General features: G+C 49.9%; 1 protein-coding gene across 1 annotated transcript; it reads right to left on the bottom strand.

The window, feature by feature from the left end:
- Positions 1–26,854: 26,854 nt before the first annotated feature.
- On the bottom strand, positions 26,855–55,687 carry LOC143981293 (echinoderm microtubule-associated protein-like 2). Its single transcript, XM_077479095.1, has 18 exons — positions 55,502–55,687; positions 51,400–51,554; positions 51,123–51,272; positions 50,951–51,020; positions 50,663–50,773; positions 50,493–50,588; positions 50,245–50,409; positions 49,386–49,485; positions 47,911–48,065; positions 46,897–47,025; positions 36,879–37,010; positions 34,898–34,965; positions 33,935–34,023; positions 33,755–33,852; positions 33,525–33,612; positions 32,232–32,327; positions 28,819–28,949; positions 26,855–27,276 (listed from the first exon to the last, which is right to left on the bottom strand). Exons 1-18 carry the CDS (start codon positions 55,685–55,687, stop codon positions 27,151–27,153), a joined length of 2,145 nt encoding a protein of 714 aa, XP_077335221.1. The 3' UTR covers positions 26,855–27,150.
- Between the last annotated feature and the right edge of the window lie 6,656 nt (positions 55,688–62,343).

Here is a 62,343-nt window from a genome sequence, read left to right as displayed (position 1 = left end):
AGTGATGAGTCTGAGCAGAGCCCATAGTGATGAGCCTTAGCGAAGACCATGGTGATGAGTCTGAGCGGAGCCTGTAATGATGAGCCTGAGCCGAGCCCGTAGTGATGAGTCTGAGCGGAGCCCATAGTGATGAGTCTGAGCGGAGCCCATAGTGATGAGTCTGAGCGGAGCCCATAATGAGGAGTCTGAACGGAGCCCATAATGATGAGCCTGAGTGGAGTCCATAGTGATGAGTCTGAGCGGAGCCCATAGTGATAAGTCTGAGCGGAATCCATAGTGATGAGTCTGAGCGGAGTCCATAGTGATGAGTCTGAGCGGAGCCCATAGTGATGAGTCTGAGCGGAGCCCATAGTGATGAGTCTGAGCGGAGCCCATAGTGATGAGTCTGAGCGGAGCCCATAGTGATGAGTCTGAGTGGAGCCCATAGTGATGAGTCTGAGCGGAACCCATAGTAAAGAGTCTGAGCAGAGTGATGAGCTTGAGCGAAGACCATAGTGATGAACCTGAGCGAAGACCATGGTGATGAGTCTGAGCGGGGCCTGTAATGATGAGCCGAGCCGAGCCCATAGTGATGATTCTGAGCGGAGTCCATAGTGATGAGCCTGAGCCGAGCCCATAGTGATAAGTCTGAGAGGAGCCCATAGTGATGAGTCTGAGCTGAGCCCATAGTGATGAGTCTGAGCGGAGTCCATAATGATGAGTCTGAGCGGAGCCCATAATGATGAGCCTGAGCCGAGCCCATAGTGATGAGTCTGAGCTGAGCCCATAATGATGAGCCTGAGAGGAGCCCATAATGATGAGCCTGAGCAGAGCCCATAATGATGAGCCTGAGCGGAGCCCATAATGATCAGCCTGAGCGGGGTCCATAGTGATGAGTCTGTGATGAGTCTGAGACGAGCCCATAGTGATGAGTCTAAGCGGAGCCCATAGGGATGTGTCTGAGCGGAGCCCATAGTGATGAGTCTGAGCGGAGCCCATAGTGATGAGTCTGCGCGGAGCCCATAATGATGAGCCTGAGAGGAGTCCATAGTGATGAGTCTGAGCGGAGCCCATAGAGATGAGTCTGAGCGGAGTCCATAGCGATGAGTCTGAGCGGAGCCCGTGGTGACGAGTCTGAGCGGAGCCCGTGGTGAAGAGTCTGAGCGGAGCCCGTGGTGACGAGTCTGAGCGGAGCCCGTGGTGACGAGTCTGAGCGGAGCCCGTGGTGACGAGTCTGAGCCGAGCCCGTGGTGACGAGTCTGAGCCGAGCCCGTGGTGACGAGTCTGAGCCGAGCCCGTGGTGACGAGTCTGAGCGGAGCCCATAGTGAAGAGTCTGAGCGGAGCCCGTGGTGACGAGTCTGAGCGGAGCCCGTGGTGACGAGTCTGAGCGGAGCCCGTGGTGAAGAGTCTGAGCGGAGCCCGTGGTGACGAGTCTGAGCGGAGCCCGTGGTGACGAGTCTGAGCGGAGCCCGTGGTGACGAGTCTGAGCGGAGCCCGTGGTGACGAGTCTGAGCGGAGCCCGTGGTGACGAGTCTGAGCGGAGCCCGTGGTGACGAGTCTGAGCGGAGCCCGTGGTGACGAGTCTGATCAGGGCCCTGGGAAGGATTACACAGACTGGAATGTTGCTGGGAGTGATCAGAGTGTGGTAGGAATGCGGTGTTGAGTGTCCGGAGTGGACATCCTGGAGTGGGCGCTGTGCAGCGTGCAGAACGACATACATGGATGTGACAGTTGTATGAAAATGTGGATATTATTTGGGGCCACGGACTGCATGCCCATTGTGCCTTGGCAACTGGGGAGAGGGCCTTGTTTGAAGGAGGAATGAGGACAGAGGTCACAATACTAGTAGTCGCCTCCTAATGGGGGCCTCTGGACATATATAGGCCTATACCGATCTTACATACAACCTGGTGCATCTAGGGATTGTGGAGCAGCATAGTAATTACTACACACTTCTAAGCCCCTGTACACACGGTCGGAGATTCTGCCAACCAAATCCGTCGGATTTTGTCCCTCAGATTTAGTCTCACGGATTGTGTCCGAAACTGTTGCATACACACGGGTCGGACCAAGTTGTCGAAAAATCCGATCGTTCAGAACGTGATGACGTAATTTCGTTACGATGGGACTACATTCAGGCTAGTAGCCAATAGCTTTGATGTAGGAATTTGATCTGAGCATGCGTGGCACTTTGTCCGATCGGAATTCTCTACACATGATCGGATTACGTCCGGCCCAGTTGGTCGGGAAATATTTCCAACATGTTGGAAAATTGGGTCCGACGGATATTCGGACAGAATCAGTCCGATGCAGACCACACACAGTCAGATTATCTGACGACGCGTTCCGATAAGACGCATTCCGACAGATTCTCCGACCGTGTGTACGCGGCATAAGATTTGCCAACTGTCCTGCAAGGTAGAATCCTGGAGTGATTCCCCCTTATTTGCACACAATTCGGCCCACTACCTGTTGGCAGCTCTGTGTTGATTGAGGTCTGCAGGCCCACTCTGCCCCTTCCAGGCCTAATTTGAGAAGATTTGTCCCACTATTGATCACTGTCATTAAGGCTGGGTTCACACCGCTGCGGGGGGAGATCCGGATGTGATTCGCACAGCAAATCACATCCGATCTCCGTAGCACTGCGAGTTCAGCCATACAGATAGTATGGCTGAACTCGCAGCTGTCCCGCAGCAAACTCGCACAGGACCCTTTTTTGGGTCCGCAACGGAATCGGATCGCATGGGGGTTCACACCATGCGATCCGATTCCTGTGCGAGTCGGCAGATCGCACTGCGATATGCCGACGGATCTGGGGGTGTCATTAACATAACATTGACACCCCCAGCCGTCCGCATAGGGCAGTGTGAACTGCCGGCGGGAGGTGAGCGATGCGGGAAAACGCCGCGGATTCGCGGCGTTCCCGCATCGCAATAGTGTGAACCTAGCCTAATATGGAGTTCCCCCTCTTTGTGGCAGTAACATTTTGGTGGGTGTCTGTGGGAATTTGTACCTATTTGTGAGGTCAGGTGCTAGGGTTGCCACCTGTACGGTTTTCTCCCGGAACAGTCCGGTTTTTTAATGATGTGTTCGGGTTTACTTCTGCCCCAGACCCGGACACATCATTCACCCGGACTGCACAGAGAGTGACGAGTCTCCCCTCTCCCTTGGATCAGCAGAGCAGAGTGTCAGTGTATCAAAGCTCCTCCCCTCCTCCTCCTTCTCGTTCTGTACACACAGGGGGAGGAGGGGAGCAGGGATGCCCCGATATCAGGTCTGTAGAAAGTTTTTGTTATGTTCTGTAGAGGGAGGGGGAGAGGGCAGCTGGAAAGGAGGACAAGGTAGAAAATATGTGGAGTGATCAAGAGGTTAGGATATGTGCTGGGGGGGGGGGGGGTGGCTTTGGCAGGTGGAAGATATGCTAGAAGTGTGGATTGGATTTCAAATCTGACAACCTCTCCTTGCACTCTCTTCCTTCCCAAAGGACCCCTCCAGCACAATTCCTACCCTCACCCCTCCCCCTTGCACTGGCCCTCTTCTCTCACAAAGTGCCCTCCCCCAGCACATATCTGACACCCTCAAGCGCCCCCAGCACATATGGGCACAGAGGCTGTATGATTGGCACACAGGCTTAATATGATGGGCACAGAGTCTGTATGATTGACACAGTGGCTGCATGATGGGCACAGAGGCTGCATATGATGGGCACAGTGGCTGTATGATGGGAACAGAGGCTGCATATGATGGGCACAGTGGCTGTATGATGGGAACAGGCTGCATATGATGGGCACAGGCTGCATATGATGGGCACAGAGGCTGCATATGATGGGCACAGTGGCTGTATGATGGGAACAGGCTGCATATGATGGGCACAGGCTGCATATGATGGGTACAGAGGCTGCATACGATGGGTGCAGTGGCTGCATACAATGGGGCACAGTGAGGTTGCAATTGATGGCTTTTTTTCAGAATTTTTTGCTTTGTTTGTGCCCCCCTCCCCCCCCATAAAATTTTGAGCACCAGCCGCCACTGCCCCCCAGCACATATCTAACTCTTCCCCACCCCCCTGCTAGCATTCGCCCTCTCCCCAGGACATATCTGACCCCTGCATTCTGTGCAGAACACTTACAATTCAGCAACGCACACCGTTTGCTGCGGCGCGCTATGCGCCACATTACTACTCTCTTTCAGGCCACCAAAAGTGTCCCAGGTCTTTTTACAATCTTATAGCATATACCCCCCCCCCCCCCCAAAAAAAAAATGCCTCCGCTAAAGTGTTCGGGTTTGGCTTGAAGAAAAGGCGGCAACCCTGTCAGGTACTGATGTTAGGTGAGAAGACCCGGCTTACATGTTGGGCCTCAAATTGGGCACCAGAAAAAAGGCCTGGCTCCCAGTTGGTAATTCAATTCATCCCAAAGGTGTTCAGTAGGGTTGAGGTCAGGGCTTTGTGCAGGACACTGGAGTTCCTCAACACCAAACTGGTTACTCCATGTCTTTTTTGGAGCTGACTTTGTACACATTTGGGGCACAGTCATGCTGGAACAGAAAAGGGCCTTCACCAAACTGTTACCACAAGGTTCAAAGAGCACAAGTGTCTATAAAAAGAGTCCCATAGGCCTAAGTCAACCAAGGCCCTATGAAAGAATTGTTGGTCTCGTTGTTCATTCACATTTCTCTGGAGGTTCTCAAGACACTCGAGTTCCTTCATACCCAACTATCAAACTATCACGTAACTGTTAGCAGAGCCTGATACGATGAGGAAGTACACCTCTGGCTCGGGACCCTGATAGTATAGACAGGAGGTGCAGGCGTACAGAGTGGCATGAGTGCCTGTAAGTCTTGCTATCAGCAGGCCAGGAGTCTATGCTGGCAGTGGGCAGGTAAAGTTGTCAGATGGCTCCAGTAAGCAGGCGAGCAGGTAGGCAGCTGGTACTGGCAACAGCAGACAGAGAAGCAGAGTCAGACAGGCTGGGTTATACACACACACAGGATAGATCGGGTACAGGACACAGGCTGGAGCATGGTCAGGAACTGATTAGAGAAGCAGAAGCCAATTCAGCAAACAGAAGTGGAGGTCAGCAGACAAGCTGAGGTCAGTGCAGGCAGAGTTTAAAGAGTAGTCAAGACAAGCCGGGTCAGCAACTGGAATCAGGATACAGAATCACAGGTTCCACAGGAGGCTAAAGACAAAGCAGCACTGATTTTGAGCACTGGCTGAGTTTGGATAGCCCGTTTGTTGCCAACATCTGTCACCTGTGCATGTGAGCACTGGCACGCATGGGAATGCGCGAGTTCACCTGTGTGTGCATGAGTATGTGCATATGCATTCGCCAGTGCCCAAATCCTACGAGTACACGAAAGGGAACATGTGTTAGCCTGTGCACAGAAGTCCATCCAGAGGAGTTATCTATTGGCAAGCCTTTCCTTACACAAACCATGGCTTTATGGAGTTGCCCATTTTGCATCTACAACATCCTCCACTCTTCTCTGAAGACTTTCCACAAGAGGGTGTCTGTAGGAATTTGTGCCCAGTTCTGAGGTCAGGTACTGATGTTGGATGAGAAAACCTGGCTCACTTGCATTCCAATTCATCCCAAAGGTGTTCAGTAGGGATGAGGTCAGGGCTCTGTGCAGAACACTCAAGTTCCTCCACACCAAACTGGTCACACCATGTCTTAATGGAACGGCTTTGTACACATGGGGGAGCACAGTCATGTCGAAACAGAAAAGGGTCTTCCCCAAACTGTTACCACAAGGTTGGAAGAGCACAATTGTCTACAATGTCTTTGTATGATGGAATATTACCAGGACCTTCACTGGAGACACCACAACTCCATCATCTAGATGGGTGGCCTCATGGTGAATCAATTTTGAGTAAAATTACCCTGTTAGATTTTCTGATGTGTGCTTTACATGCGTAGTTACCATTAATGTTAGAGATTTTCTTAGTTATGAGCCTGCAAGGACATGACTGATGTTGGATAAGAAGATCTGGCTCACAATTGGCATTCCGATTCATCGCAAATGTTTTTTATAGTAGGGATGAGGTCAGGGCTCTGTGCAGGACACTCAAGTTCCTCCACATGAAACTGGTCATACCTTGTCTTTATGGAGCTGGCTCCACTCTTCCGGGAAGGCTACCTGCAAGATTTTGGAGGTTGTCTGTGGAAATTTGTTCCCATTTGTGAGGTCAGATACTGAATTTGGATAAGAAGACTTGGCTCACATGTTGGGGTTCCAATCCACCCCTAAGGTGTTCAGTAGGGATGAGCTCAGGGCTCTGTACAGGACACTCAAGTTCCTCCACACCAAACTGGTCACACCATGTCTTTATGGAGCTGGCCTTGTACGCAGGTGGGACACAGTCATGTTGGAACAGAAAAGTGTCTTCACTGAACTGTTACCACAAGGATGGAAGAGTACAATTGTCTACAACGTCTTTGTATGATGGAGAATTACCAGGACCCTTCCCTGCAGACACCTGAGCTCCATCATTGGGGGGGAGGGGCACGAAATCCACCCATTTACTGATGTTCTACGTCTGCCTATTTATAAATGAATGAATTATTGGTAGACATAGTATGAAGAGCCAGTCCCACAGGCACGTTGTTCATGTGATCACGGCTTTGTTGTGTGTGTGTGTGTTGACACATCTTCCATATGTCCTCACTCGTGTGTGCCCATGTTTGTCTGTCCATGTTTGTGTGCCCATGTTTGTCTGTCCATGTTTGTGTGCCCATGTTTGTCTGTCCATGTTCGTGTGCCCATGTTTGTCTGTCCATGTTCGTGTGCCCATGTTTGTCTGTCCATGTTTGTCTGTCCATGTTTGTCTGTCCATGTTTGTGTGCCCATGTTTGTCTGTCCATGTTCGTGTGCCCATGTTTGTCTGTCCATGTTTGTGTGCCCATGTTTGTCTGTCCATGTTTGTGTGCCCATGTTTGTCTGTCCATGTTCGTGTGCCCATGTTTGTCTGTCCATGTTTGTGTGCCCATGTTTGTGTGCCCATGTTTGTGTGCCCATGTTTGTCTGTCCATGTTCGTGTGCCCATGTTTGTCTGTCCATGTTCGTGTGCCCATGTTTGTCTGTCCATGTTTGTGTGCCCATGTTTGTCTGTCCATGTTCGTGTGCCCATGTTTGTCTGTCCATGTTTGTGTGCCCATGTGGAGGGCCTTCCCCCTCCTTTTTTTTTTTTTATCCCATATCATAATAATGAATTATAATTGTGGTCCCGGTGCTCGGGTCCTCGGGTCCAGCCTGGGACAGTCTCATCTGGTTCCAGCCAACACTCTAATCTCCCTTATCTCCCATAGAGAGATAGCCGGGAAATTACGGGCAAAGGAAGATGGGAGAAGGGACAGTTACCAGGAGACTCGGGGAAGTCAAACACTGACAAGTTCATAGCTATAGATAATTGGTCTTATCAGTGTGACCTGACCAGTCTGTCCTGTACTCATCTGCTGCACGTTACACATCCGGCCTGGAAACCTGCGTGGTGCTGCAACCTCCTCATAGCACGACTTCAGTCACTGCTTTCATTATTAAAGAAGTATAAATACAATAATGTGAACTAATGTCACTGGTGTAAAAAAAAAAAATATAAATAAAAAATATATATTTACAAAGTTGATCTGCTGCAGTTAGGATAATCCTATACCTTGTATAGGGAGGGATGTATTCAAATGGTGTAACTGCGCTAATCCAAACAAACCGGCTTCAGGAAGCTTCCTGATGATGCATGTGTGTATGCGAAACGCGTAGAGATTTCTGGTTAATTATGGATTTCCCTTCCTATCACTAACCCGAGCCCAAACGAGTCTTGGAGGGCAAGCCGGGAACGAGGAACGAAACAGCGCAACCGAGCCCGATAACAGAAAGCTGGACAGACTCAGTGCCAGTCTAAGGCACTATAAAATGCGACTGAGCATTGTTTATGTGTGTTTTTACTGGCTACAAATAAATCTCTTTTATAAACACGCTGCGCAACAATAAATATTTCATTCTTATGAGATACCAATGTTGGGCATGAAGGATTAAGGAACGTCTAATGGCTAACTAACTGGAGGAACGCCAGAATAGTGGAGTGCTTATCCCTATATGAACCAAAGCCAAAGCTTTTTCTAGGCTTTGGTGAATGACCATTTCAGAAGGTGGGGGTGGCACAAGAAGTGGTGAAAAGTCATGGTAATTCACCACGGATGAGATTTGAAGCACATGAGCACTTTGAACATACATGTTAAATGGCAATGGACGATTGAGATAAATATTATGTGTCTACGGTTTAAAATTGTGATTCTTTTCTGATTGCACTTTATAATAATTGGCACTTTTATTGTCACGTTGCACTTTAAAGAGTTATGTTGGCACATAAAATATAAAGGTATAAACACCGTGTTAGTGTTAATAGTATATAAGCATTTGTTTGGATTAGCGCAGTTAAACCGTTTGAATATATGAATACAGTAAACCTTTATATGCACCTCCATGGTGCTGCTGTCCCACACGTCAACTCTAAGACCGAGAACTGAGAGATCACATGGCCGCTGATCGCTCAGCTCTCAGCCTGCTCAGAACGGAGAGCAACCACTGGAGTGCCGGGCTGTGGTGGGGGCTGGTGCTGAGAGGCGGAGCCATCGCTCAAGCAGGCAGCCGGGTGGATCCTGACAATATCGCTGGGATATTTCCAAATCGTAGGGTTGCTCTGCCTCATCAGCTGACAGCAGGCCATAGCCCAATATAAATTGATTCTGGGTCACTAGACAATAACAGTAATGCCCCGTACACACGATCGGACTATCTGGCGGACTTGGTCCGGCGGACCAGAGTCCGCCGGACAATCTGCCCGTGTGTGGGCTCCGGCGGACTTAGATAGAAGTTTTGACTCAAAATTGTCTGCCGGACTTTTGAAATGAATGTACTTGCCCGCACACGGAGAAAAGTCAGTTCATTTTGAACGCAGCTCTAGGTAGACGGGACTAACAAAGGAGGTCAGTGTTGCTGCCTCCATCGGTGAGATTGACACCTCGCCGGCCCCGTCACCTGGTATGGACTTAAAGGGGAAGCCCTACACCGAAAAAAGAAGAACCGAAGATGGAAGGAGAGGCGGCGGCGACAGAAGACCGGGCCACCGCTAGTAAAAGAGCCATAGGAAGAAAGCGGAGGCCTGGCAAGAAGAACCAAAGAGGGGGACAAGACCCCCAAAGAGGGGGACAAGACCCCCCCAAAGTCGGAAGAAGACCCCCGGGCATCGGCAGCAATGAAGAAGAAAGCCGGGCTCCTCCGCTAGTAAAAGAGCTAGCAGAAGATAGCGGAGGAGTCCAGCGAGAAGACCCCATGCCGGAAGACCACCGGAGCTGTGCAATAAATTATTTTAAAACCTTGTGTTGTGTTTTTTTTACACTTTTTTTTCACCAGGTGAATGGGTAGGGGTACATTGTACCCCATACTCATTCACATAGGGTGGGGGGCCGGTATCTGGGGGCCCCTTATTAAAGGGGGCTTCCGGATTACAATAAGACCCCGACAACCAACGGCCAGGGTTTTCGGGAAGAGGCCCTTGTCCTCATCAACATGGGGACAAGGTGCTTTGGGGTGGGGGGGCCGCACCAAAGCTCCCCCCCCATGTTGAGGGCACGCGGCCTGGTATGGCTCAGAAGGGGGGGCGCTCTCTTGTCCCCACTCCCTTTCCTGACCGGCCAGGCTGCGTGCTCAGATAAGGGTCTGATATGGACTTGGGGGGGACCCCCACGCTGTTTTGTTCAGCTTAGGGGTTCTCCTTTAAGTCCATAGCAGGTGACGGGGCCAGATACATGTCAATCTCGCCTCCGAAGGCGGCGACATTGACTTCCTTCGCTAGTCCCGTCTACCTGGAGCCGCGTTCAAAATGAACGGACTTTCTTCCGTGTGTGAGCAAGTCCATTAATTTCAAAAGTCCAGGGGACTCCCGCCATGGTCCGGCGGTGTGGGCAGGTCTGCTCGTTCGGAAAGTCCGGCGGACATCTGCTTCAAAGTCCGGTGGACCTCTGCTTCAAAGTCCGGCGGCTTGTCCGCCGGGCTAAGTCGGATAGTCCGATCGTGTGTATGCGGCATTAGTGTACCCCTGTGACCCAGAGGAGAAGTATGGCAAGAAAGCTTTCACCATTTGTCTCTTTTAATTCGAGATATACAAGTACCGTATAGAGGTAGGGTGACCATCAGCTGTGATTGGGACCTGTTAAGACAAGAACTGCTCAGTCTATGTGCCACCATGAGACTGGTACTGACATTCTCAACCAACTTCCCATCACCACATCATATTTCCTCTTACTGATGAAATTAAAGCTTGCTGCTCAGGACATACAAACGAGGGAAGAAATAGATGTTGTCACCTTCCCTGATTTTCAATATTTTCAATACCATGCAGGCTCTGAGAACAGGCCTCATGTAGACATCGTTGTCCTTTACCTGGCAGGAGACATGTTTTCACCCTCCAATGCTAACCAGTCGCAATTCGTTTACTGTAGTTTGGTCAGTTATAATATGACTTTAATGGTTGCTATGGGTTACTGCATATTGCACATGTTCATTCCTTTTTGCGTTGTCCAGTAGAAAATCCAGGAATGAGCAAATGGAAAGGTTCATTGTACATTTGGTCCAAGAACTCCATTTTAACCATCATGAGCAATACCTTCAATTTGTCCTGTATCGAGCAATAGAGGATGCAGTTACCATGACAGTGCCGTGAGGCACATTTAAACATTAAGATATTAATGATTAAGATATTAATGGAAAACACAGACTTCCACCCAGTATACTCATCCTGGTTATACATGTTTTATGTACACGGGAAATTGGCAGGATAGTGCCCATTCTCTGTAGCACAGTAGAATAGGAAAGTAAGATGGCGCCCAGTCTCAGGTGGTGATATCCTTATGAGGGGTGATGATCCGGCTCTCTAGACACAAGAGCGGTGTGTGGAGGAATTAAGGGGGCTCCTGGTATTTGGAATCAATAGCTGTAAGGAGGGATAGTAAGGGGGCAGTCTCTTAAGATGATGGTGATAATGTGTGTGTGGGGGGTGAGAGGTGGCCAGTCTCTGGAGATGATGGTTATAAGGAGGGGTTGCCGGTGGTCTCTGGAGATGATGGTGATAAGGAGGGCTAGAAAGGGGGAGGGGGAGATGGTCTCAGGGTATGATAGTGATAAGGAGAGGTGGTGAGGGGTGGTTGGTCTCTGGAGATGACGGTAATAAGGTGAGGGGTGGCTGGTCTCTGGAGATTATGGTGATAAGGTGGGTGGTCAGTTTCTGGAGATGATGGTAATAAGGTGGTGGGTAAGGGGTGGTTGGTCTCTGGTGATGATGGTGATAAGGTGGTTGGGGAGGGGTGGCTCGTCTCTGTAGATAATGCTGATAAGGTGGGTGGTGAGGGGTGGCTGGTCTCTGGAGATTATGGTGATAAGGTGGATGGTCAGTTTCTGGAGATTATGGTGATATGGAGGGGTGGTCAGTCTCTGGAGAGGATGGTGATAATGAGGTTTGGTAAGGGCTGGCTGATCTCTGGAGATGATGGTGGTAAGGTGGGGGGTGAGGGGTGGTCGGTCTCTGGAGATGATAGTGATAAGGTGGGTGGGGAGAAGGCGGTTGGTCTCTGGAGATGATGGTGGTAAGGTGGGGGGTGAGGGGTGGTCGATCTCTAGAGATGGAGATAATTTGGGTGGGATAAGGGGGTGGCCAGTCTCTAGTGATGATGGTGATAAGGTGGGTGGTGAAGGCATGGTCAGTCTCTGGAGATGGTGGGTGGTGAGGGGGTGGCTGGTCTCCGGAGATGATGATTTAGATCAACCCAATAGAACACCTTTGGAATGAATTAGAGCGGAGACTTCGAGCCCGGCTTTCTCGTCCAACATCAGTGCCTGACCTCACAAATGCACTCCTGGAAGAATGATCAAACATTCCCAAAGACACACTCCTAAACCTTGTGGACAGCCTTCCCAGAAGAGGTAAAGCTGTTTAAAGCTGGAAAGGGCGGGGCCAACTCAATATTGAACCCTACGGACTAAGACTGGGATGCCATTCAATTTCATGTGCGTGTAAAGGCAGGTGTTCCAATACTTTTGACACTATAGTGTAAAGTGTGGACGGTCTCTGGAGATGATGGTGATAAGGTGGGTGGTGAGGGTGTGGTCAGTCTCTGGAGATGATGGTGATAAGGTGAGGGCATGGTCAGTCTCTGGAGATGATGATGATAAGTTGGATGGTGAAGGTGTGGTTGTTCTCTGGGGATGATGGTGATAATTTGGGTGGGATAAGGGGGTGGCCAGTCTCTCGGGATGATGGTGATACGGTGGGTGGTGAGGGCATGGTCAGTCTCTGGGAATGATGGCGATAAGTTGGGTGGTGAGGGGTGGTCGTCTCTTGAGATGATGATGATAAGTTGGGTGGTGAGGGCATGGTCACTCTCTGGAGATGATGGTGATTAGGTGGGTGGTGAGGGTTGGAAGGTCTCTGGGGATGTTGGTGAGAAAAGGGGGGGGGTTGCCAGTCTCTGGAGATGATTGTGATACAGAGGGGTAGTCGGTCTCTGGAGATGATGATGATGAGGTGGGTGGTGAGGGCATGGTCGTTCTCTGGAGATGATAGTGATAAGGTGGGGGGTGGCCGGTCTCTGGAGATGATGGTGATAAGGTGGGTGGTGAGGGAGGGGTGGTCGGTCCCTGGAGATGATGATGATGATGAGGTGGGTGGTGAGGGCATGGTCGTTCTCTGGAGATGATAGTGATAAGGTGGGGGGTGGTCAGTCTCTGGAGATGATGGTGATACGGAAGGGGTGGTCGGTCTCTGGAGATGATGGTGATGAGGTGGGTGGTGAGGGAGGGGTGGTCAGTCTCTGGAGATGATAGTGATGAGGTGGGTGGTAAGGGTGTGGTTGGTTTCTGGGAATGATGGTGATAAGGTGGTTGGTGAGGGGTGGTCGGTCTCTGGAGATGATGGTGATATGGAGGGATGGTCGGTCTCTGCAGATGATGGTGATAGGGTGAGTGGTGAGGGAGGGGTGGTCGGTCTCTGGAGATGATGGTGATACGGAGGGGTGGTCAGTCTCTGGAGATGATGGAGATGAGGTAGGTGGTGAGGGAGGGGTGGTCAGTCTCTGGAGATGATGGTGATGAGGTGGGTGGTGAGGGAGGGGTGGTCAGTCTCTGGAGATGATGGTGATGAGGTGGGTGGTGAGGGCATGGTCGGTCTCTGGAGATGATAGTGATAAGGTGGGGGGTGGCTGGTCTCTGGAGATGATGGTGATATGGAGGGGTGGTCGGTCTCGGGAGATGATGGTGATGAGGTGGGTGGTGAGGGAGGGGTGGTCGGTCTCTGGAGATGATGGGGTGGGTGGTGAGGGAGGGGTGGTCGGTCTCTGGAGATGATGGTGATGAGGTGGGTGGTGAGGGGTGGTCGGTTTCTGGGAATGATGGTGATAAGGTGGGTGGTGAGGGAGGGGTGGTCGGTCTCTGGAGATGATGGTGATAAGGTGGGTGGTGAGGGAGGGGTGGTCGGTCTCTGGAGATGATGGTGATGGGGTGGGTGGTGAGGGAGGGGTGGTCGGTCTCTGGAGATGATGGTGATACGGAGGGGTGGTCAGTCTCTAGAGATGATGGTGATAAGGTGAGTGGTGAGGGAGGGGTGGTCGGTCTCTGGAGATGATGGTGATACGGAGGGGTGGTCAGTCTCTGGAGATGATGGTGATAAGGTGAGTGGTGAGGGAGGGGTGGTCGGTCTCTGGAGATGATGGTGATACGGAGGGGTGGTCGGTCTCTGGGGATGTTGGTGATAAGGTGAGGGGTTGCCAGTCTCTGGAGATGATTGTGATACAGAGGGGTGGTCGGTCTCTGGAGATGATGGTGATGAGGTGGGTGGTGAGGGCGTGGTCGTTCTCTGGAGATGATAGTGATAAGGTGGGGGGTGGCCGGTCTCTGGAGATGATGGTGATACGGAAGGGGTGGTTGGTCTCTGGAGATGATGGTGGGGAGGTGGGTGGTGAGGGAGGGGTGGTCGGTCTCTGGAGATGATGGTGATACGGAGGGGTGATCAGTCTCTGGAGATGATGGTGATGAGGTGGGTGGTGAGGGAGGGGTGGTCGGTCTCTGGAGATGATGGTGATGAGGTGGGTGGTGAGGGAGGGGTGGTCAGTCTCTGGAGATGATGGTGCCCAGGGAGGGGTGGTCGGTCTCTGGAGATGATGGTGATACGGAGGGGTGGTCAGTCTCTGGAGATGATGGCGATGAGGTAGGTGGTGAGGGAGGGGTGGTCAGTCTCTGGAGATGATGGTGATGCGGTGGGTGGTGAGGGAGGGGTGGTCAGTCTCTGGAGATGATGGTGATGAGGTGGGTGGTGAGGGAGGGGTGGTCAGTCTCTGGAGATGATGGTGCCCAGGGAGGGGTGGTCGGTCTCTGGAGATGATAGTGATACGGAGGGGTGGTCAGTCTCTGTAGATGATGGTGAAAAGGTGAGTGGTGAGGGAGGGGTGGTCGGTCTCTGGAGATGATGGTGATACGGAGGGGTGGTCGGTCTCTGGGGATGTTGGTGATAAGGTGAGGGGTTGCCAGTCTCTGGAGATGATTGTGATACAGAGGAGATGATGGTGATGAGGTGGGTGGTGAGGGAGGGGTGGTCAGTCTCTGGAGATGATGGTGATGAGGTGGGTGATGAGGGAGGGGTGATCGGTCTCTGGAGATGATGGTGATGAGGTGGGTGGTGAGGGAGGGGTGGTCGGTCTCTGGAGATGATGGTGAAGAGGTGGGTGGTGAGGGAGGGGTGGTCGGTCTCTGGAGATGATGGTGATAAGGTGGGTGGTGAGGGAGGGGTGGTCGGTCTCTGGAGATGATGGTGATGAGGTGGGTGATGAGGGAGGGGTGATCGGTCTCTGGAGATGATGGTGATAAGGTGGGTGGTGAGGGAGGGGTGGTCGGTCTCTGGAGATGATGGTGATGAGGTGGGTGATGAGGGAGGGGTGGTCAGTCTCTGGAGATGATGGTGATGAGGGAGGGGTGATCGGTCTCTGGAGATGATGGTGATAAGGTGGGTGGTGAGGGAGGGGTGATCGGTCTCTGGAGATGATGGTGATAAGGTGGGTGGTGAGGGAGGGGTGGTCGGTCTCTGGAGATGATGGTGATGAGGTGGGTGATGAGGGAGGGGTGGTCAGTCTCTGGAGATGATGGTGATGAGGGAGGGGTGATCGGTCTCTGGAGATGATGGTGATGAGGTGGGTGGTGAGGGAGGGGTGGTCGGTCTCTGGAGATGATGGTGATGAGGTGGGTGATGAGGGAGGGGTGGTCAGTCTCTGGAGATGATGGTGATGAGGGAGGGGTGATCGGTCTCTGGAGATGATGGTGATGAGGTGGGTGGTGAGGGAGGGGTGGTCGGTCTCTGGAGATGATGGTGAAGAGGTGGGTGGTGAGGGAGGGGTGGTCGGTCTCTGGAGATGATGGTGATGAGGTGGGTGATGAGGGAGGGGTGATCGGTCTCTGGAGATGATGGTGATGAGGTGGGTGATGAGGGAGGGGTGGTCAGTCTCTGGAGATGATGGTGATGAGGGAGGGGTGATCGGTCTTTGGAGATGATGGTGATAAGGTGGGTGGTGAGGGAGGGGTGGTCGGTCTCTGGAGATGATGGTGATAAGGTGGGTGGTGAGGGAGGGGTGGTCGGTCTCTGGAGATGATGGTGATGAGGTGGGTGATGAGGGAGGGGTGGTCAGTCTCTGGAGATGATGGTGATGAGGGAGGGGTGATCGGTCTCTGGAGATGATGGTGATGAGGTGGGTGGTGAGGGAGGGGTGGTCGGTCTCTGGAGATGATGGTGATGAGGTGGGTGATGAGGGAGGGGTGGTCAGTCTCTGGAGATGATGGTGATGCGGGAGGGGTGGTCGGTCTCTGGAGATGATGGTGATGAGGTGGGTGGTGAGGGAGGGGTGGTCGGTCTCTGGAGATGATGGTGATGAGGTGGGTGGTGAGGGAGGGGTGGTCGGTCTCTGGAGATGATGGTGATGAGGTGGGTGGTGAGGGCATGGTCGGTCTCTGGGGATGATGGTGATGAGGTGGGTGGTGAGGGAGGGGTGGTCGGTCTCTGGAGATGATGGTGATGAGTTGGGTGATGAGGGAGGGGTGATCGGTCTCTGGAGATGATGGTGATGAGGTGGGTGGTGAGGGAGGGGTGGTCGGTCTCTGGAGATGATGGTGATGAGGTGGGTGGTGAGGGAGGGGTGGTCGGTCTCTGGAGATGATGGTGATGAGGGAGGGGTGATCGGTCTCTGGAGATGATGGTGATGAGGTGGGTGGTGAGGGAGGGGTGGTCGGTCTCTGGAGATGATGGTGATGAGGTGGGTGATGAGGGAGGGGTGGTCAGTCTCTGGAGATGATGGTGATGAGGGAGGGGTGGTCGGTCTCTGGAGATGATGGTGATGAGGTGGGTGGTGAGGGAGGGGTGATCGGTCTCTGGAAATGATGGTGATGAGGTGGGTGGTGAGGGAGGGGTGGTCGGTCTCTGGAGATGATGGTGATAAGGTGGGTGGTGAGGGAGGGGTGATCGGTCTCTGGAGATGATGGTGATGAGGTGGGTGGTGAGGGAGGGGTGGTCAGTCTCTGGAGATGATGGTGATGAGGTGGGTGGTGAGGGAGGGGTGATCGGTCTCTGGAGATGATGGTGATAAGGTGGGTGGTGAGGGAGGGGTGATCGGTCTCTGGAGATGATGGTGATGAGGGAGGGGTGATCGGTCTCTGGAGATGATGGTGATGAGGTGGGTGATGAGGGAGGGGTGGTCGGTCTCTGGAGATGATGGTGATGAGGTGGGTGGTGAGGGAGGGGTGGTCGGTCTCTGGAGATGATGGTGATAAGGTGGGTGGTGAGGGAGGGGTGATCGGTCTCTGGAGATGATGGTGATGAGGTGGGTGGTGAGGGAGGGGTGGTCAGTCTCTGGAGATGATGGTGATGAGGTGGGTGGTGAGGGAGGGGTGATCGGTCTCTGGAGATGATGGTGATAAGGTGGGTGGTGAGGGAGGGGTGATCGGTCTCTGGAGATGATGGTGATGAGGTGGGTGATGAGGGAGGGGTGATCGGTCTCTGGAGATGATGGTGATGAGGTGGGTGATGAGGGAGGGGTGGTCGGTCTCTGGAGATGATGGTGATGAGGTGGGTGGTGAGGGAGGGGTGGTCGGTCTCTGGAGATGATGGTGATAAGGTGGGTGGTGAGGGAGGGGTGATCGGTCTCTGGAGATGATGGTGATGAGGTGGGTGATGAGGGAGGGGTGGTCAGTCTCTGGAGATGATGGTGATGAGGGAGGGGTGGTCGGTCTCTGGAGATGATGGTGAAGAGGTGGGTGGTGAGGGAGGGGTGATCGGTCTCTGGAGATGATGGTGATGAGGTGGGTGGTGAGGGAGGGGTGGTCGGTCTCTGGAGATGATGGTGAAGAGGTGGGTGGTGAGGGAGGGGTGGTCGGTCTCTGGGGATGATGGTGATGAGGTGGGTGGTGAGGGAGGGGTGGTCGGTCTCTGGGGATGATGGTGATGAGGTGGGTGGTGAGGGAGGGGTGGTCGGTCTCTGGGGATGATGGTGATGAGGTGGGTGGTGAGGGCATGGTCGGTCTCTGGGGATGATGGTGATAAGGTGGGTGGTGAGGGAGGGGTGGTCGGTCTCTGGAGATGATGGTGATGAGGTGGGTGATGAGGGAGGGGTGGTCAGTCTCTGGAGATGATGGTGATGAGGGAGGGGTGGTCGGTCTCTGGAGATGATGGTGAAGAGGTGGGTGGTGAGGGAGGGGTGATCGGTCTCTGGAGATGATGGTGATGAGGTGGGTGGTGAGGGAGGGGTGGTCGGTCTCTGGAGATGATGGTGAAGAGGTGGGTGGTGAGGGAGGGGTGGTCGGTCTCTGGGGATGATGGTGATGAGGTGGGTGGTGAGGGAGGGGTGGTCGGTCTCTGGGGATGATGGTGATGAGGTGGGTGGTGAGGGTGTGGTCAGTCTCTGGGGATGATGGTGATGAGGTGGGTGGTGAGGGAGGGGTGGTCGGTCTCTGGGGATGATGGTGATGAGGTGGGTGGTGAGGGCATGGTCGGTCTCTGGGGATGATGGTGATAAGGTGGGTGGTGAGGGAGGGGTGGTCGGTCTCTGGAGATGATGGTGATGAGGTGGGTGGTGAGGGAGGGGTGGTCGGTCTCTGGAGATGATGGTGATGAGGTGGGTGGTGAGGGAGGGGTGGTCGGTCTCTGGGGATGATGGTGATGAGGTGGGTGGTGAGGGCATGGTCGGTCTCTGGGGATGATGGTGATGAGGTGGGTGGTGAGGGAGGGGTGGTCGGTCTCTGGAGATGATGGTGATGAGGTGGGTGGTGAGGGAGGGGTGGTCGGTCTCTGGAGATGATGGTGATAAGGTGGGTGGTGAGGGAGGGGTGGTCGGTCTCTGGAGATGATGGTGATAAGGTGGGTGGTGAGGGAGGGGTGGTCGGTCTCTGGAGATGATGGTGATGAGGTGGGTGGTGAGGGAGGGGTGGTCGGTCTCTGGAGATGATGGTGATGAGGTGGGTGGTGAGGGAGGGGTGGTCGGTCTCTGGAGATGATGGTGATGAGGTGGGTGGTGAGGGAGGGGTGGTCGGTCTCTGGAGATGATGGTGATAAGGTGGGTGGTGAGGGTGTGGTCGGTCTCTGGGGATGATAGTGGTAAGGTGGGGAGTGGCCAGTCTCTTCATGATCTTCATTCTCCTGAGTGTCTTTATGTCTTTTCCTCTCTTTCACATCATAAATTTCTGATTTATTTTTTTGTCCATGGAGGTGAACCAAGATGACAGTTCAGGACAGTGCTGTGATAGTTGGAGGACAGAGTGCAGCAGGACAAGGCTAGGTCCTCTAGACAGGTGAGTGATAGATGAAGATGAGGGAACAGGTACGAGAAGGGTTGGGGAGAGAAGTTCCTCTTTTGGAGGGTGTGATGATGGGACGTCTTGTGGTGAAAACAGGTTTGGTGACATTGGAGGACGTTCATCACATTTTCAATATTGATTGTTGTATCTCCCCTCCCCCCACTGTCTGTCCTCCATGGTTCTGTGTGTCTCTGCCACTGAAGAGTCAACATTGTCACTGTTTTCCTACATTTTTGTATTTATATCTTATTCATGTCACCCCACAGGGTATATTTTATAAAACTGAAGAGTGCAGAATCTGGTGCATCTCTGTATAGGAACCAATCAGCTTCCAGGTTTTATTGTCAAAACTTGACTGAACACCGGGGACCGAGTCTTTTGGAGGGGACTGAATGTTAGCCTCTTGCTACCGACTATGGGCCCTGGCATTTGAGGGAGCTGCAAGGATTTAGGAAGATATTCTGTTATATAATGCAAAAGGACATTATTAAGGAGGCCATGATGGTCTCTGCCAGCTTGGAACTCAGTGGACAGTTGTATGTGAAAGGAATACTGATTAATGGGATCTGGAAAGCCCAGGTCTTTCACCCAATGGTTTATTGTGCTCATTAACACACATTTGTCTCCTAGCAAACTACTGGGGGATGTGTTTCAACTTATGTGTATTGTAAGTTGTGAGTGAGAAGACGGCAAGACTACCCTGAAAGGTCATATCTCTGAGTCACCTGTCTGGGTAAATAATTAGGCAACTAGCTCATGTTAAATAGGTTTCTGGTTACAGTTTGTATTCTCATCCTGCTGTATATATTTGTGTGTCATCTAAAATAAATCAGTTCAGTCCATGTTCAGAAACCAAACGAGTATTGTCTTGTTTTCTGGTTGTTAGCGGTTTGAATATCTGATATCTATATTCAGACTGGGAGGAAGCGGTATACGACAAAAGCACTCCAGCAGAGTATGGGACATTTCGTTACATTCGTGGCAAAGTAGTGGGATGCTTCCTGCAGTTTGGGACATCCAAACCTCCAAACCCCCACCTGGATCCAAGGTACGGGAAGGCAGGAGGGGAGAGGTACAGATACCGGCCGCCATGGAAGAGGAATTCAGAAGGAGGTTATGAGAGATGCAGCTACAGCACAGAGGACTAGTATCAGAGCAGGTCCTGCTGGGATGGTTTGATTCTATCCATTGCAAACTCCGGAAAGAAACGCTAGCCTGTGAGCAGCACCACCAGGGAAATGTTCTCCCCTCCATCCACTGGTCGCAGTATGGATCACGGGTGTTGTTTTTGGGAGAAAAACCGCACAAGGAGCAGACAGCTGAATTAAGCAGTCTGGGCAGAGATGCGGCTGGATAAGAACTACAGAGCCCTCCGGTGGCATGTATCCCAAGCATTCCCTTGGATAGCCCTTGGATAGCGGATGACAGCCCAACAGAAGGCTTTGGCTATGGCAGCCTTGGACTGTGGTATGTGAAGCTGACAGAGGCCCCTAACTTTGGGAGTGATTTGGAATGGGGGTTGGATGAAATCATGGAGAAGAGCTACTGAATGTCTCGGAAGTGCACTGGGCACTGGAAGATATAGCGTTTCTGGCCGATCAGGAATGGGAGCTAGAGATCGCCTACAGACGGCTGCTAGACTCTGCTCAGTGCCAGGGCTGGGCTCCCTTTGCCTGGGACTATCAGGAAATACCAGTGGACAACTCTGAAATCCTGGCTGAAGTGTCGGCAATGTGGCAGAGTAACAGTGTGCTTTGCCATCCTGCCCCCGTAGCTATGGATGCGGAGGTCTTATGGCGGATGCAGCAAGTGCTGTCTGACCTTGACAAACCCGTTTCTGCACAAGACGAGGTTGGATGGAGGAATGTGCCTGTCCAACAGCATGCCAGAGAATCAGCAGTGGAAAATCTGCAGATTTCCATCTCCAAAGCTGAAGTGCTAAAAACAAGGCAGAGCTGTGCTAACCTCTGCCCAGCACCGATAGCATCTTCTGGATCCCACAGACAGGAGATGGTGAATCTCTCTTCCCAGACACCAGTTTCAGAGACAGAGGATTTGATAGACTCTTCTGCTGGGGAAGAACAGCCTGGTGAGCCTCCAGCAGAAGAGCTGGTATCAGGGCCAAACGTCACTGAACTTTGCTCAGCAGCAACAGCAGAATCCTGTGGAGTTACAAGGAATCACCCCAGCTGAGGCGCTGGCCACCGGACAGAGGGTCCAAGACCTGTGCCCCACATCTGTGGCAGTTCCGGAGGCGCAGGGTGAGAAGGTGGCGGTCACTTCCCAGTAGCATATCAGGATCCAGGGGGAGAAGGTAGAGGAGGTGTTCGTTGTCCCTCCCCAACAGTTGGCCAGGGTGGAGGAAGCAGTCTTTTCTCCCCAGCAAAGATCCGTGCACCTGAGAGACAGTACCAGAGACATGCGTACATATTCACCAGCACACCATAGATCGGCAATTTTCATCTAAAAAGTTTTAATGAAAAAGATCACATCACAAAGAAAGGTGCAACATTTCGGAGCCACGCAGGACCCCTTCGTCAGGCATGCGACAAAGGGGTCCAGCGTGGCTCTGAAACTTTGCACCTTCCTTTGCGATGTGATCTTTTTCATTAAAACTTTTTGGATGAAAATTGCCAATCCATGGTGTGCTGGCGAATATGTACGCTTGTTTGATGTTTCCAGGACCCTGCTGGTAATCGCTGCAGCACCCACCATTTTATGAGCCATATATACCAGGCACTAGAGATGAGCCAAACACCCCAACCATCCCCCACGGTTCGGTTCGCACCAGAACATGCGAACAGGCAAAAAATTTGTTTGAACGCGCAAACACTGTTAAAGTCTATGGCGCACGAATATGAATAATCAAAAGTGCTAATTTTAAAGGCTTATATGCATGGTATTGTCATAAAAAGTGTTTGGGGACCCGGGTCCTGCCCCAGGGGAATGTTTGGGGACCGGGTCCTGCCCCAGGGGACATGTATCAATGCAAAAAAAAGTTTTAAAAAACTGCCGTTTTTTCGGGAGCACTGATTTTAATAATAAAGTGAAACAATAAAAGTGTAATATTCCTTTAAATTTCGTACCTGGGGGGTGTCTATAGTATGCCTGTAAAGGGGCGCATGTTTCCAGTGTTTAGAAAAGTCTGACAGCAAAATGACATTTCTAAAGGAAAAAAAAGTCATTTAAAACTATTCGTGGCTACAATGAGTTGTCGGTCCGCAATTAGGTACGAAATTTAAAGGAATATTACACTTTTATTGTTTCACTTTAGGCATTATTAAAATCTCTGCTCCCGAAAAAAACGGCCATTTTTAAAACTTTTTTTTGCATTGATACATGTTCCCTGGGGCAGGGCCCGGGTCCCCAAACACTCCCCTGGGGAAGGACCTGGGTCCCCAAACACTTTTTATGACAATCCCATGCATATAAGCCTTTAAAATTAGCACTTTTGATTTCTCCCATAGACTTTTAATGGGTGTTCCGCGGCTTTCAAATTTGCCGCGAACACCCAAAATTGTTTGCTGTTCGGCGGACTGGCGAACAGCCAATGTTCGAGTCGAACATAAAGCTCATCCCTGCCAGGAATGTGTGCGATAGGAATATTGATCAGTACCAGAGACATGTCGTCCCAGCAGCCAGATGAGGAAATGGAAGAGGAAGGCAGGCTCCTGCCCCAATGGTTAGCTGGAGTGGATGATGTGGAGTCCCCAGCAGAAGTGCTGGCAATAGGGCAGAGTGCTACCAACCTTTGCCCAGCACTGGCAACAACTGTGGAGTTCCAGGGAGCCGGGGCAGTCGGCCCCTCTCTCCAGCAACAAGCCGATGCAGTAAAGCTTCTACCCCCAGCTCAATCACTGGCATCAGGGCAGAGCGCCGCTGGCCTCTCTCTAGCACCTACAGTGTCTCTAGAGCTTCAGGAAGCCGGGGTGATCGGCCCCTCAGCCCAGCAGCAGATTGAGCTCCGAAATGTTAGAATCCACCCAGCTGAAGCGCTGGCAGCTGGACAGAGAGTCAATGACCACGGCCCCACACCTACTGAGGTCAACTATTCCTTGCAGCCAAGATTATAGATCATGCAGACTATGCAAGTTCACTCTGCCCGAATAACGCATGTCCAGACCGGGTGGAAGTCTGGGACCTTGTTAGACGACTTTTGATGGGGGGAGAATTGTGACAGAGGCTTTTGGAGGGGACTGAATGCTAGCCTCTTGCCTACTGACTATGGGCCCTGGCATTTGAGGGAGCTACAAGGATTTAGGGAGATATTCTGTTATTGAACGCAAAAGGCCATTATTAAGGAGGCCATGATGGTCTGTGCCAGCTTGGGACTCAGTGGACAGATGTATGAGAAAGGAATGCTGATTAATGGGATCTGGAAAGCACCGGGTCTTTCACCCAATAGTTTATTGTGCTCATTAACACACCTTTGTCTCCTAGCAAACTATTGGGGGATGCGTTTCTACTCATGTGTATTGTAATGCCTCGTACACGCGATCGGACTTTCCGACAACAAAACCGTGGAATTTTGTCCCGAAGGGCATTGGCTCAAACTTGTCTTGCATACACCCGGCCACACAAATGTTGGCCAACAATTATGAACGTAGTGACGTACTAGGCATACTACGTGGTATTTTAGCTCTTTAGCGCCACCCTTTGGGCTCCTTATGCTAATTTCGTGTTAGTAGAAGTTTGGTCAGCGTTGAGTCGTGCTTTTCTTTTTGTGCTTTTCATTTAGTTTCTGAATCGCCGTTCATCAACCAGCCATGTTGCGGAATTCGGGGGAGATGGCGTTTTATTTATTATTGGCCTTGGAGTTATTGCTTTGACATTATTTTTTTTTGGTTGACTAATGATTTGATTTGGTATATTTTCAGATGCATAGAATGCACTTTTTGGTTAAAGGGGTTGTAAAGTAAATTTTTTAATTTTTTTAAAATAACAAACATGTTACGTTTACCTCCACTGTGCAGCTCGTTTTGCACAGAGTGGCCCCCGAACCTTCTCTTCTGGGGTCCCTCGGCGGCTGTCCCGGCTTCCCTCCGCAAGTACTCCTCACATGGTGAGAAGCACTTGCGGGTGCGCTCCCGTGATATAGCCGCTCGCTGTATCACTCGGCCCCAGCGCGTCATTGGATGTGATTGACAGCAGGGCGAGCCAATGGCTATGCTGCTTTCAATCCATCCACTCTAGCCAATCAGTGGCCAGGCTGAGTGGCGAAGAGGACATTGGGGGCGAGTGCGGGATTTTCGAGGGGGTCAGGTAAGTAAAACGGGGGGGGGGGGGGGGGCTGGGGGGCGCCAGCACTGTCAGATGTTTTTTCACCTTAATGCATAAAGGTGAAAAAATATTTACCTTCACAACCCCTTTAAGTTCTATTGGCAGATATCATGTCTAATTTTTATTTTAATGCATGATAAAAAAAAAAATTGTGTAGAATAATACTTGGCAATGTTTTTTACTTCAAAATGATGTTGTGGTAACTTTCCCAAATAACATAAAAAAAATTAAAAAATTAAAATAAAAAACACATAATATTATTCTTGATATCACTAGAAAAAAAAAAAAAGCCTTTGAAAATGAGTTTGCAATAACTGCATCAGTATCACCAGCAAATCAGCTTCATTATTTTCCCATTAAAAAAGAAGAGAATTGTGCGCTGCACTTCGCGATTTCCTCATTTGCCGCGTCACGGATGTTAATTCTCCATTACGCACGCGAGTTTACAAGACCGACCTCTTCTGTTTCTGAGCATGCGTGTTTGTACTTTGGACTTCTGTTCGACGGACTTGTGTACACATGATCGGAAAATCCAACAACACACATTTGTCCATGGAAAATTTGAAGGCATGCTAGCCAACATTTGGAAAGCCAGACAACACATGTCCGATAGAGCGTACACACGGTCAGATTTTCCGCCAACAGCCTGACATCCAACATTTCCCATCGGAAAATCCGATCGAGTGTGCGGGGTTTAAAGCGGGAGTTCTGCGATTTTTTTTGTTTGTTTTTTGTTTAAGTCAGCAGCTACAAATATTGCAGCTGCTGACTTTTAAAATATGGACACTTACCCTTCCAGCGCGCCCGCGATGTCGGCACCCGAAGCCGATCTGTCGATCGGCTCTCGGGTGCTGCCACTGCCATCTTCGGTGTGGGAATCAGAAAGTGAAGCGTTGTGACTTCACTTCCCAGTTCCCTATTGCGCATGCACGAGTCGCGCTGCACAGAGTGGCCCCGAACCTGCTCTTTTGGGGTCCCTCGGCGGCTGTCTCTGCTTCCGCCCACAGGTACTTCTCACGTTCATGTGAGGTCACTCGCATGGTGAGAAGCACCTGCGGGCGCGCTCCCGTGATACAGCCAGCAGCTATAGCCGCTCGCTGTATCACACGGCCCCGCCCCGGCGCGCCATGTCATTGGATGTGATTGACAGCAGCGTGAGCCAATGGCTGCTCTGCTTTCAATCCATTCACTCCAGCCAATCAGCGGCCAGGCTGAGTGGCGAAGAGGACGTCGGGGGTGAGCGCATGACTTTCGAGGGGTCAGGTAAGTAAAACCGGGGGGGGCTGGGGGTGCCGGCACGGTCAGATGTTTTTTCGCCTTAATGCATAGAATGCATTAACCTCCCTGGCGGTATGATTCAGTCTGGAATAAGGTGCTGAAAGCGGTACAATTATTTTGCATGGAAATCTGGCGTTTTATTTTGTAGTCCTGTAATTCTTAGGAATAACGCTGTTAAATCTGTTCAAACCAGAGTCTAGCAGACATCCCGGGTATGATAAAGTTTATAATATAATAAAGAATAATAAAAAATATTCAGTAAAGTAATCAAATCCTAAAACACTGAAAAAGGGACACTTTTTGGTTGCTATGGACAATCTCCAAATTTCAGGCAGAAAAAAAACAGTATTTATAATATAAAAGTGCATGCAGGGCACTGCACAGACCACTAGGGACAAAGGGTGTGTGTATTTTTTAATACAGATTACAGTGCTTTGTGTGTTTTGCGTACTTTTACTTTTTTGAATTTGCCGCCGTTCTCGGCTCCCGTGCGCCGTAACGTTGCAGGGAACGGAGCTCGGCGGCATTCGGCACTGTGAATCGAGCGTAGGACGGCTCGATCACACAGCGCGGCGGACATCGCTGGATCCAGGGGACAAGGTGAGTAACTCTCCCTGTGTCCTCCCCTGCATCGAGCGAAGCGATCCCGAGTCTGGCTCGGGGGGTTACCACTCCTGTAATTAAAATTCCAACCCGAGCCAGACTCGGGATTACCGCTAGGGGGGTTAAGGTGAAAAAACATTTACCTTTACAACCCCTTTAAGTTTGTGAGTGAGTAGACGGCAAGTCTACCCTGAAAGGTCATATCTCTGAGTCACCTAGTGTGGGTAAATGATTAGATAACTAGCTCATGTTAATTAGGTTTCAGGTTACAGTTTGTATTGTCATCCTGATGTATATATTTGTGTGTCATCTCAGATAAATCAGTTCAGTCCATGTTCAGCAAGTATTGCCTTGTTTGTTGTTGGGAGTGGTTGGAATATCTGATATCTATATTCGGACTGGGAGGAAGCGGTATATGAGGAAAGCACTCAAGCCGAGTGTGGGATATTTCGTTACAAAGCTGAAGTTAGAATCTGATTGGACGCCATGCACAGCTACACAAGAGGCTCCACCACTAATGTCCCCCACCTCGCAGCCAGGGACATGGCTATGGTCCAGGCCAAGGCTTTCATTATATGGCCCATAGGATGGCCAGGAGGCCAGCTACAACCTCCAACTTCTGATAGCCATGTGCCTGGCTGTCCCTTCACCAGGGTATAGGGCAATTGGTGATAGCCGTGCGCTTGGCTGTAACCTCACCAGGGTATATAGGGCAATTGGTGATAACCAATGTAGGGGAGGGGAGGGGCTTCTCTGTACATATTTCAATCCTCATATTATATAAAATGACCGGGGGCCCCTCTCTGACGGGTGAGAATAATAGAGCGGAGTCTGGAATCTCTGACATTCTTTATTGCAGGACATTTACAGTCAGGCCTGTGTGTGGTTCTATGTCTAGGACAAGGTGCTCCCCCGCCATGTGGCGGGCGGGGTCTGGAGTGGAGATTGTCCGTGGTAACATGCTTTCCGTCTGTCCACAGATAATGGGAGGTGCCTTGAGTGTGTCAACCAATCAGCTGGAAGCAAGAACTGTGCATATCAAAAGCCCGCTACAGGAACGGGGGAGGAGGCGGGGCGGAGCTACAGGGAAGACGGCTAGAGGTGCTGTGCAGGACGCTGTCGGCGGTACCGGGTCACATGACCATCCATTGCAGTACAGTGCTGTCCTTTCCGCCAACAGAGATCAGAGCGCTGTCATTGTGCAGGAAGGAGAGGCGGGTCACATGACTGCTGTGCCCACCATACCGGTGACTGGGAGCCTGGATGGAGATAACGGAGGTAAGGGTCAGTGTCACCAGAACAAATCATCCCACCCCCCCACCCCCACAGTGACCGCAACCAATCCCTTCCCCCATAGTGACCGCAACCAATCCCTTCCCCCATAGTGACCGCAACCAATCCCTTCCCCCATAGTGACCGCAACCAATCCCTTCCCCCATAGTGACCGCAACCAATCCCTTCCCCCATAGTGACCGCAACCAATCCCTTCCCCCATAGTGACCGCAACCAATCCCTTCCCCCATAGTGACTGCAACCAATCCCTTCCCCCCATACTGCCCAGAACCATTCCCATCCCCCAAAATTGCCCAGCCAGAACCAATCATCACCTCCCCCATAGTGACCGGAAACAAACATCATACCCTCCACAGCCAACTATTCACCAGCCTGTATGGATCATCTGTCCGTAACGTCAGCCATGATAAAAGGCAAGATGTACAGTATATTGATGGGGATATCCACCCCTCCTCCTTCTATATACATTATTCAGCCAGAACATTGTGACCACTGACAGGTGAAAGTGGGTGGGGCCTATTAGGCAGCAAGTGAACATGCTGTCCCCGAAGTTGATATGATGAAAGCAGAAAAAAATATGGACAAGTGTAAGGATTGGTGGGACTCTGACAAAGACCAAATTGTAATGTGTAGACAACGGGGTCAGAGCAACTCCAACACTGCAACTCTTGTGGGATGTTCCCAGTCTGCAGTGGTCCAAGGAAAGAGAACCAACCGGTGGCAGGGTCATGGGTGACCTAGGCTCATAGATAGCGGTGGAGGAGGGAAGCCTCGTTCACGGCGGTGGCGGAGGGAAGCCTCGTTCAAGGCGGTGGGGGAGGGAAGCCTCGTTCAAGGCGGTGGGGGAGGGAAGCCTCGTTCACGGCGGTGGCGGAGGGAAGCCTCGTTCACGGCGGTGGCGGAGGGAAGCCTCGTTCACGGCGGTGGCGGAGGGAAGCCTCGTTCACGGCGGTGGCGGAGGGAAGCCTCGTTCACGGCGGTGGCGGAGGGAAGCCTCGTTCACGGCGGTGGCGGAGGGAAGCCTCGTTCACGGCGGTGGCGGAGGGAAGCCTCGTTCACGGCGGTGGCGGAGGGAAGCCTCGTTCACGGCGGTGGGGAATAGGCTGAACAAGTTTGAAGTGTTGACTCCAAATCCTCCACATCTCAATTCAATTGAGCATCTGTGGTATGTGCGGGGAAAACACAAGCCCGATCCATAGAGGCCCCACCTCAACAACATACAGGACTTAAAGGATCTGCTAGTGATGGCTTAGTACCAGATACCACAGCGTACCTTCAGAGGTCTAGTGGAGGCCATGTTTGGACAGGTCAGGAAAAGGGGACCTACCCAATATTAGGTGGATGGTCATAATATTATGGCTGATCAGTGTATCTGAGTGCCGAGTATTCCTCTGTACCTGTATGTTGGCTATGACAATGTAACTATACTGTATGTGGAACTACCTACCTACATACTAGCCACATACAACACCACACAGACATATCCTCACATATGATGAGCGCCTTACCCGAGGGACCACACAGGGGTAGCTGAACAAACGCACTCCTCCAAAGTCGTCTCCTGTGGCCACCAGCTTCCGGTCATGTGACTTGATTACAGAATTTATATCTGTCCCATCCGCTCCCTCTGGCCACACCCCTGCAGAAGAGACATATGTTAGTAGGAAGGGGGAAGGTCATATCTGGTCACTCTATGGTGTTCAAACCACTAAATGACAGTATGGAGCATTACACCCCCTTCTAGTTCTGTCCAGGTAAAGTGACCAGGGAAGGGGACAAACCATAGAACGTTGACAGGGATGCTCACAGCGCTCACCTTCTAATCATAAAATGTCATCTTTGGCTTTGCCCAGAGTTCCACTTTAGCAGGGAGGCCTGCTGGGTACATTCCAGATCCTCAGATTATGTCCATCACTTGGGATTGGCTCAGGCCTCTGTGGGTTATTGTATGGCCTCGTTATAACTTCTAAGTGGAAAACCTTTTGTAGTTTATCACCCCCTGCTGGCCAGTAGGTCACAATCGAATCTCATTGGTTTCCCTTATAGGCTCAGTCCAGCCTGCCACCATCTCTGCACCGACACCCCAAATCATCACCATTTGGGGTCACATGTCAGTGTCATGGACCGTACTCAGCAGAAGGCTGTGACCTTTATTGGAATTTCTGCACAGATAGCTCATAAAATGTGATCTAATCATTGATCTCTAATCAATACCACTGACGTTTTTCACCCCACCTTTACCTATCAAAATACAAGATACCCGGGTCTGATATCCATCTCATTGTAGGACATCTATAACCTGGGTCTGATATCCATCTCATTGGAGGACATCTATAACCCGAGTCTGATATCCATCTCATTGGAGGACATCTATAACCTGGGTCTGATATCCATCTCATTGGAGGACATCTATAACCTGGGTCTGATATCCATCTCTTTGGAGGACATCTATACCCTGGGTCTGATATCCCTCATTGTAGGACATCTATAACCTGGGTCTGATATCCCTCTCATTGTAGAACATCTATAACCTGGGTCTGATATCCATCTCATTGGAGGACATCTATAACCCGAGTCTGATATCCATCTCATTGGAGGACATCTATAACCTGGGTCTGATATCCCTCTCATTGGAGGACATCTATAACCTGGGTCTGATATCCATCTCATTGTAGGACATCTATAACCTGGGTCTGATATCCATCTCATTGTAGGACATCTATAACCTGGGTCTGATATCCCTCTCATTGGAGGACATCTATAACCTGGGTCTGATATCCCTCTCATTGGAGGACATCTATAACCTGGGTCTGATATCCATCTCATTGTAGGACATCTATAACCTGGGTCTGATATCCCTCTCATTGGAGGACATCTATAACCTGGGTCTGATATCCCTCTCATTGGAGGACATCTATAACCTGGGTCTGATATCCCTCTCATTGGAGGACATCTATAACCTGGGTCTGATATCCATCTCATTGTAGGACATCTATAACCTGGGTCTGATATCCCTCTCATTGGAGGACATCTATAACCTGGGTCTGATATCCCTCTCATTGGAGGACATCTATAACCTGGGTCTGATATCCCTCTCATTGGAGGACATCTATAACCTGGGTCTGATATCCCTCTCATTGTAGGACATCTATAACCTGGGTCTGATATCCATCTCATTGTAGGACATCTATAACCTGGGTCTGATATCCATCTCATTGTAGGACATCTATAACCTGGGTCTGATATCCATCTCATTGGAGGACATCTATAACCCGAGTCTGATATCCATCTCATTGGAGGACATCTATAACCCGGGTCTGATATCCCTCATTGTAGGACATCTATAACCTGGGTCTGATATCCATCTCATTGTAGGACATCTATAACCTGCGTCTGATATCCATCTCATTGTAGGACATCTATAACCCGGGTCTGATATCCATCTCATTGTAGGACATCTATAACCTGGGTCTGATATCCCTCATTGGAGGACATCTATAACCTGGGTCTGATATCCATCTCATTGTAGGACATCTATAACCTGGGTCTGATATCCATCTCATTGGAGGACATCTATAACCTGGGTCTGATATCCCTCTCATTGTAGGACATCTATAACCTGCGTCTGATATCCATCTCATTGTAGGACATCTATAACCCGGGTCTGATATCCATCTCATTGTAGGACATCTATAACCTGGGTCTGATATCCCTCTCATTGTAGGACATCTATAACCCGGGTCTGATATCCATCTCATTGTAGGACATCTATAACCTGGGTCTGATATCCCTCTCATTGTAGGACATCTATAACCTGCGTCTGATATCCATCTCATTGTAGGACATCTATAACCCGGGTCTGATATCCATCTCATTGTAGGACATCTATAACCTGGGTCTGATATCCCTCATTGTAGGACATCTATAACCTGGGTCTGATATCCCTCATTGTAGGACATCTATAACCTGCGTCTGATATCCAGGGCATGCCAACCAATCAGGGGAAAGGCACGCCAACCAATCCAGTCAGTTGCATGGCACGTTTTCTCTTCTGCTTTTAAAGCATTTGTTCAGTGCACAGTTAGGAACCATTTATGCGGATATCTAGATTTTCTTTAGGGTTCACAAAGTTCTGCAGAAGAACCTCCCCCCCCCCCCTCCAAATACACAGGGACCATCAGTGCCGGGACAAGGTCATCTAGAGCCCAGGGCAAACATGCCAAACTGCGCCCCCACCCCCAAGGTGTAGGAGCATTATGTGTCATCAAAAATTCCCCCCCCCCCAAAAAAAAAACTGAGCACTAATTGTTTTCACCCTCTAAGCATAAAATTCCCCCTCCTCCCAGTGCAAATCTGTTCCTCTGCTGAAATCCCCCCCCCCCCAAATCCCCCCCAATTCAAGTACCCCCCCAAAAAAAATCACTCCTCCTAGCACAAATTATCTACCTCTAAAATTGCCCCTCCCAATAACCCCATTGCAAATCCCCCCTTCTAGCACAAAGAACCCCAATCATCCCTCCTAGCACAAATCTTCCCCCATTCCTCCTCCCCCTAAATTTTAGCATTTTAGCACCCCCAAAATTCCGCTCCTAGACTAATACTCCCTGCTGCCCCCCAAATCCCCCTTTCCAACACAAATCCCCCTCCCTCAATTTCCTTGTTGTGCCCCCCCACCTCACATGATATCACAGCGCCCAGGGCAGCCGTCCCTTCTGCCCACCCCTTTTCCCGGCCCTGAGTGCCATCATCGGGTTCCCTGCCCCCCTCTCCCCCACCCATAGGGACCAAGAAGATGCCAATCAATGCCACCAACATTGACCTGTATTCTCTAAGTAATTTGTTATCCTGTAGCAGAGAGCTCAGCGGTGTACTGTCCGACAGAGAGCTCAGGCCTGACCTTGTCTTACCGCACTTCACTTACCCAGCACATGGAAGCTGAGAGTACAGGAAGCGTTCTCCCACTCCGCGTTCCTCACACTCTCCGCACTGACAATCTGCTTCGCCGAGTCCGGATCCCCTGAGCAAAGAAAGGAGAACAACATCTATCTACTTCATCTATATACAACGTATCCCATTACCCAACACCTCCTGTAGGATTGGCACACTTCTTCCTGCTGGAGGACTCTGCTCCTTCCTCTATAACTCTCCTCTCCTGAAATACTCTGCTCTGCTGGAGGACTCTGCTCCTTCCTCTATAAAACTCTCCTCTCCTGAAATACTCTGCTCTGCTGGAGGACTCTGCTCCTTCCTTTATAACTCTCCTCTTCTGAAATACTCTGCTGGAGGACTCTGCTCCTTCCTCTATAACTCTCCTCTCCTGAAATACTCTGCTGGAGGACTCTGTTCCTTCCTCTATAACTCTCCTCTTCTGAAATACTCTGCTGGAGGACTCTGCTCCTTCCTCTATAACTGTCCTCTCCTGAAATACTCTGCTGGAGGACTCTGCTCCTTCCTCTATAACTCTCCTCTCCTGAAATACTCTGCTCTGCTGGAGGACTCTGCTCCTTCCTCTATAAAACTCTCCTCTCCTGAAATACTCTGCTCTGCTGGAGGACTCTGCTCCTTCCTTTATAACTCTCCTCTTCTGAAATACTCTGCTGGAGGACTCTGCTCCTTCCTCTATAACTCTCCTCTCCTGAAATACTCTGCTGGAGGACTCTGTTCCTTCCTCTATAACTCTCCTCTTCTGAAATACTCTGCTGGAGGACTCTGCTCCTTCCTCTATAACTCTCCTCTCCTGAAATACTCTGCTGGAGGACTCTGCTCCTTCCTCTATAACTCTCCTCTCCTGAAATACTCTGCTCTGCTGGAGGACTCTGCTCCTTCCTTTATAACTCTCCTCTCCTGAAATACTTTGCTCTGCTGGAGGACTCTGCTCCTTCCTCTATAACTCTCCTCTCCTGAAATACTCTGCTGGAGGACTCTGCTCCTTCCTCATTAACTCTCCTCTTCTGAAATACTCTGCTGGAGGACTCTGCTCCTTCCTCTATAACTCTCCTCTCCTGAAATACTCTGCTGGAGGACTCTGCTCCTTCGTTCTTTATTTTCAGCTGGCAGATTGAATGAAAAAACTGCCCCGATTGCCCCATCGATATGTGTGTCACAATACACAGATAGGATGTGGCACAGATCATTCAGGGAAACCCGCCAAGTCAATCAGTTGCCGGCTATCCAGCCGTTGTACGGAGATTTATACAGACCCTCCGGGACTCACAGTATAGAACTTCGTAGTCTCCGCTGTTGGTCATGAAGCTGGAACTGTCTGAAGCCCAGTCCAGGTGTGTGATGTAGCTGGAGTGACCCTGGAAATACAAAAGGACTGGGCTGTATACCGCTCCACATATGATATACAGTCCAACCACCCCCCCGTATACCTTTCCACACCCCTCCTGTACACAGTCCATACACCTCACCAGTGGCCGGCAGTGGGCAGGTGTCACTCACCATACACTTGCCTACACGCCGGTACTCTCGCCCTTCCTCTGCCACTTCGTAGAGATAAGTGAAGTTGTCGTGTGACCCAACAGCCAAATACTGACCATCTGTGACCGAGACATGAAGACCATGAGCATCACAGAGCAATAAAATACACAGGGAGCGTGTCACAGGGGACAAGGAACATACCGGGACTGTAGGAGATACAACTGATCTGCTCCCCCGCGTCTGAGATACTGGTCACTATGACATGGGACTGAGCATCCAACACCAGGAACCTGCAAGACAGAACACCGGAGTGTTATACAGAGCAGACCATATCATATAATGACCATCAATTATTACCAAGAACAGAGGAGGACAATGACCTAGAATGGAGTACAGAGGAGGACCATGACCTATAATGGAGTACAGAGGAGGACCATGACCTATAAAATGGAGTACAGAGGGGGACCATGACCTAGAATGGAGTGCAGAGGGGGGCCATGACCTATACTGGAGTACAGAGGGGGGCCATGACCTATAATGGAGTACAGAGGAGGACCATGACCTATAAAATGGAGTACAGAGGGGGACCATGACCTAGAATGGAGTGCAGAGGGGGGCCATGACCTATACTGGAGTACAGAGGGGGGCCATGACCTATAATGGAGTACAGAGGGGGACCATGACCTAGAATGGAGTACAGAGGGGGACCATGACCTATAATGGAGTACAGAGGGGGACCATGACCTATAATGGAGTACAGAGGGGACCATGACCTAGAATGGAGTACAGAGGGGGACCATGACCTATAATGGAGTACAGAGGGGACCATGACCTAGAATGGAGTACAGTGGAGGACCATGACCTAGAATGGAGTACAGAGGGGGACCATGACCTAGAATGGAGTACAGTGGAGGACCATGACCTATAATGGAGTACAGAGGAGGACATGACCTATAATGGAGTACAGAGGAGGACCATGACCTATAATGGAGTACAGTGGAGGACCATGACCTATAATGGAGTACAGAGGGGGACCATGACCTATAATGGAGTACAGAGGAGGACCATGACCTATAATGGAGTACAGAGGGGGACCATGACCTATAATGGAGTACAGTGAAGGTCCATCCTTATATACATACATACATACATACGTTTCCTTACCTTCCAGTACAGGTCCCCACAGCTACAACACTGCCGGATGGGTGGAAGGCCGCCACTCTCACAGCATCCTATGGGGGGTATATGGAAAAAAAATGTTAAAGTATGCAGGGTGCCTACTGAAGTGTACCTGTAATGCAGTATTGATCGAGGTACCAGACAAATTACAGACACAATAAAACCCCATTTTTAACAGACAACTCATTCACCCACTTCCTGCACCTCCCATACCAGGATCATGTCCTAGACACCCCCCATACAGGAGTACTACCCCCATACCAGGATCATGTCCTAGACACCCCCCATACAGGAGTACTACCCCCATACCAGGATCATGTCCTAGACACCCCCCATACAGGAGTACTGCCCCCATACCAGGATCATGTCCTAGACACCCCCCATACAGGAGTACTACCCCCATACCAGGATCATGTCCTAGACACCCCCCATACAGGAGTACTGCCCCCATACCAGGATCATGTCCTAGACACCCCCCATACAGGAGTACTACCCCCATACCAGGATCATGTCCTAGACACCCCCCATACAGGAGTACTGCCCCCCATACCAGGATCATGTCCTAGACACCCCCCATACAGGAGTACTGCCCCCATACCAGGATCATGTCCTAGACACCCCCCATACAGGAGTACTGCCCCCATACCAGGATCATGTCCTAGACACCCCCCATACAGGAGTACTGCCCCCATACCAGGATCGTGTCCTAGACACCCCCCATACAGGAGTACTGCCCCCATACCAGGATCATGTCCTAGACACCCCCCATACAGGGGTACTATCCCCATACCAGGATCATGTCCTAGACACCCCCCATACAGGAGTACTGCCCCCATACCAGGATCATGTCCTAGACACCCCCCATACAGGAGTACTACCCCCATACCAGGATCATGTCCTAGACACCCCCCATACAGGAGTACTGCCCCCATACCAGGATCATGTCCTAGACACCCCCCATACAGGAGTACTACCCCCATACCAGGATCATGTCCTAGACACCCCCCATACAGGAGTACTGCCCCCATACCAGGATCATGTCCTAGACACCCCCCATACAGGAGTACTACCCCCATACCAGGATCATGTCCTAGACACCCCCCATACAGGAGTACTGCCCCCCATACCAGGATCATGTCCTAGACACCCCCCATACAGGAGTACTGCCCCCATACCAGGATCATGTCCTAGACACCCCCCATACAGGAGTACTGCCCCCATACCAGGATCATGTCCTAGACACCCCCCATACAGGAGTACTGCCCCCATACCAGGATCGTGTCCTAGACACCCCCCATACAGGAGTACTGCCCCCATACCAGGATCATGTCCTAGACACCCCCCATACAGGGGTACTATCCCCATACCAGGATCATGTCCTAGACACCCCCCATACAGGAGTACTGCCCCCATACCAGGATCATGTCCTAGACACCCCCCCATACAGGAGTACTGCCCCCATACCAGGATCATGTCCTAGACACCCCCCATACAGGAGTACTGCCCCCATACCAGGATCGTGTCCTAGACACCCCCCCATACAGGAGTACTGCCCCCATACCAGGATCGTGTCCTAGACACCCCCCCATACAGGAGTACTGCCCCCATACCAGGATCGTGTCCTAGACACCCCCCATACAGGAGTACTGCCCCCATACCAGGATCATGTCCTAGACACCCCCCATACAGGGGTACTATCCCCATACCAGGATCATGTCCTAGACACCCCCCATACAGGGGTATTGCCCCATTCTGGGATTGTTCACTAGATTCTGGGCCCCCTCAATGCTCTGTTGGACGAGGTTTCTGGTTGCTCGTAGTGTAATCTTGCAGTGTGTTGGAGCAGACCAGAAACCAATTTGCCAGCACTGGCTGCAGACAGCAGGGGAGAAGTACATTTATACTAAATACAGACCCCTGACCTGTACAAATTCCGGCCCTTAGGGTCCCAATCCCGGGTTCTCACCTCCAGTGTGGTGCTCCAGACTGGTTGATGCTCTTTGCTGTTCCAGAGATGAACCTGCTTGTCATGGCCACAGGTCAGGAAGAGATCGAGAGATGGGTGGCAGCAAAGACCCCACAGTTCATCCGTGTGACCCTAAAAGAGAGCAGAGGAGAAGCTCATGGGTCATGTGCCGAGAATTCAGTCCTCCACTTATGGAACTACATGAAGGATGGCGAGTATGAGTGCCATGAAATAAATCAGTCTGAGGACCTGGAATATCTGAATGGTCAGACACCATGGGGTTGATTTACTAAAACAGGAGAGTGAAAAATCTGGTGCAGATGTGCATGGTAGACAATCCGCTTCTAACTTCAACTTGTTCAGTTAACCACTTTGCACCCACGCCATAGACAAAAGACATCTACAGCACGGCGCTCAATTGCCGAGAGGGTGCCCCTGGATGTCCTCCTATTTACCCCCTCCCTGTGCGCCCCCTGCACGCATTGTGGAAAATCTGTGTTGGCTGTGCCCCTTGGACACAGCCAATCACAGATCGTGCTAAATGGCCAATCACAGCGGCCATTTAGCACTCGATCTTTGTGTCCAATGAGAGATGATCTCAAATGTAAACATATGAGATCATCTCTCATTGCCGGCTCTCCCACCTCACACAGTGTGCGAGGAGGGAGAGCTTCTGTGCTTCAGCTAGTGAGTGATTGCGAATGTACAAAAACACATATACAGCGCCCACAGTACCTATCAGTGCCACCTGCCACATCAGTGCCACATATCAGTGCCATTTGTCACCAGTGCAATCCGCCAGTGTCACATGTCATCAGTGCCATTTGTCATCACTAAGAATGTCACAAAGATTATTTTCAGCCGAGGAGGCATACAATATTCTTGCGGCCGACAAAAGCAAGGGAGAGCTCTCCACTTCGGATTCCTCATATTCAGATTCTGAGTCTGACGTTGACTACAAGCCTATCCTAGCCAGTGGTACACTGACAGCCTCAGAGGAGGAGGATGAGAGTCTGCCCCCCAGACAAAGGCATACTGGTGAGGAGGCAGTGCCATCCACCAGCACTGCAGTGCCATCCACCAGCACCGCAGAGCCATCCACCAGCACCGCAGAGCCATCCACCAACACCGCAGAGCCCTCCACCAGCACCGCAGTACCTCGGCAAAGGCCAAGTACCAGTGGGGTGTCACCTCAGCCCCAAAGGGTTAGGTTCCATGCCAGCCTTCCCTATTCCCTTCAGAACCCCTTGTGGCTTCCTCCTAATTCAGGAGAAGTTACCGTTCTCCCTTTCACTGCCCAGCCAGGAGTCCAGATGGACACAGAAATTTTTTCCCGGATAGACTTTTTCCATTTAATTTTTACTGAGGACATGCTTGCATCGATTGTGGCCCAGTGCAACCCATATGCACAACAATTCATAGCAAGTAACCCAATGTCCTCTTATACCCTACGAGTGGAGAGCCCTAACAGTGGAGGAGTTTAAAACATATTTGGGCCTCACATTCTGTATGGGACTAAATAGAAAAAATGAATTACGTTCATATTGGTCATCCCGCCCCATCTACCACATGCCCATCTTTTCCTCAGTAATGCCCAGGACCAGATATCTCATGATTATGAGATTCCTACACTATAAACGACAATACCCAGTGCCCTCCCTGAAATTACCCAAATTGTGATACGCTTTATAAAATTCGGCCGCTAATAAATAATTTTTCTGAGATCTTCCCCCAGTTGTTTACCCCAGACCAACACATATATGTGGATGAGTCCCTTGTCAAATTTTCTGGCAGGCTGGACTTAAAACAATTTATTCCCACCAAAAGGGCTATGGGGTGAAGATGTATAAATTGTGCGACCGAGCCACAGGGTATACGTATTCCTTCATGGTATACGAAGGGAAGGACACCCAGCTACACCCCCCTAATTGCCCAGAATACATCAGATCAAGCGGGAACTCATAAACCCACTCCTGGAGAAAGGCTACCATTTGTATGCGGACAATTTTTATACTAGTTTGTCCCTGTTCCTCAACCTTCACAGAAAGAACACTCCAGCATGCGGCACCATAAGGACGAACCGGAGGGGCTTTCCTCAAAGCCTCGTCAACAAGAAGTTAAGAAGAGGAGAAGCGGCGAGTTTATGGAATGAGCAAAATCTTTCTGTGAAGTGGAGGGACAGAAGGGATGTCTACATGCTTTCTTCGATCCTCAACAATACATTCGTTGAGATCACCAGGAGGAATGGCCCAATCCAAAAGCCAACATGTATCCACAAATACAACATGTTCATGGGGGGTGTCAACTTCAACAACCAGATTCTCGAACCCTACCTTTCCACAAGACGAACATACCAGCGGTATAAAAAAAGTTTCAAGTTATTTGTTTCATTTGGCCATATACAACACCTATGTAATCTATCGCAACTCCACCGAAACACCCAAACCCTTCCTCGGCTACCAGGAGGAAATCACCACTGCCCTTATTTACCCGAACGGCCCACCAGAAAACATTCGATCCGATGTGATTACCACTCTTTGAACTCCACTTTCCTGATAAAATCCCTCCCAGACCAACAAGCCAAAACCGTCAGAAAAAATGGCGGTTGTGCACCAAACGAGGAGTGAGAAGAGACACCACTTATTGTGCCCAACGTCCTTCCCAGCCAGGCCTCTGCATAGTGGACTGTTTCTGCCGTTTCCATACTTCACTCAATTATTAGTGAAGTATGGTAAACATAACCCTCACTTCCTGCCATTTACCTTCACACCATTATGCCTCTGCTTGCTCTGTAACTGACCCTGGCTTGTTATTCGACCACGCTTCCGCCTACTGATTCTGTACATACCTCTGCCTGATCTGGAACTGACTCTGGACTGTTTGACCATGCCTCTTGCCTACCTCTTGGACTGATCTTGTACCCTGCCAGTGGACTAGTGGGATTCATAACACAGGGGTCTCATATGTGAGGGGCTCCAGAATTGTTTTTCTGGATGAAGAAAACAATTTAATTTGTTTTCTCATTCCTAGATTAGGGTCTGGAGACTCGGAGGCTTCAAAGAGATTTGGGTGGGAGAAGCCTCTACCCCATCCCCATTCTGTCCTGAACGAGGCCCTACTTTTGCCTGTAGGACCTATGCTATGCCTCTGCCTGTCGCATGAACTGACCACACCACATGGACCTGCCTACTGCCAGGACCAATATTTTGGCACTGCTGATAATCTCTGCCTGCACTGACCCTGGACTGTCTATGGACAGTATTCCTGCCTGTTGCCTGGAAAATTGTGTTTGTTTTTGTTGACCAAGTCCCTGCCTGCTGCCTGGACCAGTGCTATCCTCCTGTGGAAAACTGCGCTACTAAAAATACAGGTAATGTTTTGTTTACTTTTTGCTCAGCAGAATGTATTTGAGAGTGTAATTCTTGGTATGTGCATGCTACCGTATGTGTCCCTAAAACGCCTGATGGTGCTCCTTGCATGTTGGGCCTCTGTATGTGGCCAGGCTGTGTAAAAAATTCTCACACATGTGGTATCACCATACTCAGGAGGAGTAGCAGAATGTATTTTGGGGTGTAATTGTTGCTATTTACATGCTATATGTTGGAAATATCTTATAAATGGACAACTTTGTGTAAAAAAAGACAGAAGTGTTTTAATTTTTTTCCCCCACATTATCCAAAAACTTCTGGAAAAAAAATGAACCATTCAAAAGACTCATTATGCCTCATAGATTATAAATTGAGGTGTTAGCTTTCCAAAATGGGGTCACTTTGTGGACGTTTTTATTGTCCGGGTGCTCCAAGGCCTTCAAAAATGTAATAGGTGGTTGAGAAATGAGATGTGTCATTTATGCTCCTAGAACGCCTGATGGTGCTATTTTAATGTTGGTCCTCTGTATGTGGCCAGGCTGTGTAAAAGTCTCACACATGTGGTATCGTAATACTCAGGAGGAGTAGCAGAATGTATTTTGGGGCATCATTTGTGGTATACACATGCCACGTGAGAGAAATAACCTATTACAATGAAAATTTGTGGGGAGAAAAAAAAATCTTAATTTGCAAATAATTGTGGGAAAAAATGACATCAAAAACCTCACCATGCCTTTTACTAAACATCTTGGAATGTCTACTTTCAAAAAAGGGGTCATTTGGGGGGTATTTGTACTTTCCTGGCTTGTTCGGGTCGCAAGAAATGAGATCGACCACCAGTACATCAGATGTGATCAATTTATTATGATTGGCACCAGAGCTTGTAGACTCTCTAACTTTCACAAAGACCAAATAATATCCACTAATTTGGGTTATTTTTTTACCAAAGATATATAGCAGTATAAATTGTGGCCAAAATTTATGAAGAAAAATTAATAATTTGCAAAATTTTAATCACAGAAACTAAGAAAAATGCGTTTTTTTTTTCCAAATTCTCCGTGTTTTTTTATTTATAGCGCAAAAAATAAAAAACCCAGGAGGTGATCATATACCACCAAAAGAAAGCTCTATTTGTATGAAAAAAAAGGAAAAAATAAATTAATTTGGGTACAGTCTTACATGACTGAGTGACTGTCATTCAAAGTGTGACAGCGCTGAAAGCTGAAGATTGGTCTGGGCAGGAGGGGGGTTTAAGTGCCCGGTAGGCAAGTGGTGAAGCTTTGCTAAATAAATAACACCTGAAAGCTGATTGCTTACCAAGCAGAGCTGCACCAGGTTTTGCACTCTCCAGTCTCATTAAATCTACCTCACTGTATCATATGAATGGATTTTTTGTTTTACGTCATGTGACTACATTGAGGTCACCTGAACACTTTAAATGGTCATTTTCTGAACCTGCATGTAATGTAATCAGAAGACAATTGCATGTCTGCGGACACCATATTGATAGTGTTGCCTGTATTTTCCAGGACAGACACTGTTCTCCCACATGTTCTATTTCTAGGTCCGTCAGAATTTGCATAAAAAAACTCAGATGAGGGATACACACGATCAGAATATACGATGAAAAGCTTCCGTCTGACTTTTTCTGTTGGACATTCCGCCCGTGTGTACACGGCATCAGAGTTACCTGCAAAGGGCATAAACATACACATCCCGCCAACACTATAATGCACATTTATGGAAAGAAATGTATTTGACCTCCATCTCAGGTCTACCGTCTGTCCAGGTGTGTGATCTGGTGGTCTGAGGTCCATCTCAGGTCTATTGTCTGCCCAGGTGTATGCTCTGGGGGTCTGAGAGATTGCGAGGTCCATCCCATGTCTATGGTCTGCCCAGGTGCATGATCTGGGGGTCTGAAAGATTGTGAGGTCCATCCCACATCTATGGTCTGCCCAGGTGTATGCTCTGGGGGTCTGAGAGATTGCGAGGTCCATCCCATGTCTATGGTCTGCCCAGGTGCATGATCTGGGGGTCTGAAAGATTGTGAGGTCCATCCCACATCTATGGTCTGCCCAGGTGTATGCTCTGGGGGGTCTGAGAGATTGCGAGGTCCATCCCATGTCTATGGTCTGCCCAGGTGCATGATCTGGGGGTCTGAAAGATTGTGAGGTCCATCCCACATCTATGGTCTGCCCAGGTGTTTGCTCTGGGGGTCTGAGAGATTGCGAGGTCCATCCCAGGTCTATGATCTGGTGGTCTAAAGGATTGTGAGGTCCACCTCAGGTCTATGGTCTGCCCAGGTGTATCAACTGTTGGTCTGAGGAATTGTGAGATCAGTCACTGTTTTATGATCTGCCCAGGTGTGTAAGGGATTGTGAGGTCCATCTCAGGTCTATGGTCTACCCAGGTGTGTGAGGGATTGTAAGGTCCATCTCAGGTCTATGGTCTGCCCAGTTGTGTGATTGATTGTGAGGTCCATCTCGGGTCTATGGTCTGCCAGGTGTATGAGGTCCAGCTCGGGTCTGTGGTCTGCCCAGGTGTGTGATCTGGTGGTCTAAAAGATTGTAAGGTCCATCTCAGGTCTATGGTCTGACAAGGTGTAAGATTGTGCCCTCAACACTCTACAGAAACTGCTTTCCTAAAACTCACAAAACGACTTACTAACAACAAAAACAAATGGACATTATTCTGTACTCTTACTTCTGGACCTTTCCACTGCCTTTGATTTGGTTGACCTTCCCCTCCTCCTCAAAAAAATAAAATAAAAAAAACTTTACTCCTTTGGTCTCCATGAATGTACTCTTCACTGGTTCTCATCCTACCTATCCCACCACACCTTCAGGGTCACTTACAATTCTACTTTCTCCTCTCCTCTTCCTTTCTCAGTTGGGGTCCCCCAAGGTTCTGTTCTTGGACCTCTCCTATTCTCCATCTACATCTCCTCCCTTCCTCCTCTTCCTTTCTCAGTTGGGGTCCCCCAAGGTTCTGTCCTTGGACCTCTCCTATTCTCCATCTACACCTCCTCCCTTCCTCCTCTCCTCTTCCTTTCTCAGTTGGGGTCCCCCAAGGTTCTGTCCTTGGACCTCTCCTATTCTCCATCTACACCTCCTCCCTTCCTCCTCTCCTCTTCCTTTCTCAGTTGGGGTCCCCCAAGGCTCTGTTCTTGGACCTCTCCTATTCTCCATCTACACCTCCTCCCTGGGCAAGCTGATTGCCTCTCATGGCTTTCAATATCATTTATACACTGACGACACCCAAATCTGTCTTTATACCCTTCAGCTCACTCCATCAGTCTCCTCACATATCGCTAATACATATTAGTCTGGATGTGACACTTCCTCAAACTCAATCTATGCAAAACCAAGCTCATAATATTACCCCCCCCCCCCCCATGTGCCCCTTTCCCTGACTTCTCTGTCAAGATCAATGGCACAGCTATCAGCCCTTCCCCACACCCTAGGGTGCTAGGTGTACTCCTGGAACTCTTGAACTTTCCTTTCCATATTCAATTACTGTCCAAATTATGCCGTCTCAACCTCCGCAACATCTCCAGAATATGCCCCTTTCTAATAACACCACAAAGTTAATTCACTACCTGGTCATCTCTCGCCTCAACTACTGAAACTCCCTCTTCATTGGCTTACCTCTCTATAGGCTATCCCAGTCCATCATGCTGTCAGATTTATCAACCTTACAAGCCGCTCAGTGTCTGCTACCCCTCTCTGCCAATCCCTCCATTGGCTGCCGCTCACCCAACAAATTAAATTCAAAGTACTAACAATAAAGTACAAAGCCATCCACAACTCTGCCCCCGGCTACATCATAAACCTTGTCTCAAAATACCAACCCAATTGTTATCTTTGTTCCTCCCAAGACCTCCTGCTCTCCTCCCAAGACCTCCTGCTCTCTAGTTCCCTTGTCATCTCCTCCCAGGACTTCTCTTGAGCCTCTCCTATCCTTTGGAATTCCCTTCCCCAATCTGTCCATCTCAGGTCTATGGTCTGCCCAACTGTATGATCTGGTGGTCTGAGGGATTGTGAGGTCCATCTCAGGTTTATGGTTTGCCCAGATGTATGAACTGGGTGTGTGAGGGATTGTGAGGTTCATCTGAGGTCTATGGTCTGCCCATGTGTATGATCTGGCTGTGTGAGAGATTGTAAGGTCCATCTCAGTTCTATGGTCTACCTGGGTGTATGACCTGTTGGTCTGAGGCATTGTGAGGTCCACCTCAGGTCTATGGTCTGCCCAGGTGTATAATCTGGGTGTGCGAGGTCCATCTCATGTCCACGGTCTACCTGGGTGTATGACCTGTTGGTCTGAGGCATTGTGAGGTCCATCTCAGGTCTATAGTCTGCACATATATGATCCGGTGGCCTGAGGGATTGTGAGATCTGTGGTCTTCCCAGGTGTGTGATTGATTGCGAGGTCCATCTCAGGCGTATGGTCTGCCTAGGTGTGTGAAGGATTGTAAGGTCCATCTCAGATCTGCAGTCTGCCTGGATTTATGATCTGGTGGTCTGAGGGATTGTGAGGTCCATCTCAGGTCTATGGTCTGCCAAGGTGTAGGATTTCACCCTCAACACTCCTCAGAATCTGCTCTCCTAAAACTCCAACGACTTACAGTAAAAACGAATGGACACCATTCTGTACGCTTACTTCTGGAGCGCTCTGCTGCCTTTGATACGGTTCACCTCACCGCCCTCAGAAAACCTTACTTCTTTGGTCTCCATGACTGTGCTCTTCGCTGGTTCTCAGCTACTTATCCCACTGCACCCTCTGTACTCCTCAGCTCACTCCATCACTCATTTCCCAACAAACATATCAGCCTGAATGTCACACCACTTCCTCAAACTCAATCTATCCAAAACTGAGCTCATGATATTCCCTCCCCTACGTGCCTCTTCCCCCGACTTCTCTGTCAAGATCAATGGCACAGCTATCAGCCCGTCCCCGCACGCCATGGTGCTAGGTGTTATCCTGGACTCTGAACTCTCCTTTCCATATTCAATCACTGTCCAAATCATGCCACCTCAACATCTCCAGAATACGCCCCTTCCTAACCAATAACACCACAAAGCTTCTAATTCACTCCCCGGTCATCGCACGCCTCAACTACTACAACTCCCTCCTCATTGGATTACCTTTACATAGGCTATCCCCCCCCCTTCAATCCATCATGAATGCTGCTGACAATCTCATCCACCTTGTAAACTGCTCAGCGTCTGCTACCCCTCTCTGCCAATCCCTCCATTGACTGGCACTCACCCAATAAATTAAATTCAAAATACTATCATTAAGTTACAAAGCCAACCACAACTCGGCCCCCACCTGCACCACTAATCTAGTCCCAAAATACCAACCAAATCGTTCTCTTCGTTCCTCCCAAAACCTTCTGTTCTCTAGTGTCCTTGTCATCTCCCATACTTGCCTCCAGGACTTCTCTTGAGCCTCTCCCATCCTTTGGAATTCCCTACCCCAATATGTCCGACTATCTCCTACTCCAGGGATCTGCAATTAGTAGACCTCCAGCTGTTGCAAAAACTACAAGTCCCATCATGCCTCTGCCTCTGAGTGTCATGCTTGTAGCTGTCAGAGTCTTGCTATGCCTCATGGGACTTGTAGTTCTGCAACAGCTGGAGGTCCGCTAATTGCATATCCCTGTCCTACTCGGGTTACTTTTAGGTGATCCCTGAAAACTTTTCTCTTCAGAGAAACCTACTGTATACTGTCTCCCCCGAACAACTGTACTTTTATTTTCTCCATCAGCTAATCTCCCACAGGTATTACCCTTTTGTACCACTTTACCCTTTTAGATTGTAAGCTCTAACAAGCAGGGCCCTCTAATTCCCCCTGTATTGTAAATGTACTGTCTGCTCAGATGTTGTAAAGCACTGTGCAAACTGTTGACGCTATACAATTCCTGTACAATAATAGTAAAAATGATCTGGTGGTCTGAGGGATTGCAAGGTCCATATCGGGTCTATGGTCTGCCCAGGTGTATGATCTGGGTTTATGATGGATTGTGAGGTTCCTCTCAGGTCTATGGTCTGCATAGGTGTGTGATATGGCTTGTCTGAGGGATTGTAAGGTTAATTTTAATTCTATGGCCTGCCCAGGTGTATGATCCGGCGGACTGAGGGGTTGTTAGGTCCATCCCAGGTCTACGGTTTGCCCAGGTGTGTGATCTGGGTATATAAAGGATTGTGTGGTCCATCTCGGGTCTATGGTCTGCCCAGGTGTATGATCTGGTGGTCTGAGGGATCGTCAGGTCCATCTCAGGTCTATGGTCTGCCAAGGTGTATGATCTGGTGGTCTGAGGGATTTTGAAGTCCATCTCGGGTCTATGGTCTACCCAAGTGTGCGCTCTTGGTGTGTGAGGGATTGTGAGGTCCATCTCAGGTCTATGGTCTGCACAGGTGCGTAATCTGGTGGTCTGAGGGATTGTGAGGTCCATCTCAGGTCTACGGTTTGCTTGGGTGTGTAAAGGATCGTGAGGTCCTTCTCAGGTCTATGTTCTGCCTAGGTGTAAGATCTGGGTGTGTGAGGGATTGTGAGGACCCAGCCTCTTGCTTGGTTTGAGCTCTTCCCCAGAATGATAATGAATTTCCAGTCTTGTAATACACACACACACACCATAGACACACTACCTGTATGAGACAATTCAGGCCGCTCTGCAGACTGCCACTCATCACACAGTTCTTTGTGGTCCCCACATACAGCGTGTCACTCCCTCGGCCCTCTGAAATGGTCCTGACCGGCCCAAAACACTCTGGAATCTGAAGTATGAAAGCACATATAACAATATTAATCTCTTCCTTGGACTCCAGAATCCCCACCCCTGTCCAACCCCACCCAGACTCCAGAATCCCCACCCCTGTCCAACCCCACCCAGACTCCAGAATCCCCACCCCTGTCCAACCCCACCCAGACTCCAGAATCCCCACCCCTGTCCAACCCCACCCAGACTCCAGAATCCCCACCCCTGTCCAACCCCACCCAGACTCCAGAATCCCCACCCCTGTCCAACCGCACCCAGACTCCAGAATCCCCACCCCTGTCCAACCCCACCCAGACTCCAGAATCCCCACCCCTGTCCAACCCCACCCAGACTCCAGAATCCCCACCCCTGTCCAACCCCACCCAGACTCCAGAATCCCCACCCCTGTCCAACCCCACCCAGACTCGCCACCCCTGTCCAACCCCACCCAGACTCCAGAATCACCAGCCCTGTCCAACCTCACCCAGACTCCAGAATCCCCACCCCTGTCCAACCTCACCCAGACTCCAGAATCCCCACCCCTGTCCAACCTCACCCAGACTCCAGAATCCCCACCCCTGTCCAACCGCACCCAGACTCCAGAATCCCCACCCCTGTCCAACCCCACCCAGACTCCAGAATCCCCACCCCTGTCCAACCGCACCCAGACTCCAGAATACCCATCGCTGTCCAACCGCACTTGTAATTCATAATCCCCACCCTATCCCACTGCACCCAGACTCCAGACTCTCCAACCCGGTCCCGCTGCACCCAGACTCCAGAATCTCCCCCCCTGTCTAACCTCACCCAGACTCCAGAATCCCTACTGCACCCGGACTCCAAACTCCCCAACCCTGTCCAACTGTACCCAGAATTCCAAATCCCCACCCCTGTCCCACCGTACCCGGGTCTCTTGCACTTTCTTGTATTCTCGGTCCCACAGAATGATTCTGCCATCTTTGCCACCTCCAGAAAGAAGAGTGCCATCCCTACATACACAGAGAGCAAAAATACCGCCATCATGGGCGCCGCAGACGGCATGAGAGATCCGGTGACTGCCTGCAAGAGACAGGTGTGTGTCAGCTTACCTTTCATGTATAACTGCCATTTGTCTGTCCCCCCCCCCTCCACATGTGATTGCCGTCCATCTGTCCTCACCTCCCCCCCTCCACATGTGATTGGCATCCATCTGTTTCCCTCCCCCCCCACATGTGATTGGCATCCATCTGCCCTCATATTTACCCCCCATGCAATTCATGTCTACCTGTAATCACCTTTACTCCCCACATGGGAATGGTGTTCATCTGTCCCCACCCACCTGCACGTGATTGGTGTCTACCTATCCTCACCTTTTACCCCCCACATGTGATTGGCGTCCATCTGTCCTCACTTTTACCCCCCATATGTGATTCACCTTTAAGCCCCCACATGTGATTGGCATCCATCTGTCCTCACCTTTACCCCACACATGTGATTGGCATCCATCTGTCCTCACCTTTACCCCACACATGTGATTGGCATCCATCTGTCCTCACCTTTACCCCACACATGTGATTGGCATCCATCTGTCCTCACCTTTACCCCTGTCAGGAAATGTTCCATCCGCTGATAATATCTGTCTCTTGGCGTGCAGTACTGAGGTCCACCAGCAGGTGTCTCCTGTCAGTTTTGAGCTGTCAGGAGAGCTTTTTCCTGCTGATGCTATATCATCTTTGGGCCGCAGTACTGGCGTCCACCAGCGGATGGATCCTGGCAGTATGGAGCAGGCAGCACCTCCTGCAATCAGGTGTCACTTGAGGCCAATCACAGGCCTATAAATAGCTGGCAAGCAGTCATATGTTTGCCTCGGTATTGTTCCTTGTGCCCTGACCTGCTGCTTGCGACCCTGAACCTGTTCCTGTACCCTGAACCTGTGACCCTGTGACCCGTGGCTCTGCTCCTGTTTCCCTGTCCTGGTCCCAACCCTGTCCCACCTGTTACCATTATTCCTGTCCTGAAGTCTGATCCATCCATCCTCTCCCTGTCCTGTGTTCCTTACCCCATTTGCTGATCTCCCCATGTATGACCTTGGCCTGGCTTGTGACTCTGATTCTGGACTGCCCTTGTTTATTTGCTGATCCTCTGTGTATGACCCTGGCCTGCCTATCGTTTACGGTACTTGCATTTCCCATTTATTGTACATATCTGTCTGTTGTTGTTTGGGGGTCTTTGTTGGTTAGTTTATTGCACTGTGTGGTTGTATTTATATTATTCACTTTCTTTAATAAATCATATTTCACTTATACACGTTTGGGTTTCCTCTGTTGCAGTCCACACAGTTCTGGTCTTATCTGGTACGTGACAACCCCACACATGTGATTGGCGTCCATCTGTCCTTACCTTTACCCCACACAAACAAGTTCCCATTGGAGTCTCCAGTCACCAGATCTCCATTCTCTGCAAATGCCACACACAGGACGAAACGCGGTTTCTCGTATTTCTGTGGAGGGAAATGTCAGCATTAGTGTCACAATCTGGTGCCAGTCATTCATTGCCTGCGTTCATCTACTATGAGACTTGGACAGGGAGGATTCTGGCAAACACTGCAGCAGAATCCAGAACTGAGGAAGAAGCAAGGCTGCCATCTTCCCTTTTCTGAATATATTAGTTCCCAGGCTGTCCTGTCGATCCACTGGCATCAGTTCTTTTAGAGTCACTGATTTGTACACTCTGATATCACTTTCCTGACCTTCATGCTACTTTATGGAGTTAGACAGCCAGGGAATTTGCATTTTTCAGATCGGTTTTAGCAATGATGGCCCCTATTCTTCCTTACTCTGTAACCAAGCTTCATACATCTCCACACATGGTCATTGGGAGTGTACTTCCTGTGTGTGAATTCTGTACCAATCACATTCAGACTTTCACAGCAGGGATGAATCTGATTGGAGGAGGCTCGTTATATATCGCCTGTATGTGGGAATTCCCATCCTGCATTACAATCAGAGTTCCCAGCTCACTGACAGAAGGTGGTGCGATGGACGGGAGCAGTACAACGACACCTGAATACTGTAAACTGAGCAGGTGGGTCGTACTTCTTCTATGAATCACAAGGCTCTCTCTACATTTAAGGTGGGGGGGTCTTAGAGCCTCAATAGGCTGCATTCATGGTCAGTGGCCATTGGATATTTGGTTTCCAGCACATTTTCTTGTTTGTGTTCCTGTTATGTTCAACAGCGCCAATCCTCCGACTTCTTACCTCAAATACCCCCTGCCTCTTAGTTAACAGGGCGGTTCCTCCTGCGGCCCCTGCCCCTGTGGCCCCTTCAAGGCTCCAGTAGTACAGCTGGGACTTGCCGCAGGTGATAATCAGGTTGGGTTCGGTGGGATGGAAGATGGCGGCCAGCACTGGCTCTGTGGAGCACTGGGAATGAAGAGAGAGCGTCAGTGGTTTGATGGCATTTTGATTACAATAATTAGTTCTTATGAATGGCAATGAGTACTTACCTTCACCTCGGTCACCTTCTGCTCACGCTGCCACTGCCACACAGACAAGACGTGGTCCCCAGACTCATCACATGCACACAAATGACTGCCACCATCCTGTGAGGAGAAGAGACGCTCGCTAGTCACATGGTTTAAGAAGTGGGGTGTGGCTCTATGGCGGGAACACTCACCGTCTTCGAGAAGCTCAGACAAGAAACTGCTCGGTCGAAATGGCCAACTCCAATGACATGAAGGGTGCAGAGGCTGACCGAGTGCCAGATGCGGACATGAGGAGGCAGAGCCTGCCGGAATAATACAGAATATAACAACCCGCTACTATAAGACCGCTGTAGGTGGAAGAACTGCGACACACATATATTTTATGTATCCACCGAGAACTGCAGGCTCATGGAGAGGTCTCAATGGTGGGGAGCCAACATCAAGAGCATCAAACTGGAAAGGCCCTCCCTGTGACTTACCTTGCCATCATGGGAGTTGCCAGCCACTTGCCCGCTGGCAATGGTGACGGAGTCTGGATGGACGGCCAGGCTGGAGAAAACAGACAGATGTTATTTCACACACAACGACTTTATCGGTAACCTGATGGGCGTTATGTGGAAGTGACCCTGGTGAGAGGTTTGAAGTGCCTACCTTTTGATGTCATCCGTGTGTCCTCGGTAGTGGCGTTGGGTGCCGGCCACGGGGTCATACAAGACGCAGACCGCAGCTGTAAAATACAGCAACTCTCCTGATGGCAAGATGAAGAGGTTACTGCGGCAGTCCCGACCCCTGTACCCGTATCTGTGCACATCTCCCGTTAAGGACTATGAACAGACATCTACAATAGGGACAGACATGTGGCCATGGTGGAGAGGACGGCACAGGGCAATGGTCAGACTGATTTAGAAGATATTACAGTGAAGGATACACCCATTCCAGCTGCAGCTCCCTGGTTGGAGGTTCTCCTTTTGCTTCTATATTGTAGGAGGCGACCAGCGAATCCGGAACATATAGGGGAACGGAGCGACCCCTTAAATACAGCTTCACCACTCCCTCTTCTGTATGGAGAGAAGAGGAAAGAAGTCAGATATCACTGTATATAATGATTGGTGTCACAATATACACCGTTCACCCAACGGGGAGCGGCGCAATATACACCGTTCACCCAACGGGGAGCGGCGCAATATACACCGTTCACCCAACGGGGAGCGGCGCAATATACACCGTTCACCCAACGGGGAGCGGCCCCATTATACACCGTTCACCCAACAGGGAGTGCCCCATTATACACCGTTCACCCAACAGGGAGTGCCCCATTATACACCGTTCACCCAACGGGGAGTGCCCCATTATACACCGTTCACCCAACGGGGAGCGGCCCCATTATACACCGTTCACCCAACGGGGAGCGGCCCCATTATACACCGTTCACCCAACAGGGAGTGCCCCATTATACACCGTTCACCCAACAGGGAGTGCCCCATTATACACCGTTCACCCAACGGGGAGCGCCCCATTATACACCGTTCACCCAATGGGGAGCGCCCCATTATACACCGTTCACCCAACGGGGAGCGCCACAATATACAACGTTCACCCAACGGGGAGCGCCACAATATACACCGTTCACCCAACGGGGAGCGCCGCAATATACACCGTTCACCCAACGGGGAGCGCCGCAATATACACCGTTCACCCAACGGGGGTGCCCCATTATACACCGTTCACCCAACGGGGAGCGGCCCCATTATACACCGTTCACCCAACGGGGAGCGGCCCCATTATACACCGTTCACCCAACGGGGAGCGGCCCCATTATACACCGTTCACCCAACGGGGAGCGGCCCCATTATACACCGTTCACCCAACGGGGAGCGGCCCCATTATACACCGTTCACCCAACGAGGAGTGCCCCATTATATACCGTTCACCCAACGAGGAGTGCCCCATTATATACCGTTCACCCAACGGGGAGCGCCCCATTACACACCGTTCACCCAACGGGGAGCACCCCATTATACACCGTTCACCCAACGGGGAGCACCCCATTATACACCGTTCACCCAACGGGGAGCACCCCATTATACACCGTTCACCCAACGGGGAGTGCCCCATTATACACCGTTCACCGAATGGGGAGTGCCACAATATACACTCTGAGGCCCCTGTGGTGGCGGCACAGAGGTGTACCAGATGTTTTCACACCTTCATTAATATGTATTTGTAGGATATCTCATGAACTTTCATTCCGTCGGGATGACCCGTACCTTTACATACCCATAAGTCAGCTTACATGTTTAAACACTCAGATAGCAGGAGATGACCCCCATCCGCATCCAGATACAGCCAACGTTCTGATGGCACCATGCACACAGACCGAGGAGCCATAGGTACAGAATGTAGATGGGTTGTTTAGGGCAGGACTGTGCTCCCAGCTATAACCTAGAAAGCCCCTGGTTTCTAGGAGGATCAGAGCTGACCTGTAGATTTGATGTAACGGGCAGTATATCACATATACTGGCTGCTGGATGTTAACATCCAATGAGAAACCCCATTTACAGATTTCACCTTCAAAAAAAAAAGGCAGGGTTACTAACAAATTTAGTCTGCTCTCCGGTAACAATCAGCCAGGCTGATTGTTAGGGAGATCCACTGACTTTTTCCTAAATCTGGGTTTGATGCACCACTCTCTTCTGTCACTAGGTGGCATTGTTACCTGTGGCATTAGAATGACAAAAGGTTTAGTAAATCCGGACTAGGAGTGGATGGGTTGTCTCAGCCAATTGGCAGGGGTTTCTTTGCCCTCGGCCTGATGGGAGAGCCTATTTATTAGAGAGGGGTCAGATGATCGGGGTTCTGTGTCACCTGGATGGCTGTCTGGGTGAATGTGTTTTGACATCCCACCCGCAGTGGTCTAGGCGAGTGTTGCTCGCCTGGATTGCCCACCCTCCCCCCCAAAGCTTTGCGCCACGTTAGGAGCCCCTTAGGGGACCCACCCAGGGCTCATGCAAAGGCTACCGCAGGTGGCAGGCCGGAACGGAATCCTCTGCGGAGGCGGAGCTCGGAGGCATGTACAGTGCATACACCTCCTCCCGCCGGCGTTTGGGGCAGGAACGCGCAGACTCCTCCCCTTCGGACACTCCAGGGCAGGGGGAGTCTCGGCGAGGGAGAGGCAACACCACGGCTGCTGGGCCATCACCCCACGAGGCCAGCAGCTCCGAGGAGAACACGAGGACGCCCGCAAGGACAAATGGGGGGGGGGGGGGGATGCAGCAGGCCACATCACCAATTCGGGGCGGAGCTGGCACTGGGTGGGGGAGCCAAACAGCGCAGTTCCATGGTGGCCAGGCCTACATCGCCTGGGCTGCTACAGGAGGGAGACCTGCTAACGCCAGGTGTCCCCGAGCCAGAGGGTGAGCTGTCTTACTCTGAGGTGGAAGCAAAGCGTCAGCCATCACCGAGGGATTCTGGAGCTGCGGCTGTCGGGACTACCCCAGGTCAGCCCGTTAAGTCTCCTAACTTATTAATGAATGCTGGCAATGTTTTGGGGAACTTGCTGGGGGTTACAGGTGGGACCACTTTAGTGGTGGGTAGGGATGGGCTTTATGTTCGAGTCAAACATGAGTTTGAATCAAACATTGGCTGTTCGCCAGTTTGCCGAACAGCAAACTATTTTAGGTGTTCGCAGCAAAATTCGAAAGCCGTGGAACACCCTTTAAAAGTCTATGGGAGAAAACCTTAGTTAGACTTTCCGGTGACGGTATTTCTATGAGCCTTTCAGGACAGCACCTTGGAGAGAGCGTAGCTTCACCTCATCACAGGAAACACTGCGTGACAACGCCCCTTTTAAAAGCAGCTGCTTCCACCATGCCGTCAGTTGTTACCAAGAAATCCTCCGACATGCTGGAAAATATAAGCAGACAGTTACCAAGCCCTATAATTATACATTATCACCTAGGGAGGGAAGTAGGCTGCTGTCCGAAAAGGCTCGTAGAAATACCGTCACTGGTAAGTCTAAGGTTTTATCCCTTCACCTTTCAGGACAGCACCTTTGAGAGGATAACCGAGAAACTCACTTCAGGGTGGGACTACTGCCTGTAAAACCTTCCTACCAAAGGATTGGCCCGAGGCTGAAAGCAGATCCAAGCGGTAGTGCCTTATAAAAGGTTGAAAAACTGGACCATGTGGCAGCCTTGCAAATTTGCTCAGGAGATGCCCTGGCCCTTCCTGCCCATGATGCCGCTACTGCTCGAGTCGAATGAGGCAAAATCCCTTCTGGAGGTTCCAGACCCAAAGAGGTGTATGCCTCTTTAATGGCTTGATTTAACCATCTTCCGAAGGGGCTTTTGGAAGCTTTACATCCCTTGCGAGTACCTTCCATTAAAATAAAGAGTGAAGATGATTTTCTAAAGTCCTTTGTTATCTCCAAATAGTTAAGAAGACACCTCCTGACATCAAGAGTATGGAAGGCTTCTTCCCCTGGCCCCGAAGATAAAAGGGCAAAATGTAGGGAGAATGATCTCCTGAAGCCACTTTCGGCAGGAAGGCTGGATCCGTCCTTAAGACTACCCTATGTGGTAGACATCTCATAAAGGGTTCTTTAATTGATAGAGCTCGTAACTCACTGATTCTACGGGCAGAAGTTACCGCCACTAACAAAACAGTTTTGAGTGTCAAAAACTTTAACGATGATCCTTCTGTAGGTTCAAACGGAGTCTTTGTCAGTCCCTGAAGAACTAAAGATAAATCCCATTTGGGAAAACTAACAATAGGTCTAAGTTGTACTTTAGCCATAGCCCTAAAAAATCTGATTATTAAAAAGGTTCCCCTGACTGGGTCCTTTCCAAAAAAGCTGATAAAGCAGCTACCTGCGTCTTGAGCGTACTTGCCGCTAACCCCTTCTCCAATCCTTCTTGAAATTCCAAAACCAAAATTGTACTAAGCAAATTAAAGTTTTTTCTGGAACACCAGGTATTATACACCTTCCAAACTTTGAAATAAATGTCTCTTGTCACTTTTTTCCTACTTACAAGAAGGGTAGTAATAAGTTTCTCTGATAAGCCCTTCTGTCTTAAGATCTGTTCTTCAGAAACCAGGCTGTTAAATTGAGATAAGCTGGATCTGGATGGAGGATCTGGCCCTGACTCAGCAGATCTGTCCTGCTTGGCAACTTCCAAGGAGGTTTCACTGAGAGGTTCATCAAGATTGAAAACCATGGTCTTTTAGGGTAATAAGGAGCTCTTAAGATTAGTTCCGTGGATTCCGTCCTGAATTTGGCTAACACCCTTGGAATCTGCTCAAATGGGGAAAAAGCGTAAGACAGCTGGAAGTCCCACTTGTTGGCCAATGCATCTATTCCGAGAGCTTGATCCTGCCTCTGAAGGGAGAAGAAGTCTGGTTCTTTTGCATTTTCTTGTTTTGCAAAGAGTTCCACCTGAGGGGGAACCCCATCTCCTGGAGATCGTCTAGAATAATTCCCGATTTAGAGACCACTTGGCTTCCCTTATTTCTCTCCTGCTAAGGAGTTCTGCCAAGGTGTTTTCCGTCCCCTTCAAATGGACTACGGTTAGAGAGGCCAACTTGTTCTCTGCCCATCTCAGGATTTGGTAAGCTAGCTCCATCAAGGTTCTGCTTTTTGTGCCCCCTTGCTTCGTTAAATATAATACTGCCGTCATATTGTCCGACATTATTTGGATATGCTGTTTCACTAGAACTTCCTGGAAGGAGAGAATTCTTAGGTGAATAGCCTTCAACTCTCTCCAATTCGACGACCTTCTTGCCTCTGGTTTGGACCAAACCCCCTGAACCGTTTGTTCTTCTAGGTGGGCTCCCCAGCCCCATGCGCTGGCATCTGTGGTCAGTCTTCTGGTTACCGGGAAGGACCAGAGAAGCCCTTTTGAGATGTTTCCTTGGTTTCTCCACCACCAGAGCGATCTTTTTGCTCTTGCCCCTACGAAGAACTTCTTCTCCAGAGGTTCCTGGTATAACCAATTCCTCAAAATATCCGCCTGCAATGGACGCGCATGGAACCTGGCCCACTGTACCGAGGGAATTGCCTCTGTCAACAGGCCCAGAGCCAACATGGCTTGTCTTACGGAAATCTTCAAGTTGAATTGAAGTGCTTCCAGAACTAACTGCATCTTCTCTAATTTCTCCTGGGGCAGAAATATTCTCTGTTCTAATGAATCTACTTCGTGCCCCAGAAACCTTACCCTTCGAGATGGTATTAGGTTTGACTTTTGAAGGTTGAGAAGCCAACCCAAACTCTTTAGATGTGCTTGAGTTATTTGAAGATTGACTTCTACTTGACCGCTTGAGTCGGCAAACAGTAGCAGGTCATCCAAATAGGGCACTATTTGAATCCCTTTCAGCTTCAAGGGCTCCAAGTCTTCTGCCATCACCTTTGTGAATACTCTGGGAGAGGAGGAAAGGCCGAAGGGCAGAGCTCAGAACTGCAGATGCCAAACCTCCCCTTCCTCCAGATTGACTGCAAGGAGCAGGAAACTTTGTGTTGGGGGAGCTATTGGAATATGGAGATAGGCATCTCAAGTCGATGGAAGCCATGTAACACTTGGGGGTCAGTAAGTTCCTCACTGAGGAAATCGTATCCATCGTGAATTTTTTGTATTTTATGGATCGATTCAGAACTTTCAAATTGAGAATCAGGTGGAACTTTCCGGATGTTTTTTTGACCAGAAAAATATGGGAGTAAAACCCTTTCCCCTCTTGACCTTTTGGAACCTGGGAGCAGGGCCGTCTTTAATACTGATTGGACCCTGGGCAAAAATTTTCTTAGGGCCCCCCCCCCCCATGCAATTTCGCTCTCCACCTTCTCCGAGACATAAAATAAATAACAGCTAGACTTAAAATCAGTTTACTGTATCAGATCAGGCAGCGATTGGTTGCCAGAGGTTACAGCATATCATTACTGCTTACTGACTGGTTGCTAGAGGTTACAGCACTCCTTAAGGCTCACTGATTAGATGCTAGAGGTTACAGCACATTTCTGCTTGTTGATTGGCTGCTAGAGATTACTGTACAGTAATACTGCTCACTAGTTGCGATAGGTTACAGCACATCTTCTCCTCACTGCAGGGGGGCATGATATACCTATTAATGCTGCCTTTATTTACATATCAATGCCATTGGCCTCAGCTATTTACATATGCATATGACTGCTATTTACATATGAATGCCGGTTATTTACATGTAAACACAGCAGGTGAGTCATCTGTACACAATAGGGCAGAGCTGGGCAGCATTAGTAGCAGCACAGGACTAAAACTTCAAGGGACAAGAGAATGTAAACTGGGATAGTTGGCAAGTATGAGGCAGCTGCTTTGGGCCCCACAACAATGACAGGGCCCAGGGCAGCTGACCCTTTTGCCCTGCCTTAAAGACGGCCCTGCCTGGGAGATGACTTTCTGTTGCATCAGCTCTTGTAGAAGAGATTTCATAGCCAGAGCCTTCTCCTGATCCCTTGACAGGTTTGTGATGTAAAACTGACTTGGGGGACTTTGTGAAAATTCTAGAAGATAACCCTGCTTGATTATCCCCAGAACAAATGGACTTCTTGTCGTTTCTTCCCAAACTGGCAAGAAATCCTGAAGGCTCCCGCCTACTGGGAGATCGTCATTGTTTTTTAGGGGATTGCTCAGGGTTTCTAAACTGTACCCCGCCTCTGCCTCTTCCTCTCTGAGGATTCCAGGGTCTTTTCTTTGTCTGGTCTTTTTCCCTATCAGTTTGTCGAAAATTCTTCCTCTGCTGCACCACTTTCTTTTCCTGTGGGAAAGCTTTCTTTTTGTCTGCAGTCCCGTCAAGGATAGCCTCCAGTTCTGGCCCAAAAATCAGGTCCCCTGAAAAAGGGAATTCCACGCAGTTTTACCTTAGAAGCCGAATCCCCTGACCAAGTCTTTAGCCAGAGGGCTCTTCTCACTGAGTTAACGAGCGGCGAGGATCTGGCAGATATCCCGATAGACTCTGCAGAGGCATCTGCCATATATTTGACGGCCTTAAGCAATGTAGGGAAGGACTCCAATATATCTTTTCTGGAGGTACCTGCTACCACATGACTCTTAAGTTGGTCTAGCCAACACTCCAAATTCCTAGCTACAACTGTAGCTGCCATTGCAGGTTTCAGACTGGCTAAAGATGAATCCCAGGCTTTCTTCAGTAGCCCATCTGCCCTCTTGTCCATCGCATCTTTGAGAATCCCCATATCCTCAAAGGCTAAATCAGTCTTCCTAGACCAGGGGTGCCCAACCTTTTTAAGAGCGAGGGCCACTTAAGCAACTTGGTAACCAGTCACGGGCTACAATGAGCAAAGAGGGCGGATGACAGATCACGGCTACTCTATAGGCCCTCCGATCCGATCCACACAGATGGAAGGGGGCAAACTCCCTTCCATTTTTTTTTTTATCAGATTTTTAGGACCGTATTGGAGGCAGACGGGAGTAAACGGACTCTGTAGAGGTGAATTAAGGGTCCGAATGGGTAGGGCCAATCTTGTGATAAGGGCCTAAACTGCTTTCACACTGATGATTACCCACACCGCGGGTGCAGGGTAGTGCTGCGGGTTAACTGAACTTTGCCATAGACTTTGCCTGCGGCAAAAGCCGACACTGTACAGGAAGCATCGGCTTATGGGGCTCTGCTCTGCAGCCATTTTCTTCCTCTACCACCAGATTCATTCACAACACCGATGCTGTGGTATGACGGGTCGGCAGCCTGCGATCTGGGCTTGCTAACCTGCCATTCCAGAGCAGGAGGTCGCGGGCCACATCAAAGGGCTCCGCGGGCCACATGTGACCCCCGGGCCACTGGTTGGCCACCCCTTGTCCTAGACACTTGTGAAAAGGCAGCATCTATTTTTGTTTTTTTATTCCACACAAATTCCTAATTTTCCTCAAAAGGAAACCTCCTTTTAAGGGCTTTAGAGAAGAACTGCCCTTTTCCTGGATCCTTCCACTCCTTTTTAATAGTGTCCATTAAAACTTTATGCACAGGGAAGACTCTGTGTTTAATCTCCTCCAGCCCCTGGTACATCTTGTCATGTACCGACAGCTTTGTTTTTTCTCCCTGGATCTCCAGGGTAGTATAAATTGCCTGGAGTAGATCATCCACCTCCTCAAGTGAAAGTTTGTATCTAGATGATGTGGCTTCTTCCTCCTCTTCCTCCTCCTCAGAATCAATAGTTCACTTTCCACCTGTATGGAAGTGGATGGAGGGAAACTCTGTTCTTGCCTGGAACTCTGGCCACGCTTTTTCCCCAAGGGAACGCACTGTCCCTAGGCCCTCTGCTAATTCTTTTTTTTTGTACAGAAGATAAGAGCTCCTTGCACTCCTGTGAGGACTCTTCTTTTACTAAATCCGCAATGCAGGATCTGCACAGGGGTTCGGGCCAAGAGACCCTTAAAGGATTTTTGCATGAGGGGCATTTTTTCCCTGATGTTCTCTTTGACTTGGCAGTAGCTTTCTGAAACAACAGAAAAACAAAAGAACCCCAAGGTCCTTCTTTAGCTATAGCCTCTAAAAAGGGAGAACGGATAGCACCCACAGCCAACACCCTAAGTGCCCAGAGTCTCACTCCTTGCTGAACTGCTAATGGAACGTTTGCACCAAAGCAGACAGCTGCAGGTTTTTGTTTCAATAAAAAAAGAAAAACACCCAGTGATATACAAGGAAAGAGGCACCGCTGTACCTCTCCTACCTGGGACTGGCCGGGAACCTGGGCGCCTGCATCCGCCGTTGCTGCTGACGATTCTTCCTCCATAACAAACGTTGCAACCACTGCCTATGTGCTTTTGAATGGTGTCCTCCATGTGCCAAACAAAAGGAAGTCCCGGCCAGAGGACCCGCCCCTTCCTCCTGCATTCCAGCAGCCGGAACCAATCGCTGCTATGCCCTGCCGGAAGTCTCCGCCCACCGGAACAGGCGTCATTCGTCGTCCGGGATTCAATGCCGCCATGGAACGCTCCGAGCACAGCCGCGGCCCCCGAACACCATGGGCGGACTGCCTCCAGCAGTCCATTACTCCTGTGAGCCAACGAAGGAAGGGACACAGGAACACCCCCCTCAGGTGCGGGAAGGTGCTGGGCTGGTCTTGAGCATGAAATCTGAAGGTACTGCCAAAACCCTCTCCTTGGAGAGAGAGAGCAGCCCCTCTGGTTCCCCAGCAGTGCTTCCAATGGCGGAGAAACACTAAAACGGACGGCATGGTGGAAGCAGCCGCTTTTAAAAGGGGCGTTGTCACCCAGTGCTTCCTGTGAAGAGGTGGAGCTACGCTCTCTCCAAGGGGCTGTCCTAAAAGGCAAAGAGAGAAATCAAAAGTGCTAATTTTAAAGGCTTATATGGAAGTTATTGTCATAAAAAGTGTTTGGGGACCTGGGTCCTGCACCAGGGGACATGTATCAATGCAAAAAAAAAAAAAAAAGTTTTAAAAAACGCCCATTTTTTCGGGAACAGTGATTTTAATAATGCTTAAAGTGAAACAATAAAAGTGTAATATTCCTTTAAATTGCGTACCTGGGGGGTGTCTATAGTATGCCTGTGAAGGGGCGCATGTTTTCCATGTTTAGAACAGCAAACTTACATTTCTAAAGGAAAAAAAATCATTTAAAACTACTCGCGGCTATAACGAATTGTCGGTCCGACAATACACATAACAGTTCATTGGTAAAAAATGGCATGGAATTTCCCCACAGGGGAACCCCAAACCCAAAAAAATAAAAATGCCATGGAGTCCCCCCAAAAATCCATACCGGGCCCTTATCCGAGCACGCAATCTGGCAGGCTGCAGGAAAAGGGGGGGGGGGGGGGAGAAAGCAAAAACAGTCTCATGTTTTTTTAACCCTTTTGACACTTTTTTTGTGAAATGGTAGGGGTACATTTGTACCTCATTACCAATTCACACGGGGGGGGGGGATCTGGGGGTCCCCTTGTTAAAGATTTCGATAAGCCCCCCACCCGCAGACCCCCACAACCACCAGGCAAGGGTTGTGGGAATGAGGCCCTTCACCCCATCAACATGGGAACAAGGTGAAAAGTAAGTTGAGCTTTGGCGCTAAAACCTTATTAGTGTACTAAAAATATGAATGCTAATACTCTGCAAGGTTAAACGAAACCTAATGTAGAAATTTCCCAAACTACACTATATGCGTAATATTAAACAAATTGCGTGAGATGAAAAAATGTGAATGAAATGTGTGTCTGTTATCTTACAACATAAACATGCACAAGTGTAGTGAAAAATACAGTTAATCTATCACAACTAAAAATATATATATATATATAACAACTAAAAATATGGGTGCTTTAGTGAAAAGTGCTTTTGCTCACATATGTGAGCCAATGATTATGCTCCAAAAGTGACAATCAGAAAAGCATTGTGAAAATACCAAGTAAAAACACCAAAAAAATCATATAATATCCAATTAAAAATATTTTATAATGTCCAACTAAAAATATTGGTTCAAAGTCGCATCATCTAGTTGCTGTAAAAACGCATAAAACTTTTATCAGATAAGGAAGGTGAAGCAAGGTGACTGGTGTAAAAGGGTTGGATTCCTTTCCGGTGCGCCACTCTGTGTTAGAGAAGAAATATATATATGCGCTCACCAGACATCAAACCCTCAATGGGTTAACCAAGCAGTCACAGTATGAGCCACTGTGCAGCTCTCTCAGGGCTCTGCCTCCGCTGTGATGTGGAGATATTTTGCACTCTTCCTTCCGTGAATGATCCGTTTAGCGTTTATGCATAAAGGGAAACAGAAGTACAGCCATAGTGCAATACTGTTGTATAAACGTACTTGTTTATTAAAATCAGGTTACTCACAAAATCCGAAAAGACAAAATCGCTATGAAATTGGTTGCG

Source organism: Lithobates pipiens, unplaced genomic scaffold (assembly GCF_037356315.1).
Source record: "Lithobates pipiens isolate NorthernLeopardFrog02 unplaced genomic scaffold, aLitPip1_a1.2 Scaffold_134, whole genome shotgun sequence".
Classification (NCBI taxonomy): domain Eukaryota; kingdom Metazoa; phylum Chordata; class Amphibia; order Anura; family Ranidae; genus Lithobates; species Lithobates pipiens.
The sequence above is the reverse complement of the archived record's forward strand: the minus strand, read 5'-3'. Positions and strand labels throughout refer to the sequence as shown.

Coding starts and splice junctions, on each gene's coding strand:
- LOC143981293 (XM_077479095.1), bottom strand. CDS start 55,687: ATGGTTTTCAATCTTGATGAACCTCTCAGTGAAACCTCCTTGGAAGTT. Junction 50,410..50,492: donor AGAAGGTGACCGAGGTGAAG/GTAAGTACTCAT, acceptor CTTCATTCCCAG/TGCTCCACAGAGCCAGTGCT. Junction 32,328..33,524: donor AGACTACGAAGTTCTATACT/GTGAGTCCCGGA, acceptor TTCTTTGCTCAG/GGGATCCGGACTCGGCGAAG.